This window comes from Agelaius phoeniceus, chromosome 3 (genome assembly GCF_051311805.1).
Source record: "Agelaius phoeniceus isolate bAgePho1 chromosome 3, bAgePho1.hap1, whole genome shotgun sequence".
Classification (NCBI taxonomy): domain Eukaryota; kingdom Metazoa; phylum Chordata; class Aves; order Passeriformes; family Icteridae; genus Agelaius; species Agelaius phoeniceus.
In genome coordinates, this window is record NC_135267.1 from 102,922,324 (window position 1) to 102,992,011 (window position 69,688).

The 69,688-nt window shown below is 48.7% G+C and overlaps 2 protein-coding genes across 2 annotated transcripts; both read left to right on the forward strand.

The window, feature by feature from the left end:
- The first annotated feature begins 11,721 nt into the window (after positions 1–11,721).
- Positions 11,722–45,079, forward strand: LOC143693667 (TOG array regulator of axonemal microtubules protein 2-like). The gene is made up of 12 exons (XM_077176326.1): positions 11,722–11,912; positions 13,554–13,659; positions 14,404–14,639; positions 16,157–16,307; positions 18,489–18,592; positions 19,886–20,090; positions 21,272–21,488; positions 22,555–22,641; positions 24,033–24,264; positions 24,402–24,478; positions 44,330–44,418; positions 45,050–45,079. The coding sequence occupies exons 1-12, from the start codon at positions 11,722–11,724 to the stop codon at positions 45,077–45,079; spliced, it is 1,725 nt and encodes a 574-aa protein (XP_077032441.1).
- A 2,353-nt stretch (positions 45,080–47,432) lies between these two features.
- LOC129117867 (TOG array regulator of axonemal microtubules protein 2-like) lies at positions 47,433–53,757 on the forward strand. The gene is made up of 6 exons (XM_054628808.2): positions 47,433–47,623; positions 49,267–49,372; positions 50,115–50,350; positions 51,867–52,019; positions 52,571–52,688; positions 53,647–53,757. Exons 1-6 carry the CDS (start codon positions 47,433–47,435, stop codon positions 53,755–53,757), a joined length of 915 nt encoding a protein of 304 aa, XP_054484783.2.
- The last annotated feature ends 15,931 nt before the right edge of the window (positions 53,758–69,688 follow it).

Sequence of the window (69,688 nt, forward strand, 5' to 3'; positions counted from 1 at the left end):
GAGAGCAGCAGGGCAGGGAGCTCTGCTGAACTTCCCAAATGCCAGTGAGCCTGAGCTGATGGATGTGTGGGAGCTGGAGAGCAGCGAGCATGCCGAGAGCTGAGCAGCATCTGGGCTCAAAGGCTGCTGGGGAACTGTAGGAGGGAAGGGCAGCAGCAGAAGAAATGAGGGCCTTGAGAAAAGCAGGTTTAGACATCCTGCAGAATGGCTTTGTGGGGCCATGGCTGGAGATCATCAGTGGCTGTGAGACACCTTAGGGGCAGGGAGAGAACAGTGATCTACAGCCACTGCCATGCCATCCCAAAGGCCAGTGAAGGCAGTGGCCCCCTAGATAGAACACCTTGATGTCAAACATGTGGATGGCAGCTGGGAATGCAGCCACATTTCCAGGGAAGTGAGAAGGCAGGGAGTTCTCAGAAATGTGGGACATGGTTTCTCTCTCACCAGTTCCCTTTCCATTCCCCATCCTTTCCCAATCAGCTCCATCAGTCTGACTTGTATATTCCTGCCAGGTTCCAGTTTAGGGTATATTTAAATCTCTTGAGGCATGAATGGGGGCAAGGCTGGATGCTTGATCTGAGCACTGTGTTTTATTCCTTCCAGACCTCCTTGCCATATACCAGTGATGGAGAAATGAAGAAGGGGGCATTTGGAAGATCTTTGATCCCCGTAATGCGCAAGGCAGGCAGTCTCCATGTTGGCAGAGCTGCAGGGTTTCTGCGCAGATCTCTCCCGGTGGATTTGCAGGAATCCCGGGAGATGAGGTAAGCCAAGGTGTCTGCTGCTCCAGTGTGCTGTTCCCCTCACTCTTCCCATCTCCTGTGCTGATTTTCCACAGTCTCCCATATGTTTAGGCAGATCTCTGTGTATTCAGCATTTTTCCATTTATGATGATCCAGCTCAATGTCAAACCCCACAGCAACGCCCCAAGAGAAGAGGTGGTGTTGGGAAAGAGGAGGCAGGGCTTGAAGGCACCTCCAGAAGGGTCCTCTGCTGGACTAGGCTATTATTAGAACCTGAGCTTGTCCAGTTCTGAGCAACTCCATCAACTGAAAGCTTAAGGACAGTTAATCAGTTTTTGATCCTTTTGGGTTTATGTGTTGCATTTCCTCCTTCATAGAATTGACCATGCTTAGTGGGGTTGCCTCCTTTCATGGGACACCCATTCCCTCCCTTCTCTTTCTACCTCCTCATATGTTCTTTTGTCCTGCATTTTCTCCAGGCTAGTGTCCAGCAGCAGGAACCAAGTTCTTGGAACATGCAGGTAGGTACAGGGCATGTCTGTCCTAAAATGACCATTGGAATTTTGACTCAGAGGTGACATTTGGAAAGCTTGGTTAAAACCCATTCTTTTACAAATTTCTTTGAATTCATTTCAATTCCTTGATGGGCACAGTGGATTCTCCCAGAACCCAGTTCCCTGGGAGTGTTCTGTGATGGTGCAGTGAAAATTCCTTCAGTGTGAAGTGTTGAGTGGCAGGAGCTGGAGTGGTACATTGGAATCCTGGAAATGCTGTGCAGGAAAAGGAAATATTCCTCTCCATCCTGCACATGCCTTTTATATCCCTGAAGACTTCCTAGTGTCAAAATGAGACTAGACAAGGAAGGTATTTAGCATGAAATGAGGAATGTTCCCACTCCTTCCTCCTGCTTTTGAAGGAGAAAAGCTTTCCTTGGGGCTGTTTCTGATCTGAACCCTATGAGATGTGAAGGAAATTCATGGCCGTTGCCTGGTTTTGCACTGGGAGGAAAAGGGAAACTCCTATGATAGAAAGTCCTTTTGAATTTTCCAGTGAAGGAGAGGAAGACTTCCAAATGGATGCAGCCTAGGCAGGGTGTGAGTTTGTCATCCTCTGACAGCACAGTCCCAAAGCCACCTATGGCGGGGTCACAATGACAAATCTGTTCCCAGGCTGTCTCTGCCTGTGTCAGTGTTGCAGGCTGAGGCTGGGGCAGGAGATGCCTTGTGCCTTATGCCTGTCCCTGCCTTGCCTGATCCCTGACAAGTGGAATTGTGCCAGACAAAATGCTGTGTCTGGGGCATCTGGTTCAGGGAATGCTTCCAAGTTGAAAGCCTCATTGACACTGGTTTTTTTTGGCATCTCTGAGTGTGTAATGATAGGAGAGATGAGACTTGAAGAAATAATTCTGGGTATGGCCCCTTTGGAGTGACTCCTTTTATGCTGGTATGCAACTGGACTGCTGAATGCAGCTTCAGAGTAGATTGCTCATTAAAGGAGCTGCCAGTTTTGCTGGATTAATTCTGCACCAGGAATGACCTATGTCATTATTCCTTACCTGTCTCTCTTTTATTACTGACTGGGACATTTTACAGAGGGAAATAAATCCAGTTTTAAGATGGGTGTTCCTCTATAAGAGCTTGGAGGCCACATGATTTTATCCTTTGTGAAACCATGAAAAGAATTAATTCTCTGAGTGTTATCAGCTCAGTTGGAGAGTATTTCAAAATGACCTACCCTCTGCAATTTCCATTAAGAAAATTTTGAATTGTCTGTATTAGCCATGATCAGAAATGTTTTGAGGCAGGTCATGTTTTATGTTGGTTTTGGGTGTGTCTGCAAGAAAGAAAGCAGGCAAAAAACCCCATGGAATAATGAAGCAGAGCAAAAGTGGCAATTTGCAATTGGATGGCCACGTTTTTTTCCCCTGCAGATTCAGACTCCTCCTCGAATACTGGGGATATGAAATGTGGATTGAAATCTTCTTCCAACATGAGGTGCCATTGCTTATGTGCCAGCACTTCCTCTGTTGTGAAGAGAAATAAACGCAACAAGCAAAACCCAACCCAGAACTGAGCGGCAATTACAGAAACAAAGGCCATGAATGGTAGCTTGGGAAAGCAATTACTTCCTAGGTGTAATTGTCTAATTCTGGAGACTACTGTGGGTTGCCAACAGTTTAGAAGGAAAGGAATTTCCAAGTGGTAGATGAGAAATGAGCAACACATAAGCAAAGCTGTAGAAGCTTTCTCTCCTGGCTTTCCAGCTCCATACAGATTAGAAGAATTCTAGTGAGGGTAGTTACATGAAAAACAAAAACAGAGTGATCTTCTGAATAGTAAAAGACCCTTTGGATGCCTCATCCATGAGATGGATTGATTGTATAGGTGGGAGTTCACCCAACTCACTTCTTGCCTTGTGAGCATGGCTCAGCCTCACACAGAGGTGAGGTAGGAGCTGGGCTGCTCTCTCTTGGGAGGAAGGGTCTTGTGTCAGTCCAGAGAGGCTGTGCACATTGGCAGGGAAGAGCTGTGGCCTGCATGTGCCCCCTGCAAGGAGCTGTGCTGCTGGCAGTGCCCCTGGAGCTGTAGGGCTGCTGAGCTGTGGGGCAGGGAGAGGAGCAGGAGGGTGCATGTGCAGCTGAGGCATTCCTGGAGAGCACAGGGCTCTGGGCTCCCTGCTGTCCCAGGGCAGCCCAGAGGCCAGGCTGTGCCTGTGGTAGCTCTGGGGAAGTGGCTCAGGGTTTTCCCCTGGCCTGCCTCAAGTGTCTGCCAGCAGGAGCATGTTTCCCTGTGCAGCTGTTTAGGAGTTTCCAGGATATCTGTCCCATGAAATATGGAGCTTCAGATGCTTTATATTTACTTTGTGGCTTTGTTACATTTTGTGTCTCCACTTTGCAGGCCTGACTGTGTACAGTGTTTCCAAGAGTCTTCCTCAGACACGTCCCTCCTTACTCCTTCCCTCCAAGCCCTTGCCTTCTATCCAAGAGAGCTCTTCTTCCATCAAGCCAAGAAAGATATATGATGGAGAGGAAGAGAAAGGGAAAAGTAGCACTGACTACAAAGATATCAGAGGAAGCAGCCAGGAGCTGACTTCAGAGGGAATAGGACGTAAAGTAAGGACACAAAGCTACATCCTCTGTTGTAGATTTTCAGTTTTTGGGCTGTTTGCAGAGCTTGGAGACCTTTTCCTGTGCTGTGAGCCCAGGGAAGCTGCTGAGCCAAGGAAGAGCTCAGCTGGACACTGCACTGTCTTTGCAATGGGTGTGCAGGGCAGACTTCATGTCCTCAGCATGTATCAATAACAGGAGAGTCTCAGAATGGTTTCTGGGCTGTGTCGTGGTTCCTCCTCAGTCTTATGGCTGAGAAAACACCAACAAGCAGTCAGAGCATCTCAAGTTGTCCAATCTGGAAAAGAAATCATTCTCCATTTAGTAACCTATGAGTATCTATGAAGCACCTCTATGTCTTGGTGGTGTTTTCTGTGTCAGCTGTGTCTGCTTTGGATGGAAAAAGGTGTTTGCTGGAAGCTGGCAAGTCAGGTTGTCTCAGCTTGTGAGTTGTACAGCCATGCCCTCTGCACAGTGGTCTCTGATGCTATTTCCAGACTCCATCAGGTGCTGGGCAGCTGTGTGCTCTGGCATGGCTTTGTCCAGAGGGAAGGGATGGGAAGTGGCCATGGGGAGAGCAGCCCAGAGCCCAGGCACACGATTGCCTTTGCAGCAGGGCCAGGACCTGCAGTTGTTTTGGGTTTGCTGTGGGGTGCAGGAGGAGGCAGATGAGCAACAGCTTTGGTAGAGAGAATGTGCAATCCAAGGCCTGGGTACTTGATTTCAGCCTTGCAGAGAAAGGGCCCAAGGTATCCCTGAGAGGAACTGACCCTTTCAGTGAACTTTGAACAGGTCCTGATTTGGCTCTTTAGCTGGGCCAGAAATGATGGGATACTAAGGGTGGGTGTGCATCTACGGCCAGTGCCTCCAGCCCCATTCCTGGCCATGGCATGGGGGCCCTGGAGCAGCTTGGGCAGGCAGAGAGCTTGCAGAGAGCAGCAGGGCAGGGAGCTCTGCTGAACTTCCCAAATGCCAGTGAGCCTGAGCTGATGGATGTGTGGGAGCTGGAGAGCAGCGAGCATGCCGAGAGCTGAGCAGCATCTGGGCTCAAAGGCTGCTGGGGAACTGTAGGAGGGAAGGGCAGCAGCAGAAGAAATGAGGGCCTTGAGAAAAGCAGGTTTGAACATCCTGCAGAATGGCTTTGTGGGGCCATGGCTGGAGCTCAGCAGTGGCTGTGAGACACCTTAGGGGCAGGGAGAGAACAGTGATCTAAAGCCACTGCCATGCCATCCCAAAGGCCTGTGGGGGCAGTGGCACCCCAGAACATCTTGATGTCAAACATGGGGATGGCAGCTGGGAATGCTGGCACACTTAGCCACACTTGCAGAGGAGTGAGCCTGAGGGGAGAGGTGTCAAATGTGGGACATGGTCTGTGTCTCACCAGTTGCCTTTGCATTCCCCATCCTGTGCCAATTTGCTCCATCAGTTTGACTTGTTTATTCCTGCCAGGCCCCAGTTGAGGGCATATCTAAATAATCTTGAGGCATGAATGGGGGCAAGGCTGGATGCTTGATCTGAGCACTGTGTTCTACTCTTTCCAGACCTCCTTGACATATCCCAGTGGTGGAGAAATGAAGAAGGGGTCACTGGGACTGCCTTTGATCCCCTCAATATGCAAGGCAGGCAGTCTCACTATTGACAGGGCTGCAGGGTCTCTGCACAAATCTCCCCAGCTGGATTTGCAGGTGTCCCGGGAGATGAGGTAAGCCAAGGTGTCTGCTGCTCCAGTGTGCTGTTCACCTCACTCTTCCTGTCTCGTGGGGTGATTTTCCACAGTCAGCTGTCCCATGTATTCAGGCAAACCTGGGTGTATTCACCATTTTGCCCATCTGTGGTGATCCAGCACAATGTCAAACCCAACAGCAATGCCCCAAGAGCAGAGGTGGTGGTGGGAAAGAGGAGGCAGGGCTTGAAAGCATCTCAGGAAGGGTCCTCTGCTGGACCTGGCTCTTATTTCAGCCAGAGCATTGCCAGCTCTGTGAGACTGCAGCCACTGAAAGCTTAAGGACAATTAATCATCTTTGCATCCTTTTGGGTTTATGTGTTTCATTTCCTTCTTCATAGAATTGACCATGCTTAGTGGGGTTGCCTCCTTTCATGGTACACCCATTCCCTCCCTTCTCTTTCTACCTCCTCATATGTTCTTTTGTCCTCCATTTTCTCCAGGCCAGGATCCAGCAACAGAAGCCAAGAGAAGACCTCTGAACATGCAGGTAGGTGCAGGGCATGTCTGTCCTAAAATAACCATTGGAATTTTGACTCAGAGGTGACATTTGGAAAGCTTGGTTAAAACCCATTTTTTTACAAATTTCTTTGAATTCATTTTAGTTCCTTGATGGGCTCAGTGGATTCTCCCAGAGCCCAGTCCCTGGGAGCATTCTCTGGTGGAGCAGTGAAAATTCCTCCAGTGTGAAGTGTTGAGTGGCAGGAGCTGGAGTTGTACATTGGGGTCCTGGAAATGCAGTGTTGAAAAGAAAATATTCCTTTCCGTCCTGCACATGCCTTTTATCTCCGTGCAGCCTTTCTGCTGTCAAAATGGGAATAGAAAAGGAAGGTATTTAGCATGAAATGAGAAATGTTCCCACTCCTTCCTCCTGCCCTTGAAGGAGAACAACTTTCCTTGTGGTTGTTTCTGATCTGAACCCTTTGAGACGTGAAGGAGTGGAATTCTGGGTTGAGCACTTTGCTCCCTGAAAATACAGGCTCACAGAATACTGGGCACATCTAATGGAGAAAGCAAAGCTGCTTTTGTGTCCAACACGTGGTGCCATTGTTTGGGTCCCAGAAGTTCCTTTGTTGTAAAAAGTAATGTAAAAAATCCCCAAAACGGCAAAACCCAACCTAGAGTGAGTGGGAAATACAGAAACCAAGGCCTTGAAAACTCCTTTTGAAAACAATGACTTCCTTGCCAGTGTCAGATTCTAGAGAGCACTGTGAATTCCCAAGTGTTTGGAAGGAAAGGGATCCTGTAGTAGTGGGGAGGCAAGGGGCAGCACATGAAGTAGTAGAACCCTTCTCTCTTGGCTTGGCAGCTCCATATTGTTGAGAGAAATTAAAGTGCTGCTGGTTTCATGAAAAATAAAAAACCAAGCCATCTTTTCAGTAACTAAAATACACTTGAATTCCTCACCCATTAGAAGGGCTGATTATAAAGGTGTGAGTTCAATTAACTCACTTCTTCTCTTGCACCTGGTTGACAGCTTCTTCTGAATCTACAACCAAAACCCAGAGAAAGGAGGAAAAGAGCTCTCAGTGTAAGATAGGATCTGTGATGCCTCTGTTCCCAAGGGAACTCACAGAGCCCTTCAGTTTGGAGATTCATGTGCCGGACCCAGGCCTTGGGAATGGAGGTCTGGGCTCCCAGCTGGCTCAGGGGGCCTTGTCCCAGGAGCCCCAGGAGCATGGATCAGCCTCAGAAAAAGGTAAGGGGGCTGCTGAGCCGCTGTCTGATGGGAGGAAGGGTCTTGTGTCAGCCCAGAGAGGCTGTGCACATTGGCAGGGAACAGCTGTGGCCTGCATGTGCCCCCTGCAAGGAGCTGTGCTGCTGGCAGTGCCCCTGGAGCTGTAGGGCTGCTGAGCTGTGGGGCAGGGAGAGGAGCAGGAGGGTGCATGTGCAGCTGAGGCATTCCTGGAGAGCACAGGGCTCTGGGCTCCCTGCTGTCCCAGGGCAGCCCAGAGGCCAGGCTGTGCCTGTGGCAGCTCTGGGGAAGTGGCTCAGGGTTTTCCCCTGGCCTGCCTCAAGTGTCTGCCAGCAGGAGCATGTTTCCCTGTGCAGCTCTTTGGAAGCTTCCAGGAAGTCTGTCCCATGAAATATGGAGCTTCAGATGCTTTAGGTTTGCATTGCAGCCTCTGTCACATTTTTCAGACCTGACTGACTGCCATGGTCCCAAGGAGGTTTTTCCTGGGATCTGTAGTTTCCCTGCCATCTTCCCAGATTCTCTTACATTCCAATGCCTTGCCTTCCCTCCAGAATTACTTTCCTCCCTCAATGCCCATATCTTACTCTCCTTTATTATGAAGATGGCCATTCTGCAGGAGCAAAAAATCTGGATTTACAACATTGTTATTTTTCTACTTTGCTGCCTGATTTTATCCTCTGTGAAGCTGTTGTATAGAATGATTAGTTCTCAGAATTTTAACAGCTCTGTTGGAGAGTATTCCAGAATGAGCTCCATTGTTCTATTTGCGTTAAGATAATCAACCTCTATTCAGGCTGGCCCGATCTCATAAAGTTGATAAGGAAAATCCTTGGGAAAAATGAATTATCTAGTGTCAAGAACACAATTTACGTTTGGGTATCACTCCTGCAACCCTAGGCTTGTCTTTGACTGTCCTCTAAAATATTCCAACAAAGAGATGAAAATGTTGATCTAAATGCATCCAGGTATTCGAACCTGGGAGTTCTTTTAGGAACCAGAAAGAAGATGTTCACTAAAATCAACGTGAATAAGGGCAGATAAGAATCTCTGTCAAGAGCAATCTCCATCTCTGTCCTTCTCTGTCAGACACAGAGGCTGTCCAGCATGCAGGGGCTGAGGCCTTTGTCATGCAGCAGGTTTCAGTCTGCTGGCCAACAGAGTAATGTCATGTCTGCTGCCAGTAGCCCATCCCTTGGGAGAGGCTCCAGGCATTGTGCCTTGCTACTCTCAATCCCTATCCCTGTATTTTAGGAGAGCTCTGCAATCTGGAACCTGTCTTGCCTGTTGGCCAGCATGGCATTTTTGGGGGCTTGAAATGCACCAGAGATTTACAGGAACCTTTGCTTCCATTCCCAGGCCTCCCACTGAGCCAGGCCAAGGAGATGGATCATCCCAGCAGTGCAGGTGTTATGAGGGACAAAGAGCTGAGAGACAGCTCTGGAAAGGTAAGGTATAAGGAGAGGGATGAGCAGACTTCCTTTCCAGTTTATGCCCAAAGTGTCACTGAAAATCATAATCTTCCACTCCTTGGGGGATGGGGATTCTCTTGGGAATTTATTTGACATCTCCAGGGCAATTGCTTGGCCATTTCCAGTGGTGCCACAGTCACTGGTTGGGAGATGGTGCTAAGGTCATGCCAGAAGCATTCTTTATGTGCAAAGGCTGTTTTAGAGAAGTTCTGAATGGCAGAGCAAGCTACACATCAGTGAACGTGGGCAAAGTGCATCTTTGGAAGTAGAGAAGCAACGATTCTGATGTTGAGTGCAAGCAAGGCTGCAAAATCAAATGGGAGAGTTTGATTTTTCCTGGTTACCTTTGTGGCTGTATCTCACAGCCCTCTCACTCTCAATTTTTCTGCTCATGAACATCAGTGCTTCTGCAACTTGTTTTCACAAGACTCCTCCTTTTGGTCTGCTGGTCTCAGAGACCAAGTCCTTGAGAGCTGAGGCCTTCAGAAGCCAGGAAGTGAGAAACAGCTGCAATTGCTGGCCATGAGTGTTAAGCAACAGCTCATTAGGCCTCCTTGCTGGGTATTGCACATGGTCTTTATTCTCCTGCCATGGCCTGTAGGAACTGAACTGCCTGCTCACTGTCATGTCAGCTCTTCATCTGTCTTGGAGCACTCCTATGAGTTTCATGCTTCAAGCAGGGCTTCCTGACATAGGTTGCAGTTGCAGCAGTGGAAGGTTGTGGCACTACAGTGTTCTACCTCACTGTGTGTAATTGCCAAGGTGAGGGCTGGAGACATTCCTCTGAAACTATTGGAATGTATATGGAGCTGCCTTGAAGCCTATGGCACTCTGTGGACTCTGTGCTCCTGATGAGGTGTTGTGTTTGCTTTGTGTGTTTCTGCTTCCAGTCTGTGATGTATTTCCATTGCACCTAGGTCCGTGATGCATTGGCAAAATTGGCTGAAAAGAATGTTGAGAGGAAGAAAATGGAGCTTTTGGAAAAGGAGATGAAGAGGAAGCAAAAGGAAACATCCTTGCAGCTTCTTTCTAAGGCAGTTGAGCCCAGGCATGCAGCTGGACCAAGTAAGTGGTGGCTACACATGTGGTGGTCCTTTTTGAGCACTTGCTTGCCCTTTGCACAATGTTGCAATCAGACTGGGGGGCTGTTCTGCTTGCATCTGAGTGGAAGCTTGCATAGGATTTAATTCTGTTTCCCAAAGAAAAATACAGAGGTATAAAGTGCCCATGGCCTCACTGAGTCAGTAAGAGAATATCAGCTTCCCACCTTCACCTCTAAATTCTTTCAGAGTAGAAAATTCTGTCTTGCAAAGTACACTGGGGCTTCAGACTGTCTCCTGGAGAGCAGTTTCCAGGGAAGGTGAGGCCAAAAGAATGCTTTTCAACCAGGCTGCAACCTGGAAGAAACAAAATTCACCTCCAGAGATCCTTCTCCTGCCGCTCCCTGCTGAGGAGCTGGCGCTGTAGAGCTGTGCTGAAGCCCCAGGCAGGGCTTCTGTTGTAGCCCCAGGAGCAAGCAGCGTTCCCGACTGAATCCCGGCTGAGGGGCTCTGCCTGCAGGGCTGTGAGCGCTGCCCGAGGGCGGCAGCAGGGCCCTCAGGAGGCAGCACTCAGCCCGAGGGCATCACGCAGGGCTATCTGCACTTTCTGTGGGAACTGCCCCTGCCTGCCTCTGGAACAGAGCAAAAGCAAAGCAATACTGGGTTTTTCTTGGTTCTCAGGGGAAGCATCACTGCAGTTTGCTTTTAAGCTAGAAGAGGGTAGATTTAGATTAGATATTAGGGAGATTTTTTTTTAATGGAGGGGATGAAAAGCTGGCAGGATTTGCCGAGAGAAGCTGTTGTTGGTCTATCCTTAGGGTGTTCAATGCCAGTTTTCATGGGGCTCTGAGGAACCTAGATCTAGATGAAGATGTCCCTGCTCACAGGGGTTGGACTAGATGGTGGTTAGAGGTGCCTTCCAACCCGAACTCTCTAGGATTCTGTGATTCTGTGATCACTGTCCCATGTTAGTGTGCCATTGTTATACTTGAAGTTCTTTGGGATAACAAAGAGATGTTACCAAGCTCCAGCAAGTTTTCTGGCCTTTTCCATCGTCGCCCGGTCCAGCACCCTCCACTTACAAGCTGCTCTCTGGTCCCTGCAGCCTTTAGCCTACCACCTATCCATGGCACAGCTCCTAGGCTGCAGAGGAAACTCCCTGGTAGTGCCATGAAGAAAACGGGCGTGAGGAAGCAGGACAACATTCCCTTACTGCCCAGTACACCCACCCTCCATGGGGATGGCAGCTTCCCACACAGCTCCTCAGGTAAGTCTGCTCCCTGGCAGCATTTTCCTGCAGGGGTTTGTCCTTGCACAAGGAGCACAAACTGCCTCCGGCCTCAGCCAGCACAGCCGGGATCTTGGGTCCATAGTCTGTCCTGAGAATGAACAGCAAATCTAGTTTTGAGTTACTCCAAAAGTTGATAGTCTAGAATATTTGAAGTCAATGGAAACAGAGGTGCTGTGAGGTGGGAAGGGTCAGGTATGGCTGTTCCCTGGTTGTTGCTCCATGGGGATTGAGCCAGGCCCAGCAGGGCTGGGTTGTTCAGGCTTGGCTTGGTGCTGTCACAAGGCAGCTGCAGGTCTTTCCTCAGGGAGGTGCAGAGTGGCCCTGTCCTCATGGCTGGGGGAAATCAGGGTGCTGAGACAAGAGAGGCCCCTGAGGGGTTCCCTCCTGGGCTGGCCAGTGCTGCTGTGGGCACTGTCTCACAGGGAGTGGGAGCTCTGCGGCCTCAGGAAGCTGCCGCTGGCTGTGGCACCTGTGGCACTTGGGAGCTGGTGCCGTGGGGGCAATTGTCAGGTTCAGCCTGGAGCTGTGGCCAGCTGGGGGAGGCTGGGAGCAAGCAAGGAGCCCCAGGATCCAGGCAGCAGGGAAGTCTCTGAGCCAGTGGCAGTGTGTGCCACACGGAGCCCTGGCTGGGAGATGGGGCTGCAGGCCGCGCCATGGCGGGTGCCTCGCCCGGGGCTGCAGCAGCGCCCATGGCCGACCCTCTCCTTACAGTGACCCCGCAGACGGCCACTGGTGCCAAGCGGCGAGAGGAGCCGCTCTGTGGGCGTGGGCAGAAGGACAGAGCATTTTCAGACCCACAGCAGTCCTTGCAGGAGGCACTCTCCATGCTGGGCAGCGATGACTGGTAAGAAAGGCCCCGCCGTTCCCTCTGTGTCCCTCGGAGCGTTAAGGTCGTTCAGAAGCGTGTCTTGCTCGTGCCTCGGAGACCCGAGAGCCCAGAGGGCCAAAGGGCACTGGTGAAAGCCCTGCAGAGCAGGGAGAGCATAAAGATTGGAGAGCAGCCTTTTCTTGGCCTTGCTCTGCAGCAGTGCTGCAGCTGCAGCAGGTCCGTGCTGTTTCTCGCTTTGCCTGCTGCTCCATGGAGCTGCAAAGGAAATGTGGAGGGAAGAGAGAAAGCTGTGGGATGAGATCATCTGCTGGCTGAAGGCAGAAGCAGGATGGCAGCAGTTTTGAGTGTAGAGATTTGGGTGCCTTGGGCCACTGGCCCAGTGGGACTGAGTAAGATTCCTCTCTGCTCCCACTGCTGTCAGCAATGGCAGGGACTTGTGCATGTGAGTCCCAGAAGCAGCTCCAGGGAGCTCCTCTTTTTGAGAAATGGACTGAGTTGTTGTGATTTCAAGTCCCTCAGCCTGCTATTATTTGAAGGCCTCATAGCAGAAGAGAAAGAAAAAGAAATAAAATCCTCTAGGAATCTTGCACTTTGGGAATTCAACTTTTCCTTCTCACTGCTTCATATGGGCCTGAGATGTTTTGTCAACACTCACAACGTGTCCCAAAATTCTACGCAGACAGAAGGAGGCCCAGAGGTGATAACCCTACAAATGTGAGGTGATATTGGTTGTCTTTTTGATGTCTGGGTTAGCATCCACTCATTGGTGGATGCTTCATTCTCACAGGGATAAACATGCAAAATCAGCAACAATGCATCTCCTTTGCTTTGCCCTTTCTCTTGTGCTTTCTCTTCCCCATTTCTCTTTGGTGCCCTGTGAGGTGCAGAGAGCTTCTGCAGGTGTGGGGGGTCCTGATGACACTCAGGGTGCCCGTGGGATCAGTCAGCAGCCCTGTGCTGCAGCCCTGATGCCTCACATACCTTCCTGAGGCTGAGGGCCTGCACAAAGCAAGTGCTGAGAGCTGGAGTTGTTTGCACCTTTTAAATAACATGTTGCTGTTGTGGGGCTTGTTTTAGGTAGGAGTGTTGTGGGAAAAGCCAGAGTTTCAACAGTTCTCGCCCAGGAGTGGAATCTTAATTTTCTGGGATGACATCCTGCTGCATTTTTGGGGAATGGGTGAGGTGGAGTGGAGTGGGTGACACACAGGCCTAGACTTTCGAGCGGAAACTCAGCTCCAGAGTGGCAGTGCAGACTCTCAGGGCTGCACTGCTTGCTGGGGCTGACAAAGAAGGAAAATACTGTCCCAGTAACAGCCCAATGGGACTGTGTCTCAGGGACAGCTACAGGGAGGTGACAAGAACCAGCAGCATGGCCCGGCCTCACAGCTCTAGGAAGCAGTGACAGAGGGACTTAATAGCAGAGATTTTCAGAAAGGCACACATGAAGACTCTGAAAGCCCTTGCTTTGCCTCTTGGATTTGTGTATGCTTTTGACAGCCACAGCATCCTGTGGCAATGTGTTCCATGATTTCATTAAGTGCTCCTTGAAAAGCACCTCCCATGCTTTGACTGAGCTGCCAGCCTGGTCATTTCAGAGGGTGCTGCCTAGTTCTTGGGTAGAGAGAAAAATCAGTCTTTTTGGTACTTGTCTTTCAGGGAACTGAAAAAGAAGGGACTCTTCAACATCCCACGCCTGGCTGAGTCCCATCCAGAAGTCCTGCTCGGTCGACTTCGTGAGATTTGCTTGGCAGCTACCAGCGAGGTGAGAACATTGTTCTGAATTGTCCCCCATCCTTCATACACAGCTTGTAGAGTAGATATGTGCTTGTTCATCTCCATGTGTGCTCAGGGACTGCCTTATTTCTGGTTTTTCATTTCTTCTATTTCTAATGTCTGTCAGCTATCTGTAGGCTCTGTGTGTATGTGCAGCTGTATTTACTGGCAGGTTGGGTATCTGGCACTTGTCTTTGAGTGTGGTGCCATTATAATGCAAGGCAGAAATGGAGACACTAATGACATTATATGCCAGAGTCCCAATCTCTGCCCAAGCTGTCATTGAACACTGCAATGAGTCTGTAGATCTGAGCCTGTGTTTTCTGTTTGCTGTCTGAGTGCTTCAACTACAGGTGTTGCTTTTTTGAACAGGAGCACCTGACTGGTTTATCTTTATGACTTGTGCCTTTATGGTTTGAAAGCAACCCATTCTATACTTTGCTGCTTTGTTTTTCAAATCAAAGGGCCTATAATCAAAGCAGTTGATATTATAGAAGGGTTAAGTAGAACACTTTAGTGAAACATATGTTTTTATGCCTGCAGTAAGCAGGTGTGAGGCCAGAAATTGGTGCCAGAGTAAGTGCCTTTCTGTGCTTGGGCTCTTCTGCTCTTCCTGTGCTTTTATGTTGCTCTATACACAGTGGGACATGCTGTGATTTCCTGGGAGTTTTGTCTAAGGAAACTGGTTTACTTTTGAAGGTGATTCTTATGTTTCCCCTCATGTCTTCCCCAGGTGACCAACCTCCGGTCCAAGGTGTCCTGCTCAGCAATCGTCACTCTGGGAGAGCTCTTTGCCATCTTGAAGAAGGACATGGACTCCGAGGCAGATGGGGTTGCTGCGGTCCTTCTCCCCATGGTGTGGAACTCCCCAGAGTTTATTCAGAAGGCAGCCTGTCAGAGCCTGGGGATGATGGTAGAGAACGTGACTCCTGCCCGAGCAATGACTGTTCTCATGGACAGGGGAGTCAAGTAGGTTCTTCTTCTTTTAGTGATGTTCTTCACCTTCCAGTGTGTGGGTGGGGGAAGGGATCTGAGAGAGAGAATGGGAATGCTGGGGAGGGAAGGGTCCTGTATCCAGCATCTTCTATGGACTCAGGGTTGATCGATTCTCTGATCAACCTCATTTCTTTCCGCTTGTCACCTATTTCTGCCCTCCTGCAGCCCATTAGGCCACAGAGTCACAGAACTGTAGAATAGGGGAAGTTGGATGGGTCCCATCAGGACCATCCAGTCCAGCTCCTGGCCTTGCACAGAACAACCCAAGGCTCACAGCGTGTGCCTGAGACTGTTGTCCAAATGCTTCTTCAACTCTGTCAGGCTTGCTGCTGTGAGCACTGCCCTGGGGAGCCTGTTGCAGGGCCGGAGCACCCTCTGGGTGAAAAACTTTTTCCTGACATCCAAACTAAAGCTCCTCTGACTCAGCTTCCTGCTGCTTCCTGGAGTTCTCCCAGTCTGTCAGAGTTTCCTAGACGTGGTGAATGGAGGGGAAGTGAAAATGCCTGCAAAGGCTAAGGGTAGAGCCTTGTGCTTTTGTGGGAAGAGGGACAATTGCAATTGCAGCTGTGAGCACTGTTGGTATTTTGCAGTGCTAAGCACAGAGGCCCTGGGGAAAACCAGGTATCCTCATGATGCCATTAACCTGAGAAATAAGGAGGGTCCTTGCTGGAGTGTGGAGCACATGGGGGAGAATGTGCTGGGTGTGGCACAGCCTGCACAGCAGGTGCAGCTGCTGCCAAAGGGAGTCTTCTATGAGTGTCCTGCCTTCGAGCTCTGCTTTCTATTCAAAATGATGTTTCATGTTAGCCTTGAGATGATGATTCACTTTCCAGGCACCTTCACAGGCCGAGGCCTATGGGACAGCTGAAGCAAATGCTGCCCTAAGTGTTGGTGCTGGGCCTGATAGTTCCCAAGAGACAGTCTCTAGATCAGGACAACCTTGATAAACTGACTGCCACCATTTCCTCAGCTTGGCAATAGGGGAAAACACTCAGATGTATCCCTTGCCAAGCTTTACAAAAGAAACAGGCTGCATTGCTGGATATTCTGCAACTTCACGGCCCACAGCGTGTTTTCCCTGCATTTGTTTCTTTCCAGAGGTCTGCAGATTTGGGGATGAATGGGTGGAAAGAGCCTCATCCTGCTGCAGCTCTGTGTACTGGGTGCCCTCTGATGGGTCAACATGAATTGTCCTTAATTTCTAAATAATTCATATGTGATCTATTACTTAATCTTTTCCTGAGTATATTTTGGGAAAGAGTATCAGCTAGTGCAGGGAGACTGAATTCTTCCCTCTTCTGTGCAGGCAGTCCTTCTGTACAGTGCTAGCTTAGTGTTTCTCCAAGGACAGAACCTTCTGCAGGTGTTGGAAGGTGCAGGGAGAGCCCAGGCTCCTTCCCCCAGCAAGGCCAGGGATCACACTCTGGCCAAGGCCTGTGCTGCTGCTGCTCCTTGTCCCTGTGCCCCAGGGTTTGCTCTCTCCTTCCCAGGAGCCGCTACGTCCAGGTGCGGAAGTGTGCGGCCGAACTGCTCCTGTCCTTGATGGAGAAAATGGGAGTCACCAAGCTCGCAGGCACCCCCAGGGCTGAGGCTGGCACACGTGGCAGGGACACTGGCTCAGGACTGTCACAAGGACACAAGGTAATGATCTTCATTTCACCTCCAAAACCAGGAAAAGCGTTTTGTGTTTGGCTTTAAAGGTAAAACCACAAAAGAGTGGAAAGGAAAGGAAATAATGAGTGACATCACTGTGTGGCTACGGGGCATAGAATCATGGAATATGCTGAGTTGGAAGGGACCCATGTGGGTCATCCAGTCCAGCTCCTGGCCATGTGCAGGACAGCCCAAGAGTCACTCCATGTGCCTGAGAGCATTGTCCAAACGCTTCTTGAGCCCTGTCAGGCTTGGTGCTGTGGCTGCTGCTCTGGGTTTCCTGGGGAAATGACTGTACTGGGTAACCTGAGGCTGGCCAGCAAGAAGGAGCATTGCCAACTTCCAGTGACATGAAGGATTCTTTACTGAGATGAAAAGAGCTCAGATTAGCCAGTCCAACAGTTCTGATTGGCCTTAGGTGCACAAGGAAAGCCAAAGCGTTGGCTAATGTTCATCACTGAAGGATCCCAAACATCTGTTTCTCATTAACTTAAGACTTCCCTAGAAATATTTCAGAGGTCTTCAGCCAATGTATTCAGTCTTTCTAAGCCTGGAATGCTGTTATCTGTGGCTCAGTGACCTCCAAATTCCTTCTTGAAGAAAACCATAGTTTCCTGGCAGCAAAATCACCCCAAACCATCAAAATCCCCTTACTTTGATGATGAAATTCCCATTAATAGCTGCCAAGAACACCAGAGCAACTAGCTGCCCCTGTACATCCACATAGTATAGAATAATCAAAAGCAAGCATGAGGTGAGAAAGGTAAATTACTGTGCAATGGCAGCAGGACACTGCTAACAGGCTCTGACAACAAAGCAGATGTGTTTTGCTTGTTCCCTGGGATCCTTTGATCCCACAGAAGCACACCCTCAGTTTCAGAGAGAAATGGTATTTTTCTCTTGCCCCACATTCTCCTCTTGCCCCTTGTGTTCAGCTACAGCACTGTGCAGTGTCATGTGAGGTAAATCTCCCTCTTTGCTGAGTAGGTAATGGCTTCTCATGCAAGGATTGCACCTGATGAGTTTAAGGCATCAGCCTCTTCTGTTAACACTCTTCCTTTGTTCATTTTCTATTGTTTCCTTCCTTCCTTAGGCATTATGGACAGGAGATGGTGAAGATGTTGCTGAATAATCAAAAATTTAAAAAGCTTTTGGAGCAATCCCTTTCCCCACATGACCTGGAAGATATTCTGACCAGAATTAAGAAGAAGGTAAGTGCTTGGCAGGAGAAATGTCTCCTTTGTGCAAGTATTGCCACTGCTAATACGAGATCAAACATACCTGATGTGTCTTTATCTCATTCCACTTCTGCTGATTCATTTTGCTCCTGGGAATGAGCTGTTAATCCTCAGTCTGTTCATCTGCAGACCACAAAGGAACTGCTATTATTAGGGGGAAAGTGGGGTTTTGAATACTTTGAATATCGGTCAGAAGGAGGAAAGGGAAAGAGGAGAAAATGGGTTTACACTCACATGTATGCCCCCACCACACTCTCCCTACTCTGCCCCAGTAATGCAACTAAGTGAGAATAGTGCTTCTGAACATAAGAGAGTCTTTGCAAAAGAGACTGGAAGTAGTAGTGCCAAGGAAATTTCCAAATATACAAAAGATGTCCAAGTCAATCCTAGTTACTGCAATTGCTGTCTGTCTTTTGGGAATACTGCCCTGCTGTTAAGCCCTGTGGATCTGGAAGAAGCTTGGTCAATTCAGCTGCATCCAGTGGAAAACCATTTGTTTGTTTGGGGGGATTTTATTCTTTCCATCTACATTACAGAAGGGAGTGTGCCTTGGTGCAGGAGCAGGGAGAGTAAGCCTTGAACCAAATCAACTTCCAACACAATGGGTCAACCCCCAAAGAGTCCAATTTTTTCTGCTGCTTCCTTTAAGACCACTCATTGCCTGTCAGTTTGCATTATTCCCATTTATGCTCAAGACTAATGAATTTGGGATTTTAGACTGCTGCTCAGTGTGGTAGCACCCATAACCTGCCTTGGGCTATTGAAACCAGAGAGTTGGCATCACTGAATCTCTGGTCTGTCTCTTTCTGTACGTTAGGAAATGTTTCCCTAAGCCTTGGTAGTAGTGATCCTGGTTCTAACTTGTGTTTTAAAGAGGGACTTTCCTATGTTATATTCTGAAGATTCAGGGGGTTTCTTTATGTCTTTGTAGGGGATGGGAAACCAGAAGGGTGAATGCCCCTCTGTCAAGGAGCCAGTGGAGAAGAGGAACGACAGCCCGAAGAAGCCCCAGGCCACATTGCCCCCTATCAAACGGTACTGAGCACTTTTGTCAGATGTGACAAAGCACATGAGAAGCTTTACATGCCTCTTCCTCAGACAAATCTTTCTGCTGGAAATGACCAGTGCCAGAGATTGTTTCCCTTCCCTACAAATCCCCTAGGATAAAAATTGTCAACTTCTGCATTCTACTTCTTGACAATCGAGTGCAGTGGCAAGGGCAGTGTTGTGGAGGCTAGGAAAGGGCCAAGTCTCTGCTGCCTGACTTGAGACAAGTAAATTCAACCAGGGTTCTTTTTTCATCCAAGTGGAGTCTTTTTTAGATGGGTGTTTTAACAAGATGTCCCAGTCTAGAAGCAGGATGCCAATTCCCTAAACAAGCAGTTCCCATCCATGTGGTTTGGCCTGGCTGATTCATGGTTTTCTTACCCTCAAACAGTACCAAGTTTGAGTAGTAAGGAGCAAGGCAATTCCTGAGCCATTTTTGTCAACAGGTGTCTCAGTGTGGACTTTTTGTCTTGCTATTCCTGTCCTTCATATAGTTTGCTTGATGGACAGTGTGTTTGGTTTATTTCCCCCTGTGCTGCAATCAGCATTTAAGAGAGGGATTTGGTCCTTGCTGTCTTTCCATGCCAGTGGCAGAGTTACTTGTACCTCTTCTCCTCAGATACCAGAGGGGGTTTATTGAGCTCTGTCCTGCTCAGCGGTGGCAGGAAAATGACCACATGCCTCAGTAGCATGGCTAGCATCTTCCTGTGCTCATGGAAGAGACAGGTTGATCCAAGAGGATTATTCCCAGAGGGTTTGTTAAGCTGTGCATCTAATCTCTAGGGAAGCAAATGAAATGTGAGTGTAGTTCAGGCCTGTCTGGCTTCTGTTTCTATGTCTTTTCCTGCTTTTCTGGATGCTTCAGATATGCCCCTGTTCACCTGTTCAGATGCATCTGAGCTAATTTCCCATGTTGTCATGCCTGGTGTAGAGATACTTCTTTAAAGTGATGAGTTTCCTTATTATAAGACACACTCATCCCATATGAGGAGGCATTTAAACTTGGAAGTAGTGTGTCCCCACAAAGCCATGTGTGCCTTGGAAGGCATCTGAAGATAGATCAGATGCATCTCATCCTTGGTTTTCCTGAGTGAGCAGTGGTGAGAATGTCACTTGCAGATTGTCTCCCATCATGACTGTCACGAGGTCCAAGTTGTCCTTCAGAGCCTCATGATTTTCTAGCTTGAAATCACATCATTAGGAAAGCTCCTCAGGATGTTTTGCTCACAATTAACTGAAGGTCTTACCAGCAACAGGTCCTAATTTGGTTTTGTTTTGCAGGGTGAAGTCTGCCCCTGGTGGACGCCTCCTCCACCGTCCAAAAGCCCAGGTCACGTTACCTGCAACTGTGGAAGGAAGGGAGTCACTCCAGAAGCTTTACCATCTCCTGGAAGCCAAGGAGTTTCAGACACGCATGGAAGGAGTGGCACTCCTCCTAGATCTGTGCAAAAGCAGCCCCCAGCTGATCTCCAGTAACATTGTCCAAGTATGTAGGGTATCTTCATGGTTCCTTTCCTTTAGCTGCTTTCCCAAGCCTGTAGAAGTGAAGTGAATTCAGTGTGTCTTGGCACTACATCCTGGCTGTTTGGGACAGGCTGGTCCCTCTTACCCAGACAAATGTAATTGAGGTCCAGGCTTCAGGACAAGTTCTTTCAGTCCAGCTGTATTTGTCTGGCAGGTGCCTATTGCTGCTGTTCATCAGATGATGGCAGAATGTTCTGCTGGTGTAACTGCTGCTTTCTCCTGCTCCCAGTTGGGTTAAGTGAAGGGAATCCAGCCATTGAAAGCATGGCTATTATTCCCTAGACAAAAAATAGGTTGGCATGGGGAAGAGAAGTATCAGGCTGGGTTGGTTTAAACAAAATGTTTTTAAAAGGATACTTCCGTAAACTCCATCTTGTCTTGCACAGGCACAACTCTGGCTACTCATGTCCATCCTCATCCCTATTCCTCTTGGTAAAGATGGTGCTCACCCTTCTTGGGGGGCCATTTTTTCTCTTTGGAAAAAGAGGAAAACAGCTAAGGACAGATCCATCCTTTCTCCTCCCAGGAGCAGCTTTTTCCCTTTTTCCAGAAAATGGTGCCTGATGCTGTGGCTGTCAAGGGACTGAGCCTGCTCTAATGAGAGCTTACAGCACATTACATTTCAGAAATCTACCTGTTAGTTAGAGCAATGGTCTGGATCCTGGAAGAGTTGACCAGAGGCCTGCCCTTCTCCAGACACAGGTTCTGATTCAGACAAAATAAAACTTAGATCTCCTCCCGCTACAGTTTTGGCAAAATCATAACTGCCCTCAGTACTTGAGGTAACTGTATAGAAAAATGGGCATGGTAAATATTGGCGTCCATACTTCAAAAGTAAAGGTAGACTGTTGAATCAATAAATGGAATTGATCTAATGATCTATAGGTGGAGAGAAATGCCATAGGAACATTTCTGTCCCCAGCCAAAACTCTTAAAAACAGATGAAAATCTTTCAAGCAGCATCAGGTTGTGAAACCATTCCTGTGAGTGGCCCACAGGAAAACAGTGAAATTGTGCAAGCAAGTGCTGACCTGACAGAAGGGATCACTTTCATCTTTTATATTGCTGAGTGCCCATTTCTGCATCCCCTCTTCAGACAAGGTAATTTTAATCCAGCTTTCATGTTGTTTGTTCTCCTCACAGATTTTTGATCATTTTGTCCTGAGAATAAATGACACCCATAAGAAAGTGAAGCAGCAGGCGCTGGAGGTGCTGGCAGAAATGCTTGGACTCCTGGAAGATGCCCTGAACCCGGTGCTGATCCGTTTGGTGGAGGGAATAACAAAGAACCTCAACTCAAAGGATCCCGGGGTTCATGCCGCAGCTGTGAACGCACTGGACCAATCTGTTGTTCATTTAGGTAAGGCTGGGCCCTGGCATGGACTCTCCTCAGCTGTGTCTCTGTCTGTCCCACACAAGAGAGTGCTGAGTGCCTTGGGAGCTGTTGTTGTCTGTGGAAGGCTGCAGCTGACACCCACCAGAAGCTGTGCAGGTGCAGTCCTTATGCACCATCCCCAACAGGCTGGAATGTGCAGCAGCATTTCCCAACAGTCCCAGGCTCCCTTGGCTCTGTGCCGCTGGTCTGAAGAGCAAGTCCTGGACTCCAGCTTTGCTACAGTTCAGGGGCAAAGGGGTTTTGGAGTTTGCTTGGGCCCCGTCTGACTTCCCAAATGAACAGCTTTGCTGTTGGCATGAAGGGACACTGGCTCATCAGAGCTTCTGCAGAGCAGCCACCTGGAAGGCTCTACATTAGAGGCATTAGCTGCCTATTTCCACCTTTCTTCATTGTCTTCTTTTTCCAAAGGGGAACTTGTGATTGACCGAGTTCATTTCTTTAGAACAAACGGATCTAAGTCTCCAGCTGTCAATGATGCCTTGTTCCACTTGTTGTTTTGGATGGGGCAAGATGGCAATAGCAAATACCTGCCCAGGCAAGGGCTGCTGTAAATTCCTCTGCCACACAGATTATGTCAGCTCTGAAAATGCCTGAAAAATGGAGTGTTGAAGAGTCAGGTCTTCAGGGGCAGTTTTCGACTTTCTCCACCTCAGCTGCTCTGTGAAGTCATGAACTGCCTGACTCAGTGCCTTTCTGTGTCCCAAGTATGGGCTTCTTCCTTTTTGCTCTGGCATGCAAAACCTTTGCACTGCTTCCATGTGACTGGACTCTTGAGGTCCCTGATGTGAAATGTTTTAACGCAGCTCCTGGTCCAGCAGACAACTTTGGATTTACAAATGTGAAAGGAGAGCTTTTCTTTTGGAATTTTAAACCCTGCCAAGAAGGCTGGAAGGAAAGAAGAAAAGGATTAAAAAATCAGCAGAAATTGACTTTATTGTAAAAAATGGGGTTGCCCCTGCCCTTTCCCTCCGCACTGTGCTTTCTCCTATGCCCTCAGAAGAGTGAGCAGAAACGTGTGTTTCACTTGTAGATGAAGTGTCACTGATGAAAGAGCTCAGCCACCAATGGAGCCAACTGAGTGGTGAAGCTCTGCTGGAAGTCACGGAGTGTATCACAGGTATGGCCTCCCCTTCTAAGCCAAGAGGTCTCTGAGGGAGTATTGACAGGGAATGCCTGTGGACAGACAGCAGAGTAGCTCCTCCACATCAGGAGGTGCTGAGCTTGTCCCTCCTGCCCAATAGCCAAGGCAGGTGTATTTGGCAGGCTTTCCCTGGCTGCTGCAGAGCTGTGCAGCATCTGAGATGGGGGCAGCGCTCGGCCTCGGGGCTGAGCTCTCACTGGGGCTCTTCTCAAGTTCCACAGTGACCAATGTCTTTGATTGCATTTAAACTCTAATGAAGTGCCATTTTCAAATGGGTGCCATAACCCTTTTCCTGCTTAGCAGAATTGGTTTTGGGTGCATTCAGGAGCTGTTTGAATCTTGATGACTGCTGGTGGATTAATAGCATAGAGAAAATGAAGTCTCTTCCACCACAGAATAATAAATAGCTACTACATAACATTTTGACTGATCAGAAAATTAGACTGGTCTCCTGAGCATTTCAGGTTTTGATCTCTCAGCCAAATCTGCCATGCAAGGAGCCTGTTGGTAGTAAATTTTTGTTTGTGTTTGATATAGTTCAGTTCAGAAAATGAGCAGAGAGCAGATTCCAGGGACAATGTGAGGAAACACTTGTGTTCTGGCTAAATTTCAGTCCCCTGTGTAGCCTTTTTCTCTCTCTATGCCTCTATTTCAGTGCATATTGTAAGAAAAAATGCCACTAGCATTGAGAGGGGAAATGCCATTAAAATGTGGAGATGCCCAAATGCCAGGGCAATGGGGTCTGGGTGATTCTCTAAGACTCCCTGAGGTGTGAAAGAGCTCTTTGTTGGCTGCCACAAAAGCATTCTGCCAAAGACACCAGCTAGGCACTGATGTTTCTCATCCAGCTGTCAAGCAGCACCCATCTCTGGTGGGCTGGAGTTTTGAAGTGTGTTCTAATACTGCCCTTTGCTGTGTGCCACGGAGCAAAGGGAAGAGCCAGATGAGACCTCTGGCCCTTGACATCAAAGTTACAAAAATGGAATCATCCCTTTTATTAGAAATCTCTCAATTGCCTCTCTTGGGTGCATTTGCAAATCTTCCATGTGGGTTTAGACAACTTGTTAATGGAAATAGAAGGCAATTTGACATTTTATTCATTGTTCATGCAGAAACAAATAGTGAAATGATTTAGTAAAGGTACAAAGTCTACCGCAGATACAAGGCTCTGGTTGGAGAAATCAGTCCTGAGGGTTTGGTGGCTCTGTTTCAAGGATGATCAGCTGCATTGCCTGTTTCTGGGTCATGGGGCTCTGAGTGCTATTTCACTGCTCTTGGCCAGAGAGGCTTGCCAGAAGCAAAAGCAGAGGTGGATCCTTGTTTGCATTGAGGCTGGTGGGTAAGGAGCTGTGTCTCTGTCCCGGCAGTGCTGGTGGAATGGGTCCATGCCAGGAGCCCTGAAGTGGTGCAGCGCTACGCCCTGCCCGTGCTCTGGTGCTGCCTGGAGAACAAGGCGCTGCCTGTGCGAAGCGCCAACGTCTGCGCTGTGGTCACCAAGCTTGCCTGTGCCCTCTGCGAGGTGATGGGCACCCAGCTGATAAAGTGTGCTGAGAGCAAGCCTCCACATGTGCAGGAAAACCTCTCCAGCCTCTTGGGCTGGTGAAGGTTTCATGTTCTCCAGAAAGCTGAGTGCTGAGTTGGACACCTCCGGATGGGACTTTTCAGCTGTGCCAGAAATGACAAAATACTAAGGAAGGGTGTGCATCTGGCCCTGCTCTCTCCATCGCCCTTCCTAGTCATGGCATGGGGGGCCTGAAGGAACTCCAGACTGAGGGCAAGGTGAAGACCAAGGATGGCTCAGCCTCCCAAAAAGGTAAGCAGGGAGCAGGGCCACTCTCTCTTGGGAGGAAGGGTCTTGTGTCAGCCCAGAGAGGCTGTGCACATTGGCAGGGAAAAGCTGTGGCCTGCATGTGCCCCCTGCAAGGAGCTGTGCTGCTGGCAGTGCCCCTGGAGCTGAAGGGCTGCTGAGCTGTGGGGCAGGGAGAGGAGCAGGAGGGTGCATGTGCAGCTGAGGCATTCCTGGAGAGCCCAGGGCTCTGGGCTCCCTGCTGTCCCAGGGCAGCCCAGAGGCCAGGCTGTGCCTGTGGTAGCTCTGGGGAAGTGGCTCAGGGATTTCTCCTGGCCTGCATCAAGTGTCTGCCAGCAGGAGCATGTTTGCCTGTGCAGCTGTTTAGAAGCTTCCAGTAAATGTGTCCCATGAAATATGGAGCTTCAGATGCTTTAGGTTTGTATTGCAGGCTCGGATACATTTTGTGTCTCCACTTTGCAGGCCTGACTGGATCCAGTATGTTCCCAAGAGGTTTTGTCTGGTGCTTTCCGATGTTCCCTTATCCACCAAATCCTCGCCTCCAGCCCAGAAGAGCTGTCTTTCCTTGAAGATCAGGAAGAGGCCGCCGACTGACCGAAGAGTGTTCCACCAATAGGATTTATGTTTTAGGCTTCATAGTTACAACTGTACATATGTTATTTAGATGTAGTAATTTATTTATGTACATTTATAAATATCTTTTTATTTATTATTATTTATTATTTATTTCTTCTTATTATTTGTTATTGTTAATTTATTATTTATTCTATTTAATTTTTAAAATTATTATTATTATATGTAGTTTTGAATAAATGTGTTTTGATTGTATCTTTAAATTTTGATGACATCATTTTAATGGTATATATTTTATTTTTTATGATTTTAAAAAACTAACAAAAAAAATAAAATTTAAATAAACCAGAGGAGATTGTGACACCAGGACCTGCTAGCCTAGAGGTTATGGGAGTGCAACTCACTCAATGTGCCAGTGTCTCACCACGTGCTTTCCTCTCTGGGCCTCTCCTCTTCTTCTTTTGCCACGTTTTCCTTGTGTTATTTGTGCTGCTGTTTTTAATGTGTCATTACAATAGGGGCACACAGTGACATGTTTGGGGGACCATGGACCCAGAAGATCCTGTCTAGTCAACAATTTTCTACCTGGATGTGTTCTGTGCTCACCAAAGGCCTGAGCAAAGAAACAAAGTGTGCCCAAATGGCAAAGCTTTGCTCCTTGGCAATCTCACACAGATCTAGCTCACAGGTGTCTTCAATCAGTTTCATAGGCAAGAAGAGGTTGTGCATTTCACCACGAAATGATGCACTGCTTTGCAAAAGTCATCTATAGGTATATTTACCCAGGACAGCAGTCCAACTGTTTTGTTTGCAACTTTGTTTGCAGAACAAGAGTGGACTGTGAGGCCAATAACAAGTGACAAGGGTTCCTCAAATCTACACCCCAATCTGGGTTCCATTCAGCCCAGTGCTGAGACATCATTTGTTCCCATGGAGCAGTGCTTGCCAGGGTAATGAATTCCTGCATAGCTGGAACAAGTAATTCTGGATTCAGCTCCAGCTCTTGGTGGGCTGCATGATCATTGACAATGCTCCCTATTGTCCTTGGTTACAGTATAAAGATGTATTCTATTCCCATCCTCAAGAGCTGTTGAAACCAGGAGTGGCATTGTTCTTTTCCTTATCTCCTGTTAATGGGCCCATCAATGCCTTTCCCCATGACTCAGAGGTAATTCCCTCTGGGAGCCATTTCTGTCTCATGGACCCACCCCATGACTCATGAAATGATAACAGCCCATTGTGAGATGCTGTGCCCAGCAGGGAGGAACTAAGCATCCCCACCTGGATATAATCTGGAGTTTGGGCCAGAACAAGCAGCCTTTCCACTGGATTCCCAGATGAATGGCCACCTTTTCCACTGGGTCTTCAGTGGAAGACTACACCCTTCTCCAGGATCACATCTGCCACTCCAGGAAGAGTGCAGCCACCAATCCAACTGGACTGCTACCAACACCCTGACCAAGAGGGTGTCAGCTTGTATTCTGTCAGTGCTTTTTCTTTTGTATTATTGCATGTAATTTGGATGGCGTTCTTTTGTTTTGTTTTGTTTTTTATTTTTTCCTTTTTCTAATAAATTGTATTTCTGACTTGGAGTCTCTCGCTGGTTTTGCTTTCAAACCAGAACACCTATCCAGAAATTATTTTGCAGTTTTCTTTCATAATCATTTATGAAGCTTTTAAACTTCACATTTCAATTTGCTTTGCCTTAAGGAAAACCACTTCTGGTCCCAGTGCATACTGTAACCTTTTGCCAGCAAAGTCCTCATGGTTGCCAGCTTCTGATGTTGCAGAAGAAACTGCATGTGAATGTGTTAATTAGGTTTTCTGATGGAAAAACTCTATGTCACATGGCTGCATGTATTTGCTTAGCTATGGGTCTAGTCCTGGCCTAGTAAAGCCCAGGCAGGGGGGCATGTTTCAGGGAAAACTGCTTCATGAGCTTATGGGGTTGGCATCAGCAGGAGATTGAATGTGTCCTTTGGGGATTTCTCTAGAGACAAAATTAGCTCCCAGTTCTATGCTGCAATATTCTTGTATATCGTTCAAAAATATCCTAGAAAAGGCAGTGAAACTTCACATCTCCTTTCACAGCCACTGTTGGAGGAGGGGCATTCTTGTCCCTCCTCAAAGCCATTGCTCTTGCACACCAGAAACATGAACATCCACAAACAGCCATGATGCATGGTCCTCCTGCTGCTGCTTCAGAGCTCTGGGGAGTGCAGAGCTGGGTATTACCAATGGGAACACTTGATGAGCATTTCATGCTCCTTCAAGATATCCAGATCTCAGGGCTTTTAGTCTCAAAGCAGCCACTGTCCTGGCTCTAGGGAAGAACATAAATGGGAAACAGCGACTGCCAGCCTTGCAGGGGAGTGGGGATAAACCTGGAGTGTGTGTGTCAAAAGAGGAATGGGAAGAGTGTAATTCCAAAGCCAAAGCTTCCTTAGGAGAGCAGGATCAGTTCTTTACTGCATGCTTGCATGAAAATCATTTGGGACCTCCTTTTTGTATCTCATGCAGAAAAAGGGGGCTTAATAATACCATGCTACTTAAAAACCCATTGGGATGTAGCTCTGTGGTGGTTCACAATGAAGCAGACTGCCTGCTTTGTCTCTGCCAGCCCTGGTGATCATGCAAGGGACTGTAGTATATCCCATGCCTGTTTTGCCTCCAAGCAAAGCTTGGTTTTGCTGATTAGTTGTGCAATAAATACAAGAGTAATAAAATGGACAATTAAATTGGTCATTTTGGAGGATATGCTCACGCTTTCACACATCAGTCCTGCACCTCTTGCTCCCAGGGCTTGTCACTCATCATGAAATATTTTAATTAAAAAACTCAAATCCCATGTTACATCTGAATAAAATTGCATCAGATCATCAAGAATTCTGGTGGTGGCAGGAACAAGACAAAAGCCTTCTGCCTCTCACTTTAGGCTGTCCTGGATTTCTGCAGCCCTTTGTGAAAGCTGTTGGCGGCAGCGTGTTTGTAGTTGTTTTTGTGACCATAATGAGAGATATGTGGAACAGTCTGCCAGGCTCTCCTGGCAGAAATCTGTTTGTCCAAGCCCAGGGACACGGTGCCGGCAGAAGGGGAGCGGCCCCGCTCCCAGCCGAGAGTCTGTGAGCTGAGCCACACCGGGGAGAAAAGACACCGAGGGGCTCCAGCCCAGCTGCTTCACCTGCCGCGGCTGCTCCACGGAGCTCTGCCATTGGGAGAAAGTCGTCGCTGGACAAGCCACTGAACGTTCATCTGCTGCTGGAACTACTCCGTGATAGCTCCTGTTCTTCCTGAGGGAGAACCCAGCGCCATCTCGGAACGCGTGTCCTGGGGGGATTTTCCTCTGGCATTTTGGGTCTTTGTTCCAGTGGGGGGACGGTGAGGTCTTACAGTTTGATATCTAGAAATCACTGGCCTTTTTTCTTGCTTTGTAGGCATGCTGTTTGTTAATAAACTGTTGGTTTCTTTCCACTTTCATCTATTAGTATTACTTTCCTATTGCTGGAAGGGGATTGTTGGAACACATTAGAGGAGACGACTTATTGCAGAGTGTCCTGTTTTAGGTTGTCTCCAACTGTGTGAGACAGATGGCTTCACACAGGAGCATCCCCAAAGCTGCTGAGGGGAAGGCACAGAGGGAGACAAACCCAGTATCTCTGAGGGAAATTCCTTGACACCAAAGCAACCTGAGTCATCAAACAGCTGACCTGACATTTTGAGACATGGGCCAAAGGGGAAACCTTTCAGGGTGTTTGGTCCAGGCTGGGTTATGCTCAAGGCAAAGGTGTGACAGGGCACTTGGCTCCTTCTCTCCTCATTGTGTCCGGCACACACAGGAGCCCAGAGCTCCTGCAGAAACCATCACAGCACTCAGTGGGAGCAACTTGTGTCCAGTGCTCACACAGAGCTGTGGTGTCCAGCACTGCACCTCATTGGGATGAGGAAGTGTTCCAGTCCTCTTGGAAGGAGCTAAGGAGCTTTGGCCTTCAGATCAGCTCCTTCTCAGCTCTTGATTTGCTGCCCTGGCTGAGCTGCTGCTTGTGGCAACACTTGTTTCACAGCTGACAGGCCTGCTCTGCTGGCCAGCAGCCATTGCAGGAGCTCGTGCTGGTGACATTGAACCTTTCAGATCTTCCTAAGGAAAGCTCAGGGCAGAACTTGTCAAAAGAGCATTGCCTGGGCGATGCCTTTGACATGAAATCTCTCCACTGTGCCACACACAGTAAATATTTGAGGAAGAAGTAAATATTTGTGCAGAAAACTACAGGAGCACTGCTTATGAGCTGTGTGTCTAACCTAAGTGACCTTGCCACCAAGAACTTAGAAAAGAGGGGAGACATGGAATCAGTAGCACAAGGATCTGCGTTGTGATTCTCTCACAGGCCTGAGGACACGGCCCACTTCCACTGGGCCATGGCTTTTTCCCCTCCATCAAAACTTGGTGCTTCAGATTGTGGTGGTGAATGGGCCCGGCCTTGTCCGGCCCCACGGTGATCTGGGAAACGCTTGTCAGGCCTGGGCCTTGCTGAACAGCCCCTGGGCTCAGCTCCTGCTGAGCTTATCAGGGACACGGAGTGCTGCCAGGAACTTGTGCTGTCTAACGAGCTCCTGGGGTGTCCTGGGAACAGCCTTGGAAACCACTTTTCTTGCCTGAATGGCACGGCATCCTTCTTCTCCTGCTTTCCAAGACAGGCTGCTGCCCCACAGTGCGGCCATGAGGAAGCATTTTATGGCCGAGGCCCACTCTCTTGTGGCCCCTAAAGAGCGCTCCAAAGGAGGCCCTTGGAGCTCTCCTGGACCACAGTGGCTGCCAGCAGCAACCTCCCTCTGAGTGGGGCCTCTCAGGAGCAGCGAGCTCTCAAGTTTGCTGCACTGTCAGGATCACCGATCAGCAATGGATCCTGGGCCAAGAGCCCCACTCCTGGTGGCTCCAGTTTAACCACTGTTAAGCTGGAGTGCTGTTAAGCTTTTAGGCCATATTCCTTTTTAGCCTTGCCCTTTCTGTCCCTTTGTCAAAAGCACCTAAACACACACACACACATACACACACACACACACAGAATTCTCAGAATGTTTCTTATTTGATTGACTGAATTTTGTTTTTTGCTATTTTTTTCCTTGTTGTGCTCTAACCAACTAGTAAGTAATAGTGTGAATGTTGCCAATGAATTTCATGGGCTGTTGCTTAATATTCAATCTGTTTTTTACTGAAGCTTGCCTGGGAATTTTTAAGCAATCTCAGATACTTGTTTGTAACAAGCCTTGGGAGCATGAGGCACAGGGTTGACAGTGGAAAGCAGGAGAGTCATTCCAAATGGACGAGTTTAACTGTCCATTTTATTGCTCTTCTATTTCTTTCACTCTACTAAGCCAAGCCAAGCTTTTCTTGGAGGCAGAATGTGTGTGGGATGCACTACGGCATTGTCCCATAGCTCTGGGCTGAATGGCACCCAGGCTGGAGTGTAAATAGATTTGAGGAACCCTTGTCACTTGTTATTGGCCTCACAGTCCACTCATCCTTCTGCAAACAACTTGCAAACAACACAGCTGGACTTCTGTCCTGGATAATTTTACCTACAGATGACTTTTCCAAAGCAGTGCCCCATTTCCCAGTGAAATACACAACCTCTCCTTACCTATGAAATTGTGATTGAAGACACCTGTGAGCCAGATCTGTTTGAGATTGCAAAAGATCAAAGCTTTGTTTCTTTCCTCAGGACTTTGGTGAGGACAGAACTCATTCAGGTAGAAAACTTTTGACTTGACAGGATCCTTTGGATCCATTGTCCCACAGATATATCAATGTGTGGCCCTGTTGTAATGCCAAGTAAGAAAGAGCAGTGCAAATGGCACAAAGAAAACATGGCAAAAGAGGAAGAGGAGATGCGCAGTGAGGAAAGGACGTGGCAAGACACTGGCACATCAAGTGAGCTGCACTCCTATAACCCTTAGGCCAGCAGGTCATGGTTGCACATTCTCCTTTTGGTTTATTTAAAGTTAATTTCTTTATTTATTTTTTAATCATCAAAATAAATGATATACAATTAAAAAGATGTCATCAAAATTTGAAGATACAATCAAAATATTTATTCAAAATTACATCGAAATATCAGAATATAAATCCATCTGTAACTATGAAGCCCAACACATAAATCCTATTCTTGTGACACTCTTCAGACTGGCAGCAGCTTCTTCCTGAGCTTGGAGGAAAGAGAGCTCTTCTGGATGGGAGGCAAGGAGAACATTGGAAGTGTCCAGAGAAAACTTCTTGATAAGACTGAAGCCAGTCAGATCTGCAAAGGGGAGACACAAAGTATAACAGAGGCTGCAATGCAAACCTAAAGCATCTGAAGCTCCGTATTTCATGGGACACATTTACTGGAAGCTTCTAAACAGCTGCACAGGGAACATGCTCCTGCTGGCAGACACTTGAGGCAGGCCAGGAGAAATCCCTGAGCCACTTCCCCAGAGCTACCACAGGCACAGCCTGGCCTCTGGGCTGCCCTGGGACAGCAGGGAGCCCAGAGCCCTGTGCTCTCCAGGAATGCCTCAGCTGCACATGCACCCTCCTGCTCCTCTCCCTGCCCCACAGCTCAGCAGCCCTACAGCTCCAGGGGCACTGCCAGCAGCACAGCTCCTTGCAGGGGGCACATGCAGGCCACAGCTGTTCCCTGCCAATGTGCACAGCCTCTCTGGGCTGACACAAGACCCTTCCTCCCAACAGGGAGCGGCCCAGCTGCCACCTCACCTCTGTGTGAGGCTGAGCCATGTTCACCTAACACCCTTCCTTAGGCATCCACAGCTCCTCTGGGCAACTTGTTCCCAGTGCCTCACCTGCCTCACTGTAGAGAATTTCTTCCAAGAAAATCGCTTAGAGGATAAAAATGTTTCTGTAAATACATCAGCAACAAATGGGGGGCTAAGGAGAATCTCTGTCTTTTCCTGGAAGTTGGGGAAACATGGAACAAAGGTTGAGGAAAAGACTGAAGAACTGAATGCACTCTTCCCTGGTAAAAACTGTCAGGATGGCTGGGCCCAGGGAGTGGTGGAATTCAGTGGAATTAAATCCAGCTGGTGCCTGGTCACAAGTGGTGTTCCCCAGGGCTCAGCACTGGGGCCAGTTGTGATTCACATCTTTGTCAATGATGTGGAGGGGAGGATCAAGGGCACCTCAGGCAGTTTACAGACGATGCCAAGCTGGGTGGGAGTGTTGATCTGCTGGAGGGCAGGAAGTCTCTGCAGAGAGATCTGGACAGGCTGGATCATGGGCTGAGGCCACTTGCATGAGGTTGAACAAGGTGAAGTGCCCCGTCCTGCCCTTGGGCCACAGCAGCCCCATGGAAGGCCACAGGCTGGGGGCAGAGTGGCTGGAAAGCCGCCCAGCAGAAGAGGACCTGGGGGTGCTGGTTGGCAGTGGCTGAAGGTGAGCCAGGTGTGCCCAGGTGGCCAAGAAGGCCAATGGCATCCTGTCCTGGGTCATGCTTTAGTGGTGGCCTTGGCAGTGTCAGGGGTCTCAGGTTATTGGAAGGACTCGATGATCCTAAAGGTCTTTTCCAATGGAAACAGTTCTGCAATTCACACCTCCGTTTGTGCTTTTGAAGGATGCAGTCCCAAACAGACCTGCATTTGTGTTTTTAAGGGATTTAGCATTGACCTCTCCTTGAAAGTAATAGGAATCAGGCATTAAATGCTCTCAAAACACTTTTATTCCTTGATCTTAAGCTGTATACTTGAATTGAGGTGCTTTTGTACAGGAAGGTTGGACAAATGGGATCAATGCAGGCAATTTAGCTGCAAGGGCACTTGTTTAATCTGCCTTTCTGCTTCCTTTCCCCATGGGTGGCAGATTTGGGAGTATTTCCTTGTGCTTTGACTTCTCGTTCAGACTTGTTCATGGATGTGTTGTAAAATCTTTGCTACCCTTTGTAGTGAAAAATGCTTTCAGACTGGTGGGAATTACTAGAGACAAGGCTTACAAAGCAGTGCCCAGTATGATTAGCCCAGTGTCCCTGCTTCAATCCAGGTATGCTTGTATTAAAAAGGAACTAACTGTTCTAACTGCCCTGCCCCATCCTGTTTTTAAAATTTTTTGTAGCACTTGGGGCAAGTCCTGTGTGCCATTCCAACTCTTTGTTATCAAATGTGTGAAGTGATGTTGCTGCTGAAGCAGCAGGCTGGGTTCAGTGGGAACAAGCCCAAAGCACTGGGTCCCACAGCAGTGGGCACAGTGGGAGAGTTGCCTCTGCTGCCATGGCCATCCAGGCATGGGGAGAGCAGCTGCTGGGGCTTCCCCCATTCTGCCAACAGCAGTCTGCCTCCAACATGTGGACTGTATGGCCATGATTTTGCCAGAATGTGGAAAACACATTGTTTGAATGTATTTTGATATTGTTTGACATCACCTGAGCGGAGCAGTTTGGTGGGCAGGATGCCCTGTGGGCAGGATGCCGTGTGTGCAAGGGCCATGGCAGGGATGGGTGGCTGGCCCTGGCACTGGCAGTGTTATTTTCCCAGGCAGGCTGCTGATCCAGCTGTGGGGGAAGGCAGCAGCAGCTGTATCAGCGCAGCCAGCAGCAGCACATGGAGGAGACCCTCATCTGCACAGAGCCCGTCACCCCCATTGCTCCCCCATGGCAGCGAGGGATGATTCCGCCACAGGGGAAGGGCTGCAGCAGCCTGGAGACTCCTTCAGCCAGGACTTGTTGCAATCTCCTTCCTGCAGCTGTGCCTGGAGCATGCTGGCCTGCAGTGGTGCTGCAGGGTCCCAGGGATGCTGCTCAGCTCAGGGGGCAGAGTGTGTACAAAAGCTGATTATATCGGCCCACTGAACACTGGGGGCACCTAATGCAGAGTGCAAAGGTTCTTAGAATAGATAGGAGAGATGAGACTTGAAGACATAATTCTGCAGATGCAGAAAAAGGGAACAGACCCATGGGTCCCGTGGCTCAGGCTTAGTTCTGCCAACACAAGGATGATTAATTTTATCTGCTCTGTGGGGGAGTATTTTAAATTACTTGCCCCGTGCTATTTCCATTAAGAAAAATTGGAATTGTCAGGAGCTGCCAGGATCAGAAATGTTTCAAGGCAGATCAGGTTTATGTTGGGTTTGGGTGTCTCTGCAATAAAGAAAGCAGAAAACAAACCCCTGGTACAAAGAGATACAGTGAAAGAGGAAAGTTTGGATGGTCAGAGAGCCTACAGCTCTTGGACAACTGAATTCTGGGGTGATGTACTGGGGAGTGCAAAGCTGCTTTTACTTCCACTGCCCAGTGCCATTGTCTCTGTCCCACCACTTTGTTTGATGTGAAGAGAAATAAACAACATCGGACACCCACAAACCCTGACACACTGAAACCCAGAACTGAGTGGGAATTCCAGACTGAAAGGCTTTGAGAAGTAGCTTTGGAAAGGGTCTACATCCTAGACAGTGTGAAAGCCTCAGGCCTGGCCTGGCTGGGCTTAGGGCTGGCTGGGCTTGGGAAGGGAATGGAAGGGGATGGAGTTGGGGTGGGGTTTTGCAGCCATGGAAACGAGAGAAGCATGGGGAGCGTGTCACAAAGGGGCAGCCCCAGGCTGGGCTGGTGCAGGTTGTGCTTGACACGGCCCCAGTGGCAGCAGACGCGTCTGGCTCTGCCTCTGTGTGCCGAGCGCTGGCGATTGGAGTCACCCTTAGGCCTTGTTCTAAGGCTGGGTACCAAGCTCCCGTCACTGCCACCTCCCAGAGCCATCCCAGATTCAAACCCAGACACTTCTGCCTGGCAGAAGCACGGGTTTGAAGATGGATTTCACAAGGAAAGGAAAGGCCATGGCAGGAAAAGGTGTGGATAGAAGGGAACTGTAGGGCTGCTGAGCTGTGGGGCAGGGAGAGGAGCAGGAGGGTGCATGTGCAGCTGAGGCATTCCTGGAGAGCACAGGGCTCTGGGCTCCCTGCTGTCCCAGGGCAGCCCAGAGGCCAGGCTGTTCCTGTGGCAGCTCTGGGGAAGTGGCTCAGGGTTTTCCCCTGGCCTGCCTCAAGTGTCTGCCAGCAGGAGCATGTTTCCCTGTGCAGCTCTTTGGAAGCTTCCAGGAAGTCTGTCCCATGAAATATGGAGCTTCAGATGCTTTAGGATTGCATTGCAGGCTCTGATCCATTTTGTGTCTCCACTTTGCAGGCCTGACTGGCTACCCTCTTGCCAGGAGGTTTTCTCTGGTCAGTCCCTCCATGCTCCTTCCCTCCAAGCTGTTGCCTCCCATCCCCAAGAGCTCTCTTTCTACCAAGACATGCAGTGGAGAGCAGGAGATTGGGAAACCTGGCATCAGTGGGGATGAGGAGATTAAAAAGAAACAGCTCACTTCAGAGGGAAAAGGAAGTAAGGTAAGGAGACCAAGCTAAGTCCAGTGTTGTAAATTTTCAGTTTATGTGCTGTTGGCAGAGCTCTGAGACCTTTTTACTGAAAGGAACAGATCCTTGCAGTGAAGTTTGGCCCTGATTTGGCTCTTTAGCATCATGTCCCAGAATTGATGGGATACTAAGGATGGGTGTGCATCTACGGCCAGTGCCTCCAGCCCCATTGCTGGCCATGGCATGGGGGCCCTGGAGCAGCTTGGGCAGGCAGAGAGCTTGCAGAGAGCAGCAGGGCAGGGAGCTCTGCTGAACTTCCTAAATGCCAGTGAGCCTGAGCTGATGGATGTGTGGGAGCTGGAGAGCAGCGAGCATGCCGAGAGCTGAGCAGCATCTGGGCTCAGAGGCTGCTGGGGAACTGTAGGAGGGAAGGGCAGCAGCAGAAGAAATGAGGGCCTTGAGAAAAGCCGGTTTGGACATCCTGCAGAATGGCTTTGTGGGGCCATGGCTGGAGATCATCAGTGGCTGTGAGACACCTTAGGGGCAGGGAGAGAACAGTGATCTACAGCCACTGCCATGCCATCCCAAAGGCCAGTGGGGGCAGTGGCACCCCAGAACATCTTGATGTCCAACATGTGGATGGCAGCTGGAAATGTAGCCACATTTCTAGGGAATTGAGAAGGCAGGGAGTGCTCGGAAATATGGGACATGGTCTCTTCCTCACCACTTCCCTTTGCATTCCGCAACCTTTCCCAATCTGCTCCATCAGTTTGACTTGTTTATTCCTGCCAGGTGCCAGTTGAGGGCATATCTAAATGTCTTGAGGCATGGATGGGGGCAAGGCTGGATGCTTGATATGAGCACTGTGTTTTATTCCTTCCAGACCGCCTTGTGTTATTCCAGCATTGGGGAAATGAAGAAGGGGGCATTTGGAAAATCTTTGATCCCCGTAATGCACAAGGCAGGCAGTCTCCATGTTGGCAGAGCTGCGGGGTCTATGCGCAGATCTCTCCCGGTGGATTTGCAGGATTCCTGGGAGATGAGGTAAGCCAAGGTGTCTGCTGCTCCAGTGTGCTGTTCACCTCACTCTTCCTGTCTCCTGTGCTGATTTTCCACAGTCAGCTGTCCCATGTATTCAGGCAAACTTCTCTGTATTCAGCATTTTTCCCATCTATGATGATCCAGCTCAATGTCAAACCTGACAGCAATGCTGCAAGGGCAGAGATGGTGGTGGTGGGAAAGAGGAGGCAGGGATTGAAAGATTCTCATGATGGGTCGTCTGCTGGATTTGGCTATTATTTCAGCCAGAGCTTGGCCAGTTCTGTGTGGCTGCAGCAACTGAAAGCTTAAGGACAATTAATCATCTTTGCATCCTTTTGGGTTTATGTGTTGCATTCCCTCCTTCATGATAGGAAGGTTTGCCTCCTTTCATGGTACACCCATTCCCTCCCTTCTCTTTCTACCTCCTCATATGTGCTTTTGTCCTCTATTTTCTCCAGGCCAGGATTCAGCAGCAGAAGCCAAGAGAAATCCTCTGAACATGCAGGTAGGTGAAGGGCATGTCTGTCCTAAAAGGACCATTGGAATCTTGACTCTGAGGTGGCATTCTGAAAGCTCTGTTTAAACCCATTCTTTTGAAAATTTCTTTAAATTCATTTCAATTCCTTGATGGGCTCAGTGGATTCTCCCAGAGCCCAGTCCCTAGCAGTGTTCTCTGGAGGTGCAGTGAAAATTCCTCCAGTGTGAAGTGTTGAGTGGCAGGAGCTGGAGTGGTACCTTGGGGTCCTGGAAATGCTGCACAGGAAAGGGAAACATTCCTGTCCATCCTGCACATGCCTTTTATCTCCCTGTGGACTTCCTAGTGTCAAAATGAGAATAGAAGAAGAAGGCAATTAGTAGGAAATCAGAAATTTTCCCATTCCTTCCTTCTGCTTTTGAAGGCGAAAACCTTTCCTTGGCGTAGTTTCTGATCTGAACCCTTTGAAATGTTAAGGTTATTCATGGACATTGCCTGGTTTTGCACTGAGAGGAAAAGGGAAACTCCTATGATAGAAAGTCCTTTTGACTTTTCCAGTGAAGGAGAAGGAGCCTTCCAATTGGATGCAGCCTAGGCAGGGTGTGAGTTTGTCATCCTCTGACAGCACAGTCCCAAAGCCACCTATGGCAGGGTCACAGTGACAAATCTGTTCCCAGGCTGTCTCTGCCTGTGTCAGTGTTGCAGGCTGAGGCTGGGGCAGGAGATGCCTTGTGCCTGTCCCTGCCTTGCCTGATCCCTGACAAGTGGAATTGTGCCAGACAAAATAATGCTGGGTCAGGTGCATCTGGTTCAGGGAATGCTTTCAAGTTGGAAGCCTCCTTGACACTTTGTTGTTCCTTTGGCATCTCTGGGCATGTAATGATAGGAGAGATGAGACTTGGAGAAATAATTCTGCTGATGCGGAAAAAGGGTTCAGATCCCCTGGTTCCTTGGCTTAGGGTTAGTTCTGCCAAATCCTGGGTATGGCCCCTTTGGAATGACTCCTTTTATGCTGGTATGCAACTGGAATATTGAATGCAGCTAGAGAGGAGTATTGCTCATTACAGAAATTGCCAGTTTTGCTGGATTAATTCTGGAACAGGAATGACCTATCTCATTATCCCTTACCTGTCTCTTCTTTATTACTTATCGGGACATCCTACAGAGGGAAAGAAATTCAGTTTTATGATAGGTGTTCCTCTCTAATGGCTTGGAGGCCACATGTTTTTATCCTTTGTAGAACCATATAAAGAATTAACTCTCTGGGTGTTAACAGCTGAGTTGGAGAGTATTTCAGAATGACTTCCCCTCTGCAATTTCCATTAAGAAAATTTTGAATTGTCAGTATTAGCCAAGATCAGAAATGTTTTGAGGCAGGTCATGTTTTATGTTGGTTTTGGTAGTATCTGTGGGAAAGAAAGTAGAGAGAAAAAGCCCATGGAATAGTGAAGCAGAGCAAAAGTGGCAATTTGCAATTGGATGGCCACGTTTTTTCCCCTGTAGATACAGACTCCTTGAATACTGGGGATATGAAATGTGGATTGCAAAGCTTCTTCCAACATGAGGTGCCATTGCTTATGTGCCAGCACTTCCTCTGTTGAGAAGAGAAATAAAAACAACAAACAAAACCCAACCCAGAACTGAGCGGCAATTACAGAAACAAAGGCCATGAACAGCAGCTTAGGTGTAAGGTGTAATTGTCCTAGGTGTAATTGTCAAATACTGGAGACCACTGTGGATTGCCAACAGTGTTGATGAAAAGGAATTTCAAAGTGGTAGATGAGCAAGGAGCAACATATAAGCAAAGCTGTAGAAGCTTTCTCTTCTGGCTTGCCATCTCCATACAGTTCAGAGGAATTGTAGTGAGGCTGGTTTCATGAAAACTAAAACCAGAATGATCTTGTGAATAATGCAAAGACCCCTTGGATGCCTCATCCATGAGATGGATTGATTGTATAGGTGGGAGATCACCCAACTCACTTCTTGCCTTGTGAGCATGGCTCAGCCTCACACAGAGGTGAGGTGGGAGCTGGGCTGCTCTCTGTTGGGAGGAAGGGTCTTGTGTCAGCCCAGAGAGGCTGTGCACATTGGCAGGGAAGAGCTGTGGCCTGCATGTGCCCCCTGCAAGGAGCTGTGCTGCTGGCAGTGCCCCTGGAGCTGTAGGGCTGCTGAGCTGTGGGGCAGGGAGAGGAGCAGGAGGGTGCATGTGCAGCTGAGGCATTCCTGGAGAGCCCAGGGCTCTGGGCTCCCTGCTATCCCAGGGCAGCCCAGAGGCCAGGCTGTTCCTGTGGCAGCTCTGGGGAAGTGGCTCAGGGTTTTCCCCTGGCCTGCCTCAAGTGTCTGCCAGCAGGAGCATGTTTCCCTGTGCAGCTGTTTAGAAGTTTCCAGGATATCTGTCCCATGAAATATGGAGCTTCATATGCCTTAGATTTACTTAGTGGGCTCTGATACATTTTGTGTCTCCACTTTGCAGGCCTGACTGAGTCCAGTATTTCCAAGAGTCATCCCCAGACACGTCTCTCTACACTCCTTCCTTATAAGCCCCTGCCTCCCATCCGAGAGAGCTCTTCTTCCAACAAGCCAAGTGCTATGTATGACAGAGAGAAAGAGAAAGGGAAAATGAGCACTGGCTACAATGATATCAGAAGAAGCATCGTGGCGGAGAGTTCAGAGGGAAAAGGATGTATGGTAAGGAGACCAAGCAAAGTCCTGTATGGTAGATGTTCAGTTTTTGGGCTGTTGGCAGAGCTTGGAGACCTTTTCCTGTACTGTGAGCCCAGAGAAGCAGCTGAGCCAAGGAAGAGCTCAGCTGGACACTGCGCTTCAGGCTGTCTTTGCAATGGGTGTGCAGGGCAGACTTCATGTCCTCAGCATGTATCAATAACAGGAGAGGTCTCAGAATGGTTTCTGGGCTGTGCCGTGGTTCCTTGTCTGTCTTACGGCTGAGAAAACACCAACAAGCAGTCAGAGCAGCTCAAGTTGTCCAATCTGGAAAAGCAATCCTCCTCCATTCAGTAACCTACATATATCCATGAAGAACCTCTATGTCTTGGTGGTGTTTTCTGTGTCAGCTGTGTCTGCTTTGGATGGAAAAAGGTGTTTGCAGGAAGCTGCCAAGTCAGGTTGTCTCAGCCTGTGAGTTGTACAGCCATGCCCTCTGCACAACTGTCTCTGATGCTATTTCCAGACTCCACCAGGTCCTGGGCAGCTGTGTGCTCTGGCATGGCTTTGTCCAGAGGGAAGGGATGGGAGGTGGCCATGGGGAGAGCAGCCCAGAGCCCAGGCACACGATTGCCTTTGCAGCAGGGCCAGGACCTGCAGTTGTTTTGGGTTTGCTGTGGGGTGCAGGAGGAGGCAGATGAGCAACAGCTTTGGTAGAGAGAATGTGCAATCCAAGGCTGGGGTACTTGATTTCAGCCTTGCAGAGAAAGGGCCCAAGGTATCCCTGACAGGAACTGATCCTTTCAGTGAACTTTGAATAGGTCCTGATTTGGCTCTTTAGTTGGGCCAGAATTGATGGGATACTAAGGGTGGGTGTGCATCTACGGCCAGTGCCTCCAGCCCCATTCCTGGCCATGGCATGGGGGCCCTGGAGCAGCTTGGGCAGGCAGAGAGCTTGCAGAGAGCAGCAGGGCAGGGAGCTCTGCTGAACTTCCCAAATGCCAGTGAGCTTGAGCTGATGGATGTGTGGGAGCTGGAGAGCAGCGAGCATGCCGAGAGCTGAGCAGCATCTGGGCTCAAAGGCTGCTGGGGAACTGTAGGAGGGAAGGGCAGCGGCAGAAGAAATGAGGGCCTTGGGAAAAGCAGGTTTGGACATCCTGCAGAGTGGCTTTGTGGGGCCATGGCTGGAGATCATCAGTGGCTGTGAGACACCTTAGGGGCAGGGAGAGAACAGTGATGATCTAAAGCCACTGCCATGCCATCCCAAAAGCCAGTGTAAGCAGTGCCACCCCAGAACATCTTGATGTCATTGGGAATGCAGGCACACTTAGCCACACTTGCAGGGGAGAGAGCATGCGGGGAAAGGTGTCAAATGTGGGACATGGTCTGTCCCTCAGCAGTTTCCTTTGCATTCCCCATCCTTTGCCAATATGGTCCACCACTTTGACGTGTCCTTTCATGCCAGGTCCCTGCTGAGGGCATATCTAAATAATCTTGGGGCAGGACTGGGGGAAGTCTGTTTGCTTATCGGAGCACTGTGTTCTACTCTTTCCAGACCTCCTTGACATATCCCAGTGGTGGGGAAATGAAGAAGGGGTCACTGGGACTGCCTTTGATACCCCCAATACGCAAGGCAGGAAGTCTCCCTGTTGACAGGGCTGCAGGGTCTCTGCCAAGCTCTCCCAAGCAGAATTTGCAGGAGTCCTGGGAGATGAGGTAAGCCAAGTGTCTGCTGCTCCAGTGTGCTGTTCACCTCACTCTTCCCATCTCATGTGGTGATTGTCACCTGTCCCATGTGTTCTTGGAAACCCCGGCGTATTCAGCATTTTTCCCATGTATGATGATCCAGCTCAATGTCAAACCCAACAGCAATGCCCCAAGAGTAGAGGCTGTGGTGGGGAAGAGGATGCAGGGCTTGAAAGCACCTCCAGAAGGGCCCTGTGCTGGACTTGGCTATTATTTCAGCCAGAGCTTGGCCAATTCTGTGTGACTGTAGCTACTGAAAGCTTAAGGACAATTAATCATCTTTGCATCCTTTTGGGTTTATGTGTTGCATTCCCTCCTTCATGGAAGTGACCATGCGAAGTAGGTTTGTCTCCTTTGATGGGATGCCCATTCACTCCCTTTTCTTTCTACCTCCTCATATGTTCTTTTATCCTCAATTTTCTCCAGGCCAGGATCCAGCAGCAGAAGCCAAGAGAAGTCCTCTGAACACACAGGTATGTACAGGGCATGTCTGTCCTAAAATGACCCTTTGGATCTTGACTCTGAGGTGACATTCTTAAAGCTTGGTTGAAACGCAAACTTTTGAAAATTTCTTTAAATTAAGTTCAATTCCTTGATGGGCTCAGTGGATTCTCCCAGAACCCAGTTCCCTTGGGAGTGTTCTCTGGTGGTGCAGTGAAAATTCCTCCAGTGTGAAGTGTTGACAGACAGGAGCTGGAGTGGTACCTTGGGGTCCTGGAAATGAAGCGCTGAAAAGAGAAACATTCCTGTCCATCCTGCACATGCCTTTTATCTCCCTGCAGCCTTTCTAGTGTCAAAATGAGACTAGTAAAGGAAGGAATTTATCAGGAAATGAGAAATGTTCCCACTAATTCCTCCTGCTTTTGAAGGAGAAAAGCTTTCCTTGCCACTGTTTCTGATCTGAACCCTATGAGATGTGAAGGAGATTCAAGGGTATTGCCTGGTTAGACACTGTCAGAAATAGGGGAACCTCCTATGACAAAAAAGTCCTTTTGACTAGTTCAATGAATGAGAAGGAGCCTTCCAATTGGATGCAGCCTAGGCAGGGTGTGAGTTTGTCATCCTCTGACAGCACAGTCCCAAAGCCACCTATGGCAGGGTCACAGTGACAAATCTCTTCCCAGGCTGTCTCTGCCTGTGTCAGTGTTGCAGGCTGAGGCTGGGGCAGGAGATGCCTTGTGCCTTGTGCCTGTCCCTGCCTTGCCTGATCCCTGACAAGTGGAATTGTGCCAGACAAAAACCTGGTTCAGGGATAGCTTTCAAGTTGAAAGCCTCCTTGACACTGTTGTTGTGCCTTTGGCATCTCTGGGCATGTTAATGATAGGAGAGATGAGACTTGAAGAAATAATTCTGCTGATGCAGAGAAAAGGATCAGATCCCCTGGTTCCTTGGCTTAGGGTTAGTTCTGCCAAATCCTGGGTATGGCCCCTTTGGAATGGCTCCTTCATTGCTGATCTGCTGCTGGAATGCTGAATGCAGCTAGAGAGTAGCATTACTCAGTAAGTAAGGTGACATTTTTTCTGGATTAATTCTGGTCTAGTTTGACTTATATCATTAATCCTTTCCTGTCTTGTATTTGTCACTGACCCGAGCATTCTGCAGGGTGAAAGAATTGACTTTTGAGACAGGTTTTCCTCTCATAGTGCTTGGCTGCCACATGATTTTATCCTCTGTGAAACCATGTAAAGAATTAGTTCTCCTAGCTCTAACACCTGTGTTGAGAGGTAGTTCAGAATGACTGGCCATCAGCTGTTTCCATTAAGGACATTTGCAGTTGTCAGTATTAGCCAAGATCAGAATTGTTTCAAGATGGGTTGCATTTTTTTGGATTTGGGTGTGTCTGCTGAAAAGAGAGCAGAGAATAAACCCCTGGAAGAAGTAAGTAGAGCACAAGTGGAACTTTGGGATGAGCACTTTGTTCCCTACAAATACAGGCTCACAGAATACTGGGCACATCTAATGGAGAAAGCAAAGCTGGTTTTACGACTAACATGGGGTGCCATTGTTTGTGTCCCAGACCTTCTTTTGTTGTAAAGAGTAATATAAAAAATCCCCAAAACTGCAAAACCTGACCAAGAATTGAGTGAGAAATACAGAAACCAAGGCCTTGAAAACTCCTTTTGAAAACAATGACTTCCTTGCCAGTGTCAGATGCTAGAGAGCGCTGTGAATTCCCAAGTGTTTGGAAGGGAAGGGATCCTATAGTAGTGGGGAGGCAAGGGGCAGCACATGAAGTAGTAGAACCCTTCTCTCTTGGCTTGGCAGCTCCATATTCTTGAGAGAAATTAAAGTGCTGCTAGTTTCATGAAAAATAAAAAACCAAGCCATCTTTTCAATAACTAAAATACACTTGAATTCCTCACCCATTAGAAGGGCTGATTATAAAGGCGTGTGTTCAATTAACTCATTTCTTCTCTTGCATCTGGTTGACAGCTTCTTCTGAATCTATCTCAAAAACCCAGAGGAAGAATGAGAAGATCTCTCAATGTAAGACAGGACCTGGGATGCCTCTGTTCCCAAGGGATCTCACAGACCCCTTCAGTTTGGAGATTCATGTGCTTGACCCCGGCCTTGGGAATGGAGGTCTGAGCTCCCTGCTGGCTCAGGGAGCCTTGGCCCAGGAGCCCCAGGAGCATGGATCCGTTTCACAAAAAGGTAAGGTGGGAGCTGGGCCACTCTCTGGTGGGAAGAAGGGTCTTATTGCAGCCCAGAGAGGCTGTCCACATTGGCAGGGAACAGCCGTGGCCTGCATGTGCCCCCTGCAAGGAGCTGTGCTGCTGGCAGTGCCCCTGGAGCTGTAGGGCTGCTGAGCTGTGGGGCAGGGAGAGGAGCAGGAGGGTGCATGTGCAGCTGAGGCATTCCTGGAGAGCACAGGGCTCTGGGCTCCCTGCTGTCCCAGGGCAGCCCAGAGGCCAGGCTGTTCCTGTGGTATCTCTGGGGTTCTGCAGTCTGGAACCTGTCTTGCCTGTTGGCCAGCATGGCATTTTTGGGGTCTTGAAATGCGCCAGAGATTTACAGGAACCTTTGCTTCCATTCCCAGGCCTCCCACTGAGCCAGGCCAAGGAGATGGATCATCCCAGCAGTGCAGGTGTTATGAGGGACAAAGAGCTGAGGGACAGCTCCGGAAAGGTAAGGGATAAGGACAGGGATGAGCAGACTTCCTTTCCAGTGGCTGTTTATGCCCAAAATGTCACTGAAAATCATAATCTTCCACTCCTTGGTGGGTGGGGATTCTCTTGGGAATATATTTGACAACTCCAGGGCAATTGCTTGGCCATTTCCAGTGGTGCCACAGTCACTGGATTGGAGATGGTGCTAAGGTCATGCCAGAAGCATTCTTTATATGCAAAGGCTGTTTTAGAGACGTTCTGAAAGGCAGAGCAAGCTACACATCAGTGAACGTGGGCAAAGTGCATCCTTAGAAGCAGAGAAGCAAAGATTCTGATGTTGAGTGTAAGCAAGGCTGCAAAATCAAATGGGAGAGTTTGATTTTTCCTGGTTACCTTTGTGGCTGTATCTCATAGCCCTCTCACTCTCAAGTTTTCTGCTCATGAACATCAGTGCTTCTGCAACTTGTTTTCACAAGACTCCTCCTTTTGGTCTGCTGGTCTCAGAGACCAAGTCCTTGAGAGCTGAGGCCTCCAGAAGCCAGGAAGTGAGAAACAGCTGCAATTGCTGGCCATGAGTGTTAAGCAACAGCTCATTAGGCCTCCTTGCTGGGTATTGCACATGGTCTTTATTCTCCTGCCGTGGCCTGTAGGAACTGAACTGCCTGCTCACTGTCATGTGAGCTCTTCATCTGTCTTGGAGCACTCCTATGAGTTTCATGCTTCAAGCAGGGCTTCCTGACATAGGTTGCAGTTGCAGCAGTGGAAGGTTGTGGCACTACAGTGTTCCACCTCACTGTGTGTAATTGCCAAGGTGAGGGCTGGAGACATTCCTCTGAAACTATTGGAATGTATATGGAGCTGCCTTGAAGCCTATGGCACTCTGTGGACTCTCTGCTCCTGATGAGGTGTTGTGTTTGCTTTGTGCATCTCTGCTTCCAGTCTGTGATGTATTTCCATTGCACCTAGGTCCATGATGCATTGGCAAAATTGGCTGAAAAGAATGTTGCGAGGAAAAAAATGGAGCTTTTGGAAAAGGAGATGAAGAGGAAGCAAAAGGAAACATCCTTGCAGCTTCTTTCTAAGGCAGTTGAGCCCAGGCATGCAGCTGGACCAAGTAAGTGGTGGCTACACTTGTGGTGGTCCTTTTTGAGCACTTGCTTGCCCTTTGCACAATGTTGCAATCAGACTGGGGGGCTGTTCTGCTTGCATCTGAGTGGAAGCTTGCATAGGATTTAATTCTGTTTCCCAAAGAAAAATACAGAGGTATGAAGTGCCCATGGCCTCACTGAGTCAGTAAGAGAATATCAGCTTCCCACCTTCACCTCTAAATTCTTTCAGAGTAGAAAATTCTGTCTTGCAAAGTACACTGGGGCTTCAGACTGTCTCCTGGAGAGCAGTTTCCAGGGAAGGTGAGGCCAAAAGAATGCTTTTCAACCAGGCTGCAACCTGGAAGAAACAAAATTCACCTCCAGAGATCCTTCTCCTGCCGCTCCCTGCTGAGGAGCTGGCGCTGTAGAGCTGTGCTGAAGCCCCAGGCAGGGCTTCTGTTGTAGCCCCAGGAGCAAGCAGCGTTCCCGGCTGAATCCCGGCTGAGGGGCTCTGCCTGCAGGGCTGTGAGCGCTGCCCGAGGGCGGCAGCAGGGCCCTCAGGAGGCAGCACTCAGCCCGAGGGCATCACGCAGGGCTATCTGCACTTTCTGTGGGAACTGCCCCTGCCTGCCTCTGGAACAGAGCAAAAGCAAAGCAATACTGGGTTTTTCTTGGTTCTCAGGGGAAGCATCACTGCAGTTTGCTTTTAAGCTAGAAGAGGGTAGATATAGAGTAGATATTAGGGAGATTTTTTTTTTAATGGAGGGGATGAAAAGCTGGCAGGATTTGCCGAGAGAAGCTGTTGTTGGTCTATCCTTAGGGTGTTCAATGCCAGTTTTCATGGGGCTCTGAGGAACCTGATCTAGATGAAGATGTCCCTGCTCACAGGGGTTGGACTAGATGGTGGTTAGAGGTGCCTTCCAACCCAAACTCTCTAGGATTCTGTGATTCTGTGATCACTGTCCCATGTTAGTGTGCCATTGTTATACTTGAAGTTCTTTGGGATAACAAAGAGATGTTACCCAGCTCCAGCAAGTTTTCTGGCCTTTTCCATTGTCGCCCGGTCCAGCACCCTCCACTTACAAGCTGCTCTCTGGTCCCTGCAGCCTTTAGCCTACCACCTATCCATGGCACAGCTCCTAGGCTGCAGAGGAAACGCCCTGGTAGTCCCATGAAGAAAACGGGCGTGAGGAAGCAGGACAACATTCCCTTACTGCCCAGTACACCCACCCTCCATGGGGATGGCAGCTTCCCACGCAGCTCCTCAGGTAAGCCTGCTCCCTGGCAGCTTTTTCCTGCAGGGGTTTGTCCTTGCACAAGGAGCACAAACTGCCTCCTGCCTCAGCCAGCAGAGCTGGGATCTTGGGTCCATAGTCTGTCCTGAGAAGGAACAGCAAATCTAGTTTTGAGTTACTCCAAAAGTTGATAGTCTAGAATATTTGAAGTCAATGGAAACAGAGGTGCTGTGAGGTGGGAAGGGTCAGGTATGGCTGTTCCCTGGTTGTTGCTCCATGGGGATTGAGCCAGGCCCAGCAGAGCTGGGTTGTTCAGGCTTGGCTTGGTGCTGTCACAAGGCAGCTGCAGGTCTTTCCTCAGGGAGGTGCAGAGTGGCCCTGTCCTCATGGCTGGGGGAAATCAGGGTGCTGAGACAAGAGAGGCCCCTGAGGGGTTCCCTCCTGGGCTGGCCAGTGCTGCTGTGGGCACTGTCTCACAGGGAGTGGGAGCTCTGCGGCCTCAGGAAGCTGCCGCTGGCTGTGGCACCTGTGGCACTTGGGAGCTGGCGCCGTGGGGGCAATTGTCAGGTTCAGCCTGGAGCTGTGGCCAGCTGGGGGAGGCTGGGAGCAAGCAAGGAGCCCCAGGATCCAGGCAGCAGGGAAGTCTCTGAGCCAGTGGCAGTGTGTGCCACACGGAGCCCTGGCTGGGAGATGGGGCTGCAGGCCGCGCCATGGCGGGTGCCTCGCCCGGGGCTGCAGCAGCGCCCATGGCCGACCCTCTCCTTACAGTGACCCCGCAGACGGCCACTGGTGCCAAGCGGCGAGAGGAGCCGCTCCGTGGGCGTGGGCAGAAGGACAGAGCATTTTCAGACCCACAGCAGTCCTTGCAGGAGGCACTCTCCATGCTGGGCAGCGATGACTGGTAAGAAAGGCCCCGCCATTCCCTCAGTGTCCCTCGGAGCGTTAAGGTCGGTCAGAAGCGTGTCTTGCTCGTGCCTCGGAGTCCCGAGAGCCCAGAGGGCCAAAGGGCACTGGTGAAAGCCCTGCAGAGCAGGGAGAGCATAAAGATTGGAGAGCAGCCTTTTCTTGGCCTTGCTCTGCAGCAGTGCTGCAGCTGCAGCAGGTCCGTGCTGTTTCCTTGCTTTGCCTGCTGCTCCATGGATCTGCAAGGGAAATGTGGAGGGAAGAGAGAAAGCTGTGGGATGAGATCATCTGCTGGCTGAAGGCAGAAGCAGGATGGCAGCAGTTTTGAGTGTAGAGATTTGGGTGCCTTGGGCCGCTGGCCCAGCGGGACTGAGTAAGATTCCTCTCTGCTCCCACTGCTGTCAGCAATGGCAGGGACTCGTGCATGTGAGTCCCAGAAGCAGCTCCAGGAAGCTCCTCTTTTTGAGAAATGGACTGAGTTGTTGTGATTTCAAGTCCCTCAGCCTGCTATTATTTGAAGGCCTCATAGCAGAAGAGAAAGAAAAAGAAATAAAATCCTCTAGGAATCTTGCACTTTGGGAATTCAACTTTTCCTTCTCACTGCTTCATATGGGCCTGAGATGTTTTGTCAACACTCACAACGTGTCCCAAAATTCTACGCAGACAGAAGGAGGCCCAGAGGTGATAACCCTACAAATGTGAGGTGATATTGGTTGTCTTTTTGATGTCTGGGTTAGCATCCACTCATTGGTGGATGCTTCATTCTCACAGGGATAAACATGCAAAATCAGCAACAATGCATCTCCTTTGCTTTGCCCTTTCTCTTGTGCTTTCTCTTCCCCATTTCTCTTTGGTGCCCTGTGAGGTGCAGAGAGCTTCTGCAGGTGTGGGGGGTCCTGATGACACTCAGGGTGCCCGTGGGATCAGTCAGCAGCCCTGTGCTGCAGCCCTGATGCCTCACATACCTTCCTGAGGCTGAGGGCCTGCACAAAGCAAGTGCTGAGAGCTGGAGTTGTTTGCACCTTTTAAATAACATGTTGCTGTTGTGGGGCTTGTTTTAGGTAGGATTGTTGTGGGAAAAGCCAGAGTTTCAACAGTTCTTGCCCAGGGGTGGAATCTTAATCTTCTGGGATGTCATCCTGCTGCATTTTTGGGGAATGGGTGAGGTGGAGTGGAGTGGGTGACACACAGGCCTAGACTGTCGAGCGGAAACTCAGCTCCATGGTGGCAGTGCAGACTCTCAGGGCTGCACTGCTTGCTGGGGCTGACAAAGAAGGAAAATACTGTCCCAGTAACAGCCCAATGGGACTGTGTCTCAGAGACAGCTACAGGGAGGTGACAAGAACCAGCAGCATGGCCCGGCCTCACAGCTCTAGGAAGCAGTGACAGAGGGACTTAATAGCAGAGATTTTCAGAAAGGCCCCACATGAAGACTCTGAAAGCCCTCGCTTTGCCTCTTGGATTTGTGTATGCTTTTGACAGCCACAGGATCCTGTGGCAATGTGTTCCATGATTTCATTAAGTGCTCCTTGAAAAGCACCTCCCATGCTTTGACTGAGCTGCCAGCCTGGTCATTTCAGAGGGTGCTGCCTAGTTCTTGGGTAGAGAGAAAAATCAGTCTTTTTGGTACTTGTCTTTCAGGGAACTGAAAAAGAAGGGACTCTTCACCATCCCACGCCTGGCTGAGTCCCATCCAGAAGTCCTGCTCGGTCGACTTCGTGAGATTTGCTTGGCAGCTACCAGCGAGGTGAGAACATTGTTCTGAATTGTCCCCCATCCTTCATACACAGCTTGTAGAGTAGATATGTGCTTGTTCATGTCCATGTGTGCTCAGCGACTGCCTTCATTTCTGGTTTTAGACCTTCTAATGTCTGTCAGCTATCTGTAGGCTCTGTGTGTATGTGCAGCTGTATTTACTGGCAGGTTGGGTATCTGGCACTTGTCTTTGAGTGTGGTGCCTTTATAATGCAAGGCAGAAATGGAGACACTAATGACATTATATGCCAGAGTCCCAATCTCTGCCCAAGCACTCATTGAACACAGCAATGAGTCTGTAGATCTGAGCCTGTGTTTTCTGTTTGCTGTCTGAGTGCTTCAACTACAGGTGTTTCTTTTTTGAACAGGAGCACCTGACTGGTTTATCTTTATGACTTGTGCCTTTATGGTTTGAAAGCATCCCTTACTTTAATTTGCTGCTTTGTTTTTCAAATCAGAGGGCCTAAAATCAAAGCAGCAAATCTGACATTATAGAAGGGTTAAGTAGAACACTTTAGTGAAACATATGTTTTTATGCCTGCAGTAAGCAGGTGTGAGGCCAGAAATTGGTGCCAGAGTAAGTGCCTTTCTGTGCTTGGGCTCTTCTGCTCTTCCTGTGCTTTTATGTTGCTCTATACACAGTGGGACATGCTGTGATTTCCTGGGAGTTTTGTCTAAGGAAAGTGATTTACTTTTGAAGGTGATTCTTATGTTTCCCCTCATGTCTTCCCCAGGTGACCAACCTCCGGTCCAAGGTGTCCTGCTCAGCAATCGTCACTCTGGGAGAGCTCTTTGCCATCTTGAAGAAGGACATGGACTCCGAGGCGGATGGGGTTGCTGCGGTCCTTCTCCCCATGGTGTGGAACTCCCCAGAGTTTATTCAGAAGGCAGCCTGTCAGAGCCTGGGGATGATGGTAGAGAACGTGACTCCTGCCCGAGCAATGACTGTTCTCATGGACAGGGGAGTCAAGTAGGTTCTTCTTCTTTTAGTGATGTTCTTCACCAACCAGTGTGTGGGTGGGGGAAGGGATCTGAGAGAGAGAATGGGAATGCTGGGAGGGAAGGGTCCTGTATCCAGCATCTTCTGTGGACTCAGGGACTTGATTCTCTGATCAACCTCATTTCTTTCCTCTTGTCACCTATTTCTGCCCTCCTGCAGCCCATTGGGTTACAGAATCACAGAACTGTAGAATATGGGAAGTTGGATGGGTCCCATCAGGACCATCCAGTCCAGCTCCTGGCCTTGCACAGAACAACCCAAGTCTCACAGCATGTGCCTGAGACTGTTGTCCAAATGCTTCTTCAACTCTGTCAGGCTTGCTGCTGTGAGCACTGCCCTGGGGAGCCTGTTGCAGGGTCCAAGCACCCTCTGGGTGAAAAACTTTCTCCTGACATCCAAACTAAAGCTCCTCTGACTCAGCTTCCTGATGCTTCCTGGAGTTCTCCCAGTCTGTCAGAGTTTCCTAGACGTGGTGAATGGAGGGGAAGTGAAAATGCCTGCAAAGGCTAAGGGTAGAGCCTTGTGCTTTTGTGGGAAGAGGGACAATTGCAATTGCAGCTGTGAGCACTGTTGGTATTTTTCAGTGCTAAGCACAGAGGCCCTGGGGAAAACCACATATCCTCATGATGCCATTAACCTGAGAAATAAGGAGGGTCCTTGCTGGAGTGTGGAGCACATGGGGGAGAATGTGCTGGGTGTGGCACAGCCTGCACAGCAGGTGCAGCTGCTGCCAAAGGGAGTCTTCTATGAGTGTCCTGGCCTTCGAGCTCTGCTTTCTATTCAAAATGATGTTTCATGTTAGCCCTGAGATGATGATTCACTTTCCAGGCACCTTCACAGGCCGAGGCCCATGGGACAGCTGAAGCAAATGCTGCCCCAAGTGTTGGTGCTGGGCCTGATAGTTCCCAAGAGACAGTCTCTAGATCAGGACAACCTTGATAAACTGACTGCCACCATTTCCTCAGCTTGGCAATAGGGGAAAACACTCAGATGTATCCCTTGCCAAGCTTTACAAAAGAAACAGGCTGCATTGCTGGATATTCTGCAACTTCACGGCCCACAGCGTGTTTTCCCTGCATTTGTTTCTTTCCAGAGGTCTGCAGATTTGGGGATGAATGGGTGGAAAGAGCCTCATCCTGCTGCAGCTCTGTGTACTGGGTGCCCTCTGATGGGTCAACTTGAATTGTCCTTAATTTCTAAATAATTCATATGTGATCTATTACTTTAATCTTTTCCTGAGTATATTTTGGGAAAGAGTATGAGCTAGTGCAGGGAGACTGAATTCTTCCCTCTTCTGTGCAGGCAGTCCTTCTGTACAGTGCTAGCTTAGTGTTTCTCCGAGGACAGAACCTTGTGCAGGTGTTGGAAGGTGCAGGGAGAGCCCAGGCTCCTTCCCCCAGCAAGGCCAGGGAGCACACTCTGGCCAAGGCCTGTGCTGCTGCTGCTCCTTGTCCCTGTGCCCCAGGGTTTGCTCTCTCCTTCCCAGGAGCCGCTACGTCCAGGTGCGGAAGTGTGCGGCCGAGCTGCTCCTGTCCTTGATGGAGAAAATGGGAGTCACCAAGCTCGCAGGCACCCCCAGGGCTGAGAGGCTGGCACATGTGGCAGGGACACTGGCTCAGGACTGTCACAAGGACACAAGGTAATGATCTTCATTTCACCTCCAAAGCCGGGAAAACCAAATTCCTTCTTGAAGAAAACCATAGTTTCCTGGCAGCAAAATCACCCCAAACCATCAAAATCCCCTTACTTTGATGATGAAATTCCCATTAATAGCTGCCAAGATCTCTAGAGCAACTAGCTGCCCCTGTACATCCACATAGTATATAATAATCAAAAGCAAGCATGAGGTGAGAAAGGTAAATTACCGTGCAATGGCAGCAGGACACTGCTAACAGGCTCTGACAACAAAGCAGATGTGTTTTGCTTGTTCCCTGGGATCCTTTGATCCCACAGAATCACACCCTCAGTTTCAGAGAGAAATGGTATTTTTCTCTTGCCCCACATTCTCCTCTTGCCCCTTGTGTTCAGCTACAGCACTGTGCAGTGTCAAGTGAGGTAAATCTCCCTCTTTGCTGAGTAGGTAATGGCTTCTCATGCAAGCATTGCACCTGATGAGTTTAAGGCATCAGCCTCTTCTGTTAACACTCTTCCTTTGTTCATTTTCTTTTGTTTCCTTCCTTCCTTCCTTAGGCATTATGGACAGGAGATGGTGAAGATGTTGCTGAATAATCAAAAATTTAAAAAGCTTTTGGAGCAATCTCTTTCCCCGCATGACCTGGAAGATATTCTGACCAGAATTAAGAAGAAGGTAAGTGCTTGGCAGGAGAAATGTCTCCTTTGTGCAAGTATTGCCACTGCTAATACGAGATCAAACATGCCCGATGTGTCTTTATCTCATTCCACTTCTGCTGATTCATTTTGCTCCTGGGAATGAGCTGTTAATCCTCAGCCTGTTCATCTGCAGACCACAAAGGAACTGCTATTATTAGGGGGAAAGTGGGGTTTTGAATACTTTGAATATCTGTCAGAAAGAGGAAAGGGAAAGAGGAGAAAATGGGTTTGCACTCATGTGTATGCCCCCACCACACTCTCCCTACTCTGCCCCAGTAATGCAACTAAGTGAGAATAGTGCTTCTGAACATAAGAGAGTCTTTGCAAAAGAGACTGGAAGTAGTAGTGCCAAGGAAATTTCTAAATATACAAAAGATGCCCAAGTCAATCCTAGTTACTGCAATTGCTGTCTGTCTTTTGGGAATACTGCCGTGCTGCCAAGCCCTGTGGATCTGGAAGAAGCTTGGTCAATTCAGCAGCATCCAGTGGAAAACCATTTGTTTGTTTGAGGGGATTTTATTCTTTCCATCTACATTACAGAAGGGAGTGTGCCTTGGTGCAGGAGCAGGGAGAGTAAGCCTTGAACCAAATCAACTTCCAACACAATGGGTCAACCCCCAAAGAGTCCAATTTTTTCTGCTGCTTCCTTTAAGACCACTCATTGCCTGTCAGTTTGCATTATTTCCATTTATGCTCAAGACTAATGAATTTGGGATTTTAGACTGCTGCTCAGTGTGGTAGCACCCATAACCTGCCTTGGGCTATTGAAACCAAAGAGTTGGCATCACTGAATCTCTGCTCTGTCTCTTTCTGTACGTTAGGAAATGTTTCCCTAAGCCTTGGTAGCAGTGATCCTGGTTCTAACTTGTGTTTTAAAGAGGGACTTTCCTATGTTATATTCTGAAGATTCAGGGGGTTTCTTTATGTCTTTGTAGGGGATGGGAAACCAGAAGGGTGAATGCCCCTCTGTCAAGGAGCCAGTGGAGAAGAGGAACGACAGCCCGAAGAAGCCCCAGGCCACATTGCCTTCTATCAAACGGTACTGAGCACTTTTGTCAGATGTGACAAAGCACATGAGAAGCTTTACATGCCTCTTCCTCAGACAAATCTTTCTGCTGGAGATGACCAGTGCCAGAGATTGTTTCCTTTCCCTACAAATCCTCTAGGATAAAAATTGTCAACTTCTGCATTCTACTTCTTGACAATCCAGTGTAGTGGCAAGGGCAGTGTTGTGGAGGCGAGGAGAGGGCCGTCTCTGCTGCCTGACTTGAGACAAGTAAATTCAACCAGGGTTCTTTTTCATCCAAGTGGAGTCTTTTTTAGATGGGTGTTTTAATGAGAAGTCCCAGTCTAGAAGCAGGATGCCAATTCCCCAAACAAGCAGTTCCCATCCATGTGGTTTGGCCTGGCTGATTCATGGTTTTCTGACCGTCAAACAGTACCAAGTTTGAGTAGTAAGGAGCAAGACAATTCCTGAGCCATTTTTGTCAACAGGTGTCTCAGTGTGGACTTTTTGTCTTGCTATTCCTGTCCTTCATATAGTTTGCTTGATGGACAGCGTGTTTGGTTTATTTCCCCCTGTGCTGCAATCAGCATTTAAGAGAGGGATTTGGTCCTTGCTGTCTTTCCATGCCAGTGGCAGAGTTACTTGTACCTCTTCTCCTCAGATACCAGAGGGGGTTTATTGAGCTCTGTCCTGCTCAGCGGTGGCAGGAAAGTGACCACATGCCTCAGTAGCATGGCTAGCATCTTCCTGTGCTCATGGAAGAGACAGGTTGATGCAAGAGGATTATTCCCAGAGGATTTGTTAAGCTGTGCATCTAATCTCTAGGGAAGCAAATGAAATGTGAGTGTAGTTCAGGCCTGTCTGGCTTCTGTTTCTATCTCTTTTCCTGCTTTTCTGGATGCTTCAGATATGCCCCTGTTCACCTGTTCAGATGCATCTGAGCTAATTTCCCATGTTGTCATGCCTGGTGTAGAGATACTTCTTTAAAGTGATGAGTTTCCTTATTATAAGACACACTCCTCCCATATGAGGAGGCATTTAAACTTGGAAGTAGTGTGTCCCCACAAAGCCATGTGTGCCTTGGAAGGCATCTGAGGATAGATCAGATGCATCTCATCCTTGGTTTTCCTGAGTGAGCAGTGGTGAGAATGTCACTTGCAGATTGTCTCCCATCATGATTGTCACGAGGTCCACGTTGTCCTTCAGAGCCTCATGATTTTCTAGCTTGAAATCACATCATTAGGAAAGCTCCTCAGGATGTTTTGCTCACAATTAACTGAAGGTCTTACCAGCAACAGGTCCTAATTTGGTTTTGTTTTGCAGGGTGAAGTCTGCCCCTGGTGGACGCCTCCTCCACCGTCCAAAAGCCCAGGTCACGTTACCTGCAACTGTGGAAGGAAGGGAGTCACTCCAGAAGCTCTACCATCTCCTGGAAGCCAAGGGGTTTCAGACACGCATGGAAGGAGTGGCACTCCTCCTAGATCTGTGCAAAAGCAGCCCCCAGCTGATCTCCAGTAACATTGTCCAAGTATGTAGGGTATCTTCATGGTTCCTTTCCTTTAGCTGCTTTCCCAAGCCTGTAGAAGTGAAGTAAATTCAGTGTGTCTTGGCACTACATCCTGGCTGTTTGGGACAGGCTGGTCCCTCTTACCCAGACAAATGTAATTGAGGTCCAGGCTTCAGGACAAGTTCTTTCAGTCCAGCTGTATTTGTCTGGCAGGTGCCTATTGCTGCTGTTCATCAGATGATGGCAGAATGTTCTGCTGGTGTAACTGCTGCTTTCTCCTGCTCCCAGTTGGGTTAAGTGAAGGGAATCCAGCCATTGAAAGCATGGCTATTATTCCCTAGACAAAAAATAGGTTGGCATGGGGAAGAGAAGTATCAGGCTGGGTTGGTTTAAACAAAATGTTTTTAAAAGGATACTTCCGTAAACTCCATCTTGTCTTGCACAGGCACAACTCTGGCTACTCATGTCCATCCTCATCCCTATTCCGCTTGGTAAAGATGGTGCTCACCCTTCTTGGGGGGCCATTTTTTCTCTTTGGAAAAAGAGGAAAACAGCTAAGGACAGATCCATCCTTTCTCCTCCCAGGAGCAGCTTTTTCCCTTTTTCCAGAAAATGGTGCCTGATGCTGTGGCTGTCAAGGGACTGAGCCTGCTCTAATGAGAGCTTACAGCACATTACATTTCAGAAGTCTACCTGTTAGTTAGAGCAATGGTCTGGATCCTGGAAGAGTTGACCAGAGGCCTGCCCTTCTCCAGACACAGGTTCTGATTCAGACAAAATAAAACTTAGATCTCCTCCCGCTACAGTTTTGGCAAAATTATAACTGCCCTCAGTACTTGAGGCAGCTGTATAGAAAAATGGGCATGGTAAATATTGGCTTCCATACTTTAAAAGCAAAGGTAGCCTTTAGAATCAATAAATGGAATTGATCTAATGATCTATAGGTGGAGAGAAATGCCATAGGAACATTTCTGTCCCCAGCCAAAACTCTTAAAACCAGATAAAAATCTTTCAAACAGCATCAGGTTGGGCATCCATTCCAGTGAGTGGCCCACAGGAAAACAGTGAAATTGTGCAAGCAAGTGCTGACCTGACAGAAAGGATCACTTTCATCTTTTATATTGCTGAGTGCTCCTTTCTGCATCCCCTCTTCAGACAAGGTAATTTTAATCCAGCTTTCATGTTGTTTGTTCTCCTCACAGATTTTTGATCATTTTGTCCTGAGAATAAATGACACCCATAAGAAAGTGAAGCAGCAGGCGCTGGAGGTGCTGGCAGAAATGCTTGGACTCCTGGAAGATGCCCTGAACCCGGTGCTGATCCGTTTAGTGGAGGGAATAACAAAGAACCTCAACTCAAAGGATCCCGGGGTTCATGCCGCAGCTGTGAACGCACTGGACCAATCTGTTGTTCATTTAGGTAAGGCTGGGCCCTGGCATGGACTCTCCTCAGCTGTGTCTCTGTCTGTCCCACACAAGAGAGTGCTGAGTGCCTTGGGAGCTGTTGTTGTCTGTGGAAGGCTGCAGCTGGCACCCACCAGAAGCTGTGCAGGTGCAGTCCTTATGCACCATCCCCAACAGGCTGGAATGTGCAGCAGCATTTCCCAACAGTCCCAGGCTCCCTTGGCTCTGTGCCGCTGGTCTGAAGAGCAAGTCCTGGACTCCAGCTTTGCTACAATTCAGGGGCAAAGGGGTTTTGGAGTTTGCTTGGGCCCCGTCTGACTTCCCAAATAAACAGCTTTACTGTTGGCATGAAGGGACACTGGCCCATCAGAGCTTCTGCAAAGCAGCCACCTGGAAGGCTCTACATTAGAGGCATTAGCTGCCTATTTCCACCTTTCTTCATTGTCTTCTTTTTCCAAAGGGGAACTTGTGATTGACCGAGTTCATTTCTTTAGAACAAACGGATCTAAGTCCAGCTGTCAATGATGCTTTGTTCCACATGTTGTTTTGGATGGGGCAAGATGGCAATAGCAAATACCTGCCCAGGCAAGGGCTGCTGTAAATTCCTCTGCCACACAGATTATGTCAGCTCTGAAAATGCCTGAAAAATGGAGTGTTGAAGAGTCAGGTCTTCAGGGGCAGTTTCGACTTTCTCCACCTCAGCTGCTCTGTGAAGTCATGAACTGCCTGACTCAGTGCCTTTCTGTGTCCCAAGTATGGGCTTCTTCCTTTTTGCTCTGGCATGCAAAACCTTTGCACTGCTTCCATGTGACTGGACTCTTGAGGTCCCTGATGTGAAATGTTTGAACATAGCTCCTGGTCCAGCAGACAGCTTTGGATTTACAAATGTGAAAGGAGAGCTTTTCTTTTGGAATTTTAAACCCTGCCAAGAAGGCTGGAAGGAAAGAAGAAAAGGATTAAAAAATCAGCAGAAATTGACTTTATTGTAAAAAATGGGGTTGCCCCTGCCCTTTCCCTCCGCACTGTGCTTTCTCCTATGCCCTCAGAAGAGTGAGCAGAAACGTGTGTTTCACTTGTAGATGAAGTGTCACTGATGAAAGAGCTCAGCCACCAATGGAGCCAACTGAGTGGTGAAGCTCTGCTGGAAGTCACGGAGTGTATCACAGGTATGGCCTCCCCTTCTAAGCCAAGAGGTCTCTGAGGGAGTATTGACAGGGAATGCCTGTGGACAGACAGCAGAGTAGCTCCTCCACATCAGGAGGTGCTGAGCTTGTCCCTCCTGCCCAATAGCCAAGGCAGGTGTATTTGGCAGGCTTTCCCTGGCTGCTGCAGAGCTGTGCAGCATCTGAGATGGGGGCAGCGCTCGGCCTCGGGGCTGAGCTCTCACTGGGGCTCTTCTCAAGTTCCACAGTGACCAATGTCTTTAATTGCATTTAAACTCAAATGAAGTGCCATTTTCAAATGGGTGCCATAACCCTTTTCCTGCTTAGCAGAATTGGTTTTGGGTGCATTCAGGAGCTGTTTGAATGTTGATGACTGCTGGTGGATTAATAGCATAGAGAAAATGAAGTCTCTTCCACCACAGAATAATAAATAGCTACTACATAACATTTTGACTGATCAGAAAATTAGACTGGTCTCCTGAGCATTTCAGGTTTTGATCTCTCAGCCAAATCTGCCATGCAAGGAGCCTGTTGGTAGTAAATTTTTGTTTGTGTTTGATATAGTTCAGTTCAGAAAATGAGCAGAGAGCAGATTCCAGGGACAATGTGAGGAAACACTTGTGTTCTGGCTAAATTTCAGTCCCCTGTGTAGCCTTTTTCTCTCTCTATGCCTCTATTTCAGTGCATATTGTAAGAAAAAATGCCACTAGCATTGAGAGGGGAAATGCCATTAAAATGTGGAGATGCCCAAATGCCAGGGCAATGGGGTCTGGGTGATTCTCTAAGACTCCCTGAGGTGTGAAAGAGCTCTTTGTTGGCTGCCACAAAAGCATTCTGCCAAAGACACCAGCTAGGCACTGATGTTTCTCATCCAGCTGTCAAGCAGCACCCATCTCTGGTGGGCTGGAGTTTTGGAGTGTGTTCTAATACTGCCCTTTGCTGTGTGCCACGGAGCAAAGGGAAGAGCCAGATGAGACCTCTGGCCCTTGACATCAAAGTTACAAAAATGGAATCATTCCTTTTATTAGAAATCTCTCAATTGCCTCTCTTGGGTGCATTTGCAAATCTTCCATGTGGGTTTAGACAACTTGTTAATGGAAATAGAAGGCAATTTGACATTTTATTCATTGTTCATGCAGAAACAAATAGTGAAATGATTTAGTAAAGGTACAAAGTCTACCGCAGATACAAGGCTCTGGTTGGAGAAATCAGTCCTGAGGGTTTGGTGGTTCTGTTTCAAGGATGATCAGCTGCATTGCCTGTTTCTGGGTCATGGGGCTCTGAGTGCTATTTCACTGCTCTTGGCCAGAGAGGCTTGCCAGAAGCAAAAGCAGAGGTGGATCCTTGTTTGCATTGAGGCTGGTGGGTAAGGAGCTGTGTCTCTGTCCCGGCAGTGCTGGTGGAATGGGTCCATGCCAGGAGCCCTGAAGTGGTGCAGCGCTACGCCCTGCCCGTGCTCTGGTGCTGCCTGGAGAACAAGGCGCTGCCTGTGCGAAGCGCCAACGTCTGCGCTGTAGTCACCAAGCTTGCCTGTGCCCTCTGCGAGGTGATGGGCACCCAGCTGATAAAGTGTGCTGAGAGCAAGCCTCCACATGTGCAGGAAAACCTCTCCAGCCTCTTGGGCTGGTGAAGGTTTCATGTTCTCCAGAAAGCTGACCGAGTGCTGAGTTGGACACCTCCGGATGGGACTTTTCAGCTGTGCCAGAAATGACAAAATACTAAGGAAGGGTGTGCATCTGGCCCTGCTCTCTCCATCGCCCTTCCTAGTCATGGCATGGGGGGCCTGAAGGAACTCCAGACTGAGGGCAAGGTGAAGACCAAGGATGGCTCGGCCTCCCAAAAAGGTAAGCAGGGAGCAGGGCCACTCTCTCTTGGGAGGAAGGGTCTTGTGTCTGCCCAGAGAGGCTGTGCACATTGGCAGGGAAAAGCTGTGGCCTGCATGTGCCCCCTGCAAGGAGCTGTGCTGCTGGCAGTGCCCCTGGAGCTGTAGGGCTGCTGAGCTGTGGGGCAGGGAGAGGAGCAGGAGGGTGCATGTGCAGCTGAGGCATGCCTGGAGAGCCCAGGGCTCTGGGCTCCCTGCTGTCCCAGGGCAGCCCAGAGGCCAGGCTGTGCCTGTGGTAGCTCTGGGGAAGTGGCTCAGGGATTTCTCCTGGCCTGCATCAAGTGTCTGCCAGCAGGAGCATGTTTGCCTGTGCAGCTGTTTAGAAGCTTCCAGTAAATGTGTCCCATGAAATATGGAGCTTCAGATGCTTTAGGTTTGTATTGCAGGCTCTGATCCATTTTGTGTCTCCACTTTGCAGGCCTGACTGGATCCAGTATGTTCCCAAGAGGTTTTGTCTGGTGCTTTCTGATGTTCCCTTATCCACCAAATCCTTGCCTCCAGCCCAGAAGAGCTGTCTTTCCTTGAAGATCAGGAAGAGGCCGCCGACTGACCGAAGAGTGTTCCACCAATAGGATTTATGTTTTAGGCTTCATAGTTACAACTGTACATATGTTATTTAGATGTAGTAATTTATTTATGTACATTTATAAATATCTTTTTATTTATTATTATTTATTATTTATTTCTTCTTATTATTTGTTATTGTTAATTTATTATTTATTCTATTTAATTTTTAAAATTATTATTATATGTAGTTTTGAATAAATGTGTTTTGATTGTATCTTTAAATTTTGATGACATAATTTTAATGGTATATATTTTATTTTGATGATTTTAAAAAACTAACAAAATAAATAAAATTTAGATAAACCAGAGGAGATTGTGACACCAGGACCTGCAAGCCTAGAGGTTATGGGAGTGCAACTCACTCAATGTGCCAGTGTCTCACCACGTGCTTTCCTCTCTGGGCCTCTCCTCTTCTTCTTTTGCCATGTTTTCCTTGTGTTATTTGTGCTGCTGTTTTTAATGTGTCATTACAATAGGGGCACACATTGACATGTTTGGGGGACCATGGACCCAGAAGATCCTGTCTAGTCAACAATTTTCTACCTGGATGTGTTCTGTGCTCACCAAAGGCCTGAGCAAAGAAACAAAGTGTGCCCAAATGGCAAAGCTTTGCTCCTTGGCAATCTCACACAGATCTGGCTCACAGGTGTCTTCAATCAGTTTCATAGGCAAGAAGAGGTTGTGTGTTTCACTAGGAAATGATGCACTGCTTTGGAAAAGTCATCTGTATGTATATTTACCCAGGACAGCAGTCCAGCTGTGTTGTTTGCAACTTTGTTTGCAGAACAAGAGTGGACTGTGAGGCCAATAACAAGTGACAAGGGTTCCTCAAATCTAAACCCCAGTCTGGGTGCCATTCAGTCCAGTGCTGAGACATCATTTGTTCCCATGGAGCAGTGCTTGCCAGGCTAATGAATTCCTGCATAGCTGGAACAAGCAATTCTGGATTCAGCTCCAGCTCTTGGTGGGCTGCATGATCATTGACAATATAAAGATGTATTCTATTCCCATTCTCAAGAGCTGTTGAAACCAGGAGTGGCATTGTTCTTTTCCTTATCTCCTGTTAATGGGCCTATCAATGCCTTTCCCCATGACTCAGAGGTAATTCCCTCTGGGAGCCATTTCTGTCTCATGGACCCACCCCATGACTCATGAAATGATAACAGCCCATTGTGAGATGCTGTGCCCAGTGGGGAGGAACTAAGCATCCCCACCTGGATATAATCTGGAGTTTGGGGACAGAACAAGCAGCCTTTCCACTGGATTCCCAGAGGAACGGCCACCTTTTCCACTGGATCTTCAGAGGAAGACTACACCCTTCTCCAGGATCACATCTGCCACTCCAGGAGGAGTGCAGCCACCAATCCAACTGAACTGCTACCAACATCCTGACCAACAGGGTGTCAGCTTGTATTCTGACTCTGTCAGTGCTTTTTCTTTTGTATTATTGCATGTAATTTGGATGATGTTCTTTTGTTTTGTTTTGCTTTGTTTTTCCTATTTCTAATAAATTGTATTTCTGACTTGGAGTCTCTCGCTGGTTTTGCTTTCAAACCAGAACACCTATCCAGAAATTATTTTGCAGTTTTCTTTCATAATCATTTATGAAGCTTTTAAACTTCACATTTCAATTTGCTTTGCCTTAAGGAAAACCACTTCTGGTCCCAGTGCATACTGTAACCTTTTGCCAGCAAAGTCTTCATGGTTGCCAGCTTCTGATGTTACAGAAGAAACTGCATGTGAATGTGTTAATTAGGTTTTCTGATGGAAAAGCTCTATGTCACATGGCTGCATGCATTTGCTTAGCTAAGGGTCTAGTCCTGGCCTAGTAAAGCCCAGGCAGGGTGGCATGTTTCAGGGAAAACTGCTTCATGAGCCTATGGAGTTGGCATCAGCAGGAGATTGAATGTGTCCTTTGGGGATTTCACTGCAGACAAAATTAGCTACCAGTTCTATGCTGCAATATTCTTGTATATCGTTCAAAAATATCCTAGAAAAGGCAGTGAAATTTCACATCTCCTTTCACAGCCACTTTTGGAGGAGGGGCATTCTTTTCCCTCCCCAAATTCATTGCTCTTGCACACCAGAAACATGAACATCCACAAACAGCCATGATGCATGGTCCTCCTGCTGCTGCTTCAGAGCTCTGGGGAGTGCAGAGCTGGGTATTACCAATGGGAACACTTGATGAGCATTTCATGCTCCTTCAAGATATCCAGATCTCAGGGCTTTTAGTCTCAAAGCAGCCACTGTCCTGGCTCTAGGGAAGAACAGTAAATGGGAAACAGCGACTGCCAGCCTTGCAGGGGAGTGGGGATAAACCTGGAGTGTGTGTGTTAAAAGAGGAATGGGAAGAGTGTAATTCCAAAGCCAAAGCTTCCTTGGGAGAGCAGGATCAGTTCTTTACTGCATGCTTGCATGAAAGTCATTTGGGACCTCCTTTTTGTATCTCATGCAGAAAAAGGGGGCTTAATAATACCATGCTACTTACAAACACATTGGGATGTAGCTCTGTGATGGTTCACAATGAAGCAGACTGCCTGCTTTGTCACTGCCAGCCCTGGTGATCATGCAAGGGACTGTAGTATATCCCATGCCTGTTTTGCCTCCAAGCAAAGCTTGGTTTTGCTGATTAGTTGTGCAATAAATACAAGAGTAATAAAATGGACAATTAAATTGGTCATTTTGGAGGATATGCTCACGCTTTCACACATCAGTCCTGCACCTCTTGCTCCCAGGGCTTGTCACTCATCATGAAATATTTTAATTAAAAAACTCAAATCCCATGTTACATCTGAATAAAATTGCATCAGATCATCAAGAATTCTGGTGGCAGGAACAAGACAAAAGCCTTCTGCCTCTCACTTTAGGCTATCCTGGATTTCTGCAGCCCTTTGTGAAAGCTGTTGGAGGCAGAGTGTTTGTAGTTGTTTTTGTGACCATAATGAGAGATATGTGGAACAGTCTGCAGGGCTCTCCTGGCAGAAATCTGTTTGTCCAAGCCCAGGGACACGGTGCCGGCAGAAGGGGAGCGGCCCCGCTCCCAGCCCGAGAGTCTGTGAGCTGAGCCACACCGGGGAGAAAAGACACCGAGGGGCTCCAGCCCAGCTGCTTCACCTGCCGTGGCTGCTCCATGGAGCTCTGCCATTGGGAGAAAGTCGTCGCTGGACAAGCCACTGAACGTTCATCTGCTGCTGGAACTACTCCATGATAGCTCCTGTTCTTCCTGAGGGAGAACCCGGCGCCATCTTGGAATGTGTGTCCTGGGGGGATTTTCCTCTGGCATTTTGGGTCTTTGTTCCAGTGGGGGGACGGTGAGGTCTTACAGTTTGATATCTAGAAATCACTGGCCTTTTTTCTTGCTTTGTAGGCATGCTATTTGTTAATGAACTGTTGGTTTCTTTCCTCTTTCATCTATTAATATTACTTTCCTATTGCTGGAAGGGGATTGTTGGAACACATTAGAGGAGACGACTTATTGCAGAGTGTCCTGTTTTAGGTTGTCTCCAACTGTGTGAGACAGATGGCTTCACACAGGAGCATCCCCAAAGCTGCTGAGGGGAAGGCACAGAGGGAGACAAACCCAGTATCTCTGAGGGAAATTCCTTGACACCAAAGCAACCTGAGTCATCAAACAGCTGACCTGACATTTTGAGACATGGGCCAAAGGGGAAACCTTTCAGGGTGTTTGGTCCAGGCCGGGTTATGCTCAAGGCAAAAGTGTGACAGGGCACTTGGCTCCTTCTCTCCTCATGGTGTCCGGCACACACAGGAGCCCAGAGCTCCTGCAGAAACCATCACAGCACTCAGTGGGAGCAACTTGTGTCCAGTGCTCCCACAGAGCTGTGGTGTCCAGCACTGCACCTCATTGGGATGAGGAAGTGTTCCAGCCCTCTTGGAAGGAGCTAAGGAGCTTTGGCCTTCAGATCAGCTCCTTCCCAGCTCTTGATTTGCTGCCCTGGCTGAGCTGCTGCTTGTGGCAACACTTGTTTCACAGCTGACAGCCCTGCTCTGCTGGCCAGCAGCCATTGCAGGAGCTTGTGCTGGTGACATTGAACCTTTCAGATCTTCCTAAGGAAAGCTCAGGGCAGAACTTGTCAAAAGAGCATTGCCTGGGCGATGCCTTTGACATGAAATCTCTCCTCTGTGCCACACACAGTAAATATTTGAGGAAGAAGTAAATATTTGTGCAGAAAACTACAGGAGCACTGCTTATGAGCTGTGTGTCTAACCTAAGTGACCTTGCCACCGAGAACTTAGAAAAGAGGGGAGACATGGAATCAGTAGCACAAGGATCTGCATTGTGATTCTCCCACAGGCCTGAGGACACGGCCCACTTCCACTGGGCCATGGCTTTTACCCCTCCATCAAAACTTGGTGCTTCAGATTGTGGTGGTGAATGGGCCTGGCCTTGTCTGGCCCCACGGTGATCTGGGAAACGCTTGTCAGGCCTGGGCCTTGCGGAACAGCCCCCGGGCTCAGCTCCTGCTGAGCTTATCAGGGACACGGAGTGCTGCCAGGAACTTGTGCTGTCTAACGAGCTCCTGGGGTGTCCTGGGAACAGCCTTGGAAACCACTTTTCTTGCCTGAATGGCACGGCATCCTTCTTCTCCCGCTTTCCAAGACAGGCTGCTGCCCCACAGTGCGGCCATGAGGAAGCATTTTATGGCCGAGGCCCACTCTCTTGTGGCCCCTAAAGAGCGCTCCAAAGGAGGCCCTTGGAGCTCTCCTGGACCACAGTGGCTGCCAGCAGCAACCTCCCTCTGAGTGGGGCCTCTCAGGGGCAGCGAGCTCTCAAGTTTGCATCACTGTCAGGATCACCGATCAGCAGTGGATCCTGGGCCAAGAGCCCCACTCCCGGAGGCTCCAGTTTAACCACTGTTAAGCTGGAGTGCTGTTAAGCTATTAGGCCATATTCCTTTTTAGCCTTCTCCTTTCTGTCCCTTTGTCAAAAGCACCTAAACAGACACACACACATACACACACACACACACAGAATTCTCAGAATGTTTCTTATTTGATTGACTGAATTTTGTTTTTTGCTATTTTTTTCCTTGTTGTGCTCTAACCAACTAATAAGTAATAGTGTGAATGTTGCCGATGAATTTTCATGGGCTGTTGCTTAATATTCAATCTGTTTTTTACTGAAGCTTGCCTGGGAATTTTTAAGCAATCTCAGATACTTGTTTGTAACAAGCCTTGGGAGCATGAGGGGCAGGGCTGACAGTGGAAAGCAGGAGAGTCATTCCAAATGGATGAGTTTAACTGTCCATTCTATTACTCTTCTATTTCTTTCACTCTACTAAGCCAAGCCAAGCTTTTCTTGGAGGCAGAATGTGTGTGGGATGCACTACAGCATTGTCCCATAGCTCTGGGCTGAATGGCACCCAGGCTGGAGTGTAAATAGATTTGAGGAACCCTTGTCACTTGTTATTGGCCTCACAGTCCACTCATCCTTCTGCAAACAACTTGCAAACAACACAGCTGGACTTCTGTCCTGGATAATTTTACCTACAGATGACTTTTCCAAAGCAGTGCCCCATTTCCCAGTGAAATACACAACCTCTCCTTACCTATGAAATTGTGATTGAAGACACCTGTGAGCCAGATCTGTGTGAGATTGCAAAGGATCAAAGCTTTGTTTCTTTCCTCAGGACTTTGGTGAGGACAGAACTCATTCAGGTAGAAAACTTTTGACTCGACAGGATCCTTTGGATCCGTTGTCCCACAGATATATCAATGTGTGGCCCTGTTGTAATGCCAAGTAAGAAAGAGCAGGACAAATGGCACAAAGAAAACATGGCAAAAGAGGAAGAGGAGATGCGCAGTGAGGAAAGGACGTGGCAAGACACTGGCACATCAAGTGAGCTGCACTCCTATAACCCTTAGGCCAGCAGGTCATGGTTGCACATTCTCCTTTTGGTTTATTTAAAGTTAATTTCTTTATTTATTTTTTAATCATCAAAATAAATGATATACAATTAAAAAGATGTCATCAAAATTTGAAGATACAATCAAAATATTTATTCAAAATTACATCTAAATATCAGAATATAAATCCATCTGTAACTATGAAGCCCAAGACATAAATCCTATTCTTGTGACACTCTTCAGACAGGCAGCAGCTTCTTCCTGAGCTTGGAGGAAAGAGAGCTCTTGGGGATGGGAGGCAAGGAGAACATTGGAAGTGTCCAGAGAAAACTTCTTGATAAGACTGAAGCCAGTCAGATCTGCAAAGGGGAGACACAAAGTATAACAGAGGCTGCAATGCAAACCTAAAGCATCTGAAGCTCCATATTTCATGCGACAGACTTCCTGGAAGCTTCCAAAGAGCTGCACAGGGAAACATGCTCCTGCTGGCAGACACTTGAGGCAGGCCAGGGGAAAACCCTGAGCCACTTCCCCAGAGCTGCCACAGGCACAGCCTGGCCTCTGGGCTGCCCTGGGACAGCAGGGAGCCCAGAGCCCTGTGCTCTCCAGGGATGCCTCAGCTGCACATGCACCCTCCTGCTCCTCTCCCTGCCCCACAGCTCAGCAGCCCTACAGCTCCAGGGGCACTGCCAGCAGCACAGCTCCTTGCAGGGGGCACATGCAGGCCACAGCTCTTCCCTGCCAATGTGCACAGCCTCTCTGGGCTGACACAAGACCCTTCCTCCCAACAGAGAGCAGCCCAGCTCCCACCTCACCTCTGTGTGAGGCTGAGCCATGTTCACCTAACACCCTTCCTTAAGCATCCACAGCTCCTCTGGGCAACTTGTTCCCAGTGCCTCACCTGCCTCACTGTAGAGAATTTCTTCCAAGAAAATCGCTCAGAGGATAAAAATGTTTCTGTAAATACAGAAGCAATAGATGGGGGGCTAAGGAGAATCTCTGTCTTTTCCTGGAAGTTGGGGAAACATGGAACAAAGGTTGAGGAAAAGACTGAAGAACTGAATGCACTCTTCCCTGGTAAAAACTGTCAGGATGGCTGGGCCCAGGGAGTGGTGGAATTCAGTGGAATTAAATCCAGCTGGTGCCTGGTCACAAGTGGTGTTCCCCAGGGCTCAGCACTGGAGCCAGTTGTAATTCACATCTTTGTCAATGATGTGAAGGGGAGGATCAAGGGCACCTCAGGCAGTTTACAGACGATGCCAAGCTGGGTGGGAGTGTTGATCTGCTGGAGGGCAGGAAGTCTCTGCAGACAGATCTGGACAGGCTGGATCATGGGCTGAGGCCACTTGCATGAGGTTGAACAAGGTGAAGTGCCCTGTCCTGTCCTTGGGCCACAGCAGCCCCATGGAAGGCCACAGGCTGGGGGCAGAGTGGCTGGAAAGCCGCCCAGCAGAAGAGGACCTGGGGGTGCTGGTTGGCAGTGGCTGAAGGTGAGCCAGGTGTGCCCAGGTGGCCAAGAAGGCCAATGGCATCCTGTCCTGGGTCATGCTTTAGTGGTGGCCTTGGCAGTGTCAGGGGTCTCAGGTTATTGGAAGGACTCGATGATCCTAAAGGTCTTTTCCAATGGAAACAGTTCTGCAATTCACACCTCCGTTTGTGCTTTTGAAGGATGCAGTCCCAAACAGACCTGCATTTGTGTTTTTAAGGGATTTAGCATTGACCTCTCCTTGAAAGTAATAGGAATCAGGCTTTAATTGCTCTCAAAACACTTTTATTCCTTGATCTTAAGCTGTATGCTTGAATTGAGGTGCTTTTGTACAGGAAGGTTGGACAAATGGGATCAATGCAGGCAATTTAGCTGCAAGGGCACTTGTTTAATCTGCTTTTCTGCTTCCTTTCCCCATGGGTGGCAGATTTGGGAGTCTTTTCTTGTGCTTTGACTTCTCGTTCAGACTTGTTCATGGATGTGTTGTAAAATCTTAGCTACCCTTTGTAGTGAAAAATGCTTGCAGACTGGTGGGAATTGCTAGAGACAAGGCTTACAAAGCAGTGCCCAGTATGATTAGCCCAGTGTCCCTGCTTCAATCCAGGTATGCTTGTATTAAAAAGGAACTAACTGTTCTAACTGCCCTGCCCCCTCCTGTTTTTAAAATTTTTTGTAGCTCTTGGGGCAAGTCCTGTGTGCCATTCCAACTCTTTGTTATCAAATGTGTGAAGTGATGTTGCTGCTGAAGCAGCAGGCTGAGTTCAGTGGGAACAAGCCCAAAGCACTGGGTCCCACAGCAGTGGGCACGGTGGGAGACTTGCCTCTGCTGCCATGGCCATCCAGCCATGGGGAGAGCAGCTGCTGGGGCTTCCCCCATTCTGCCAACAGCAGTCTGCCTCCAACATGTGGACTGTATGGCCATGATTTTGCCAGAATGTGGAAAACACATTGTTTGAATGTATTTTGATATTGTTTGACATCACCTGAGCGGAGCAGTTTGGTGGGCAGGATGCCCTGTGGGCAGGATGCCGTGTGTGCAAGGGCCATGGCAGGGATGGGTGGCTGGCCCTGGCACTGGCAGTGTTATTTTCCCAGGCAGGCTGCTGATCCAGCTGTGGGGGAAGGCAGCAGCAGCTGTATCAGCGCAGCCAGCAGCAGCACATGGAGGAGACCCTCATCTGCACAGAGCCCGTCACCCCCATTGCTCCCCCCATGGCAGCGAGGGATGATTCCGCCACAGGGGAAGGGCTGCAGCAGCCTGGAGACTCCTTCAGCCAGGACTTGTTGCAATCTCCTTCCTGCAGCTGTGCCTGGAGCATGTTGGCCTGCAGTGGTGCTGCAGGGTCCCAGGGATGCTGCTCAGCTCAGGGGGCAGAGTGTGTACAAAAGCTGATTATATCGGCCCACTGAACACTGGGGGCACCTACTGCAGAGTGCAAAGGTTCTTAGAATAGATAGGAGAGATGAGACTTGAAGACATAATTCTGCAGATGCAGAAAAAGGGAACAGACCCATGGGTCCCGTGGCTCAGGCTTAGTTCTGCCAACACAAGGATGATTAATTTTATCTGCTCTGTGGGGGAGTATTTTAAATTACTTGCCCCGTGCTATTTCCATTAAGAAAAATTGGAATTGTCAGGAGCTGCCAGGATCAGAAATGTTTCAAGGCAGATCAGGTTTATGTTGGGTTTGGGTGTCTCTGCAATAAAGAAAGAAGAAAACAAACCCCTGGTACAAAGAGATACAGTGAAAGAGGAACATTTGGATGGTCAGAGAGCCTACAGCTCTTGGACAACTGAATTCTGGGGTGATGTACTGGGGAGTGCAAAGCTGCTTTTACTTCCAGTGCCTGGTGCCATTGTCTCTGTCCCACCACTTTGTTTGATGTGAAGAGAAATAAACAACATCGGACACCCACAAACCCTGACACACTGCAACACAGAACTGCGTGGGAATTCCAGAATGAAAGGCCTTGAAAAGCTTTGGAAAGGGTCTACATCCTAGACAGTGTGAAAGCCTCAGGCCTGGCCTGGCTGGGCTTAGGGCTGTCTGGGCTTGGGAAGGGAATGGAAGGGGATGGAGTTGGGGTGGGG

Coding starts and splice junctions, on each gene's coding strand:
- LOC129117867 (XM_054628808.2), top strand. CDS start 47,433: ATGGCGGGTGCCTCGCCCGGGGCTGCAGCAGCGCCCATGGCCGACCCT. Junction 49,373..50,114: donor GCTTGGCAGCTACCAGCGAG/GTGAGAACATTG, acceptor TGTCTTCCCCAG/GTGACCAACCTCCGGTCCAA. Junction 52,020..52,570: donor GACTGTCACAAGGACACAAG/GTAATGATCTTC, acceptor TTCCTTCCTTAG/GCATTATGGACAGGAGATGG.
- LOC143693667 (XM_077176326.1), top strand. CDS start 11,722: ATGGCGGGTGCCTCGCCCGGGGCTGCAGCAGCGCCCATGGCCGACCCT. Junction 14,640..16,156: donor CTCATGGACAGGGGAGTCAA/GTAGGTTCTTCT, acceptor TCTCCTTCCCAG/GAGCCGCTACGTCCAGGTGC. Junction 21,489..22,554: donor CCAATCTGTTGTTCATTTAG/GTAAGGCTGGGC, acceptor TTTCACTTGTAG/ATGAAGTGTCACTGATGAAA.